General features: G+C 34.3%; 2 protein-coding genes and 1 long non-coding RNA gene across 7 annotated transcripts; 2 read left to right on the top strand and 1 right to left on the bottom strand.

The window, feature by feature from the left end:
• Window positions 1–19,355: 19,355 nt before the first annotated feature.
• LOC127865303 (L-rhamnose-binding lectin ELEL-1-like) lies at window positions 19,356–23,165 on the top strand. The gene is made up of 3 exons (XM_052405309.1): window positions 19,356–19,733; window positions 20,775–20,850; window positions 21,886–23,165. Exons 1-3 carry the CDS (start codon window positions 19,731–19,733, stop codon window positions 22,179–22,181), a joined length of 375 nt encoding a protein of 124 aa, XP_052261269.1. The 5' UTR covers window positions 19,356–19,730; the 3' UTR covers window positions 22,182–23,165.
• An 8,888-nt stretch (window positions 23,166–32,053) lies between these two features.
• On the top strand, window positions 32,054–64,674 carry LOC127868990 (heat shock 70 kDa protein 12B-like). Of its 5 annotated transcripts, none has more exons than XM_052411229.1 (8): window positions 32,054–32,212; window positions 47,280–47,430; window positions 48,292–48,462; window positions 49,125–49,253; window positions 50,009–50,233; window positions 52,531–52,693; window positions 53,143–53,363; window positions 61,278–64,674. In XM_052411229.1, the coding sequence occupies exons 2-8, from the start codon at window positions 47,353–47,355 to the stop codon at window positions 62,124–62,126; spliced, it is 1,836 nt and encodes a 611-aa protein (XP_052267189.1). In that variant the 5' UTR covers window positions 32,054–32,212; window positions 47,280–47,352; the 3' UTR covers window positions 62,127–64,674. The 5 variants fall into 5 exon arrangements, 4 of the variants coding, with proteins under 4 accessions (XP_052267189.1, XP_052267200.1, XP_052267180.1 ...); XM_052411240.1 differs by lacking the exon at window positions 32,054–32,212 and adding an exon at window positions 34,139–34,227; XR_008044365.1 differs by lacking the exon at window positions 32,054–32,212 and adding an exon at window positions 45,841–46,041 and having other exon boundaries at window positions 52,531–52,641; window positions 61,278–61,426.
• Window positions 56,652–59,820, bottom strand: LOC127869027 (uncharacterized). Its single transcript, XR_008044377.1, has 2 exons — window positions 59,024–59,820; window positions 56,652–58,874 (listed from the first exon to the last, which is right to left on the bottom strand). It is a non-coding gene; the product is annotated as an uncharacterized LOC127869027 (long non-coding RNA).
• Window positions 64,675–72,089: the final 7,415 nt, after the last annotated feature.

Here is a 72,089-nt window from a genome sequence, read left to right as displayed (position 1 = left end):
CTAAATCAACAACAGATATACTAAATTGACACAAATCATATTCTTTTATAGTTATGTCCGATAAATCTAATACACGCACCGGTCTAGAATAGAGAAGCTTTGCAAATGCGTCTCGTATGATAAAATTATCCTCCCTGTTCCCCGTCATATGCAGAATCAGCTCTTGGAGGCTTGGAAGTGTTGTGTCTGATTCAAACGCAGACCTTAAGTTGGAATAGCCCAAACTGACGCAGTTGCTCAGATCAAGGACCCGGAGGTTAACCAATCCACGAAAGGAGCCTGGATACAACGTCACGATCTGAACGCCCACGAAGCGAAGCGCTTCTAAATGACCAAATCTTTCAAACATGTTTGAGTCTAAGTCGACACCATCGCGGCCCCAGTTACCTACCAGACGAAGAACGGTAACATTTTGCCAAACATTTTCACATAATAAATCCTTCGTGAAATGTAGAATGCAGCTTGTATGAATTCAACTCTTTCCTTTGTTGGAGTTTAATATTGGATGTCAATACAAGGATTTTTTATTACATTCTGAATAATTCAAACTATTTGCAAAACATCTAGTCAAGTGAAGAAAACTATAGTATCACGAACATTGCCATATATTTTATTTTGTTAATGTTTATAAATTATGTAAACTTCTTTGCCTGTGTAAATTCTTAAAACACATCCATTGATTTGATAAAAGGGTGTATTTTGGAGTGTAAGCTTAACTGCATTAATGCATATCCCTTTAAGATTATAAAAACGCACTAGTGCATTGCAAACAGGAAGTTTGAAAAATAATCACTATATCGGCAACGTTTGGGAGTTTAAGTCGACATCATTTTCATATTTTCAATTACCTACAAGATATTATAGCAGAATAAATTCTTCGTGAAATGTCGTCAGTAAAGTATGTGTATATAAACTCTTTCCTGTGTGAAAGTAAATGATTTGATGTCAAAAACATGATCATTTTCACATTTTGAATTAATCCAAACTTCAAACTATTTTCAAAATATCCATTTAGTTGTATAAAACGCAATTATATAACGAATTTACAGTTTGTTATATATATTTTTTTATATTTATAAGCTTTATATTCATGTTTGTGTTAACATTATTGTAACATCCAGTGAATTGTAAATACGCTGTTATGGAGTTTAAGCAAACATTAACATACATATCCGTTCACAATTTTCAACACATCATTGCATTTAAACAGGAAGTTTAAAAACATGGACGGGTTTTACTGTCTAAATACAAAAGTAATTTGATAAAGGTATTTGGACACGCGGATGTGTTTATTGAGCAGTGTTGCGTAATCCTCATAGAACAAGTAGATTAAGTTTAATGTGATACAAAATATACTTCATACCGGAAGAAGCCCTTAAGATATGAAAACACATTACCACTTTCGTATGTAAACACATCACCACTTTCGTATGTAAACACATCACCACTTTCGTATGTAAACCCATCACCACTTTCGTATGTTAACACATCACCACTTTCGTATGTAAGCACATCACCACTTTCGTATGTAAAAACATATCATCACTTTCGTATGTAAACACATCACCACTTTCGTATGTAAACATATCACTACTTTCGTATGTAAACATATCACCACTATCGTATGTAAACATATCACCACTGTCGTATGTAAGCACATAACCACTATCGTATGTAAACATATCACCACTTTCGTATGTAAGCACATCACCACTATCGTATGGGTGGTGCGGTGGTCGAGTGGTAACACTCTGGTCTAACATTCAAGAGGTTCCCGGTTCAATTCCCGGCCGGGGCACTGAACATTTTAGAAATGCTTCAAGTGTTTCCCGCCCAACTAGAGATGTACTGGTATGAAACTCAGGTAATTCTCGCGTGTATCGGTGCTATACACTGAGCACGTAAAAGAACCAAGGGATCTATTCGAAAAGAGCTAGGGTATCGCACCCGGATTCCTTGTATCCCAATACTGTCTCGTCTGCTTGCTGTCTCTTCAGCAAAACCAAAGGACCCCATTGGAAATAATTGCTTACACGTTCATGGGTTATCCTTGACTGCAAGGTTTAAAGAAATGCAATGCTAAACATATCACCACTATCGTATATAAACATATCACCACTTTTGTATGTAATCGCATCACCACTTTCGTATGTAAACACATCACCACTTTCATATTTTAACATATCACCACTTTCGTATGTAAGCACATCACCACTTTCGTATGTAAACACGTCAACATTTTCGTATGAAAACACAGCACCTCTTTCGTATGTAAGCACATCATCACTTTCGTATGTAAACACATCACCACTTTCGTATGTAAACACATTACCACTTTCGTATGAATAGACATCACCACCTTCGTATGTAAGCACATCACCACTTTTGTATGTAAACACATCACCATTTTCGAATGAAAACATATCACCATGGACTTTCGTATGTAAACACATCAGAACTTTCGTATATAAACACATCCATCACATTCGCTAGTTCGACACAGCTTGAAATGTCTCCACTAAAATAAATAAATACAGACTACCTCGGTGAGATTACATCATAAATGCGTCGTTGTAGGTAAACTAGCCGATGTTTTCCCCTAGATTTGAACAGAAACATAGTAAAATACTAACATTCACATGACATGTACTACCGTTAGTTCTTTTGAAAAAAATTGATGATGATTGCAACATTATTTTATTACAAAGTGACCTTCTTCATGAATGTGCAGCCAATATTTCGGCTTATGCAGACTAATTTGTTTAGTATTGAATCAATCTTTATAGTCTTAAAAACAAAAAAAGAATATAATCAAACGTAATTTCTACCATAGAAGTATTAATTTAGTTGATCTTCCTAGAATAGGCAATGCTAAAAATGTCCGTAAACGTTAACGTCCTTATTGTCGCCATACTGAAACACCGCTTATCTGTAATAAATGAGTCGTGACGTTTCTATTAAACGATTCTCATGGATTTCATTGTCAGCGTGGATGCAAGGCTATTATTGACAGACTGCAAAAAATTCTAAAAACAATATATGTCTCTTGTCATTGCAATCATATGTTTTGATATTTTAAAATGTATACTTTATTTTATAGTGTTTTCTAACCTTAACCGACTGGTTCCGGTTGTTGTATTTGGATATATTTGTATTTTTTCCTCGTAATAAGGCAGAATAAAAATAAACAGACGATGTTACAGAAATATAATTGTCTATTAATAAAGCATACATCTATTTGGTAATTAAGTTATTTCTATCGAAGACATTTATTGTTTCTTAACATTAGTGTGCAACTGAAAAGGATTTTAATTGTGAGAGTTTTGGAGATTTCATCAATAAAAAGTGAGTACTAATTTTGGCATTCTACTTTTTTGGACAGCCACTTGCCATACTAACTTGGGTTGTTGCAGTTCTATTTTCTGTTCAAATCACCAAAGTAATGTTTAAATTTCGAACAATAACGTCATGTTGGAGTATTAATTTAGTTTATTTTAAATTAAAAGATATGAAAGTTTTATGTTCATTTTTTGCACGCGCGGTGAGTAAAGTTTCAATGTTTCACCGTATCACATCAAGATCAAGATTAAATATAAACATTTATATATGGTATATGATAGTATATATCATTTGATAAGTACGTATTGAGTTCTGATGAAGGACATACAATATTGACCTGTTTTCGTCACATTTTTGATCAGCAAAACGATGTTAACTGTGTCAAAATTTTTCTTCCGTGATGACGGCATCATGTGGAAACATTCTATCACATGATCTCTATTAACCACGACTCAAGAAGAACCTAACCTACTAGCCAAGATTTAGTTTACCTTCAGATTTGCCTTCAGCCAATGTTCAGGTTCTGCCTACAACATCGGTTCTGCCTCAACAGGTCCTGCCTCCAGCCCAGGTTCAGGTTCTGGCTCCAACACAGGTCCTGTCTCAAGCCCAGGTTCACGTTCTGCCTCCAACACAGATCCTCCCTCCAGCTCAGGTTTAGTTTTAGCCTCAAGCCCAAGTCCTGTATTTGTGAATGTTAAGTATCATACAAATTTTTAAGAGTAAGTGAAAAGTACACACATCAGCATATATCATTCAATTCTTCATTACAGAGATAGTTGCAAAGAAATTCGACCGACCTGTGTCATGGGTTGAAAGAAAAATGAGAGCTGCGCTCCGTCGCCTCTAAGACCAGATGAACGGATTGTATTAATTTCTTTGATTCATGTTTTGTTTTGTATATTGATTGTTCAACATGAGTCAACATTTTTCCTGTGTATATACTGTTATTATAAGTATGTTATTATGTTGTGTTTATCTATGATCTAATTATGTATTTTTCACCATATTGTCATCATTGAAATTAAATTGTTCATGTATGTTAATAAATGAAATAATGTTGGATTACATAAAAGTTTAATATGTATTTATCGTGTAATTATTTAAAATATACTAGTATACTTACATGTTATTTTTTATTGCATATCTGCATTTTAAAACTTTTGACAACATGCAATTGAATCAACTTTATTAAGGCAAAAGATGCACCTCCAACGCACATGTGTGCCATTCATGTGCGTAAAATGTGCGTTTGTATGTGGTTTAAAATTGCGATATAAGCGAGTTAAATGTGGGCTTTTAATGTTCCTCATTTGCTTAAGCACTCTACCAACAGTTTTACTATGTAAGGGAAAGAAACAATAACAGAACACTATTTGTGTTGTAATTGGGCATTTTATTTTAAATGCCATAAAACAAATACCACTGTAATTAACCAGAAACCTTTGGTTAGCCGAACAAGTAAAGTAACATCAGTTGTTTTCCCTTATCTGGGCTGCCTGTAGCGCCACAAGTGACAACGACCGCCAGACCAGATGCAACTGTAGGTAGAGCTTTAATAATAGAGTAACAATAAGGACTAGACTAGACAAAGTTAAAAGTATACCCAAATTAAACTTTGACTAAATGTAAAGGATTGTGCTCCGTATTATGGCAACTGGCAACAGTTTGGGGTAAACATAAAATGCACATGACTAGGGTAAAACTGAAGACTTCCTTCGTACCTTATATATAAGCATGTCTTAACACGTTAAGGCTATTTTTTAGCATTTACCGCTGCCTCAGACAGATCGGTGTTATGACAAAAGCACATACATATACAATAACAGTACATATCATTTATGTAGACCGCTGCCTCAGTCAGATCGGTCGTTTGACAAAAACGGGATGCAATATGGTACAAGTACATAAAATGCTAAAATTGACCGCTGCCTCAGTCAGATCGGTCGTTTGACAAAAAGAGGCATGCAATATGGTACCAGTACATAAAATGCTTAAAGTGACCGCTGCCTCAGTCAGATCGGTCGTTTGACAAATGTGTGTAAAAAATATATACTTGATAGTCTTGACTATGCTTGGCTTGACAGTAACATTGGAAAAACGGAAAAACCAAACACAAATCTCTTATACTAGTGGAAGAAATGACCCTTGTTGCTATTTCCTGTAGTAGTCTTAAATTATGTTCAATATACTATAAGCAGTCAACAAACTAGTTGTAGGCCTTTCTTACGTCAGCCTTGTTTCCACCCCAACATGTTAAATTATCCTACTAACATGTAAAGCCAGATTGTCCGTAGTTCACAAAATATAACACTAACTTAAATGACAATTATACGTTTCCTTTTTAATGAGTTAGGTATCGGGGTTGGTCTCAAGTATGTCTTGAAAGCATTAGACTTACAACGACCTAATTGACGTAATTGTGCATCAAACAGCTGTGATTGGTGGGCGTGTGTAGCGCTCCAATCCTAAAAGAGTGGGGGTATACAGTTTTGGATCCATTTTGCAATACATTACGCAATGTCGCAAGACATAGCGGAAATACTGAGTTCATACTGGACAACCACAAGGATGGCAGAAAAGTGGCCCCTCCTGAAGCTCCTTGGCAAAAGCACATCTTATAGAGTTCACGTACTGGACAGATTGTTTTATCGGCTTGTTTGCCCAATGGGACTGTTGCAGTATTACCTGCCGAGTGTTTGAAAGCCGCCAATTTGATTGAGACAGACTTGAGTTTGCTGTTTTTGAAATAAAGCATGTGTTTGACCTGCGAATGACATTGTTAGTACCGTTCTTCGATACTGTTAGCTCCCCAACTCGAAACAAACCAGAAAAGACCACTAGAAACATGGTTTTATAACACGGGTGGTGGAGGCAACTTAAACTACCTAATAAAGGACTTGCATAGTGCCTTTAAAGATTGCAAGGTAATAGGTTTTTGTTTGTCGTTAGTTGCAAAACGACAAACAGTCCATACAGTAATTTCTTACACAGAAATGAGTCTGTGGGGTTTGGCAAGTCTTGGATTCGATGAATGTATGAAATGGCCGATATGATTGAGGCAGTGGTGGAACCCTTTAAACCTTCAGCATTGCACACAGCTATAAACTGGGCCACCTTACTTGAGGTAGAGGGAAACAAAATCTGACCAAAATAGTATGTTTTATTCAAATTGTTGAAATGTTTAAGGGCATTTCCATAACTAATTCTTGTGGACGGAGCCAAAGAAAATACTTCACAATCGTCTTCAGGGCTCTAGTAGATGACTGAATATCCGAACCGGGTGTGGGAGCATGTTTGGGGCTTGGGCGAAAAAACGTTCAACCTGAAAGCGGTAAAGAAGATCAGGTAAAGTATTGAATGTCCCTGGTATGTGGCGAGCTCTAATCAAAATGTTATGTTTCATACAGGCCAAAACCAGACGGCAGACTAGGCGCATGAGGGTTGGGTCTTTGAAGACTGTTTGTTTACAATGTGCACAACAGCTTTATGATCTGTATGCATGACTAGACACTTGTTGTGCATTTGGGTTCCCAAAATTTCTTATGAGAGAATTATTGGAAAGAACTCTTTTATAGTGATGTGTAACGGTGCCAGCCAAATTGGCCATGATCTATAAAACCACTGGCAACCACAAACTGCACCAAAACCAATCCCGCCTGCCGCATCGGTATGTAAATGCAACTGTTCGTTTGTAACACACTTCTTATCAAGAAGTAATTTATTGCCATTGAAATGTTCAACGAAAAGGCGCCATGCAGCCAGATCTCGCCGACTCTGTTTGTAAAGCGTTATGAACGATTGGGTTTAGAGACCTTGTATGTGAGGTCGATTAATCTCCGTAGGAAACACCTGCCTGGCAAAACCACATGAGAGCAAAAATTCAATAGACCCAATAGAGATTGCTGTTCTTCGAATGTGATTTTTATAGACCGAGCGAAACGTGTTATCAATTCTCTTAATTTACATAACTTATCCAGTGGGAGTCTGGCTTCCATGGCAACCGAGTCCAGTTCTTAACCAATGAACGTGATCACCTGACAAGCGGGAACAGTTTTTTCTGGTTTAGTGGGAATCCCCATACCTTTGCAGAAGAACAAAAATGTGTTCAAATAATTTTGACAAGATGAAGAGTTTGGTGGGCCAATGATTAAGAAATCATCAAGGATATGAGTTATGGTGGGTATCCTGAGATTAGTTTTGGCTATCCATTCCAGAGCCGAACTGAACTGAACTGAACTTTTCAAAAATGACACAGGAAGAACTTGAACTCATGGGTAAACATGTATCATAATTGTATTGCTCCTCAAAGTAGATTCCCAAGAGATCATAGTCCTCAGGGTGGATGGGGATGAGCCGAAAGGCGCTATCAAGATCAGTTTAAGCCATAAAGGAGTTATTCCCTGACTGAATAAGTAGCTGAACTGCGTCATCAAAGGATGTGTACCGTACAGTGGCCAAGTCTGGATCAATATAATCATTGACGGAAGAGCCTTCTGGATGACTAAGGTGTTGGATAAGACGAAATTGATTTGGGGTTTGTTTTGGTACACTTCCTATTGGTGAGACCTGTAAGTTGACAAAAGGGGGGGGGGGGTCTTGAAAAGGTCCTTTAATGCGCCCGAGTAACAATTCTTTTAGGAGTTTATCGCGTATTGCCGAGGGAATTTGTCCTGCATGATTTCAGGTTTGAAGCGAATGAAGGTCTTCTAGGACCTATAAATCCCAAGTGGAAACCAGTTTTGAAACCTTGTATTATGAATTCTGCCTCTGCATACCCAGATAAGTAAGGCTTGAGAGCTTGTATGTTTACTGGTGTTGTCAAATCAGCACTAACGGACAAGCTTGTATGTGGTGTTAACCTTGGGTGGCTGAGATCTGTTAGTTGATTGGACATATTCTTTACTACTAAAAGAACACCTGGTTGCAGGGTGTCACCTTTGCAGTAGCCACATATGTGTTTGTGAGGACAGGCAGTGGTCGTGCATTCGGACCGCCTGTTGAAGGTCCAGCAAGTGAACATGTGGAATATGTTGGGCTTGTGAGATTTGTTGGATGAGTAGTTTGTGGCGTGAAAAGGCTGTCGGGGGAAACGAAAGTTGTTTCCCCCCGACTGTTGGGAGGGGAAGGGGGATGTGGTAGGGGCCTGGGTTGACGCCAACAACCAATAATCTAGATGAAGGCTGTCCCATGGATGTAGGCCATTTTTTCGTACCATTCCGAATTGCTGTTTGTACACATACAATGCTAGACCAGGACGTTTTTTGGCCAGATCCCTAACATTAGTTATATATTTCATGAGGGCTGGGGCCTGGAAAGGGAATTTGTGCTTGTACACAGCTACATAATGTACAAATACAGTGGTCCACATCTCAATAGATGTTATTTGCTTTTGTTTAGTTTTAGCAACCAGGCTTTTGTTAGAAAACTTATCCATTTGAAATACTAGTATTATTAGTTTGTTGGCGGACCAGAGGGTCAATGGGCAGAAGCTGGGAAAGGTCTACAATTGTGTTTGCCCATATTTGTTTTTTGAGGGATTTGGGAATTTGATCAAGAATGGATGTCACATTGTTGCAAGGTCATGAAGAGCATTGTAACCATTTTGCACAAGTGAGGTACTATGCTGATAAGCCACATCGCTTCCTGACTCAATATCCTCATCTGAGGAGTATGTCATATCTGAATATGATTCCTCTCCTTGGTTCGAACAGTTTATATGATATATAGTAAATTTGCCGGCACCTCTGTTTGTATCTGATTTTTGGTTCCGGTGACTGTTGAATGGTCCGCCTCCGTCTGGCACCCTGTTTGGCCCTGACAATGGTTCGTTAATGTGTTCTACTGAGTCATTGAATGTCTTTCTCTGTTTCGCGCGACCCCGGCAAGCGTCCTGCTCCACCCGTGTGTCTGTTTCCACATTTGAGATCTGCGTCGTCGGCGGGACACGTGCACGTATTGTTGTGGGTCCGCCGGGTCGGCTATGTCTGACTGCACCTGTGCTGCCTGCCCCCTGCTACGACGGCGCCCCCGTTCTGTTTGGGTGCAGCACGCTAAATCGCCGCAACCCTTTTTGCCGGCATTGGACCTTGAGCGATCTCTTCGCTCCATGTATAACATGATATAAGCAACATGTTACATGAAATGTGGAGTTTCTAAGCATTTAAGGGCCGGAACTTCGCTCTCCTCATTTGTAGACCCTTCTACATGGGCAGCTCTCCAGTTACAACACTACAAAAAGAACAGTTTACCAAAGGCTAGATTCAAAGCACTGAATTACTACAGTCGAGCTTTTATAAGCTGAAAAACAATCCGCCTTTGACACTATGAGTAGAACACTTTGCTGACTGGAACAAGATACTAACACTGTAAAATAGAATAATTCACCATTTGGTTGTACTAATTTGGTGCTAAAAAAATTTACAGTAAAAATATGACTAAGGGCAACAATACCAGTAAAACAATGTTTTATAAAACATGGCACTGCCGAGTAGAACAATTTGCCTGGTCCAATCATCCAGCACGGAACTACACAGTAGAACACTTTACCAAGCTGGTAAGAGTGGTACGGCGCTACCCAGTAGAACAATTTACCAAAATATTTATGCGTCAACTCGTGTTCGATGACAAAAACTAGACAACTATTGAAATAATATAAAAAAATCTGCCAGTACTACATGTACCTTGTAGAACAGTTTACCGGAATAAATGCAGAAAAGTGTTGACAACAAATTCTCTTGTACTATGTTTCTAGCGTCAGACTTTATTGAAATAATACATTTTGGACGTATTTGTTTGCAAATAGCAAACATTTTGTCATCAAATATATAAGTTTAAAATGTTTGACAATTGCTCAACAATATTAAACAAGACCCCTGTTCTGGTCCTCAAACAAATTTTTATGTTGAAAAGTAACTTATTCAACATTGGAAGAGACACAGTACCAAGAACATATACATAACTAAGCAATTATTTTCCTTCCGTTAAGACACTATGACCGCCTTGATTGTTGTATAGAATGTCTTCTGTCCGATAGTGGACAGATGGAACCCGTCCTCGGAAAAGATGCTTGCTTGTGTATCCTGAGCCCAGAAACCTTCACAGTACCAGAATCGAAGAATGAGATTTGTGTGATTCACTCTGTCATTAAACCAATGTCAACAGGGTACTTTACAGGTTAAGAAGCTGGAATCCTGTGGAAAATTTGGCATACCACAACTGACTTCACACCACAGAAGAATAACAATGTATCCACTAGGTCCAGTATAGAACGTGCGACAGTTTCTGGTGTGTTTTCAGAATTCGAAAGATCATTCGTACCAATAACTAAAATATTAAATGGGGATCTAAGTCTGTGACTGCTTCAAGCTGGTTCCTAATACGATGTATCGTTGCCCCCTGGAAACCACAATATTGGATTTACGCCGGTTCTTGTAGTTCTAGGTTGAAAGAGTGTTCTGGCGATCTCGAAATAAAGTTTTTCAATTGTTTCACAAAACTATGACCCAGAATTTGCGATCTGAGCGCCATGAATTTTTTCCTTTTCCCCTAGCGCGTGGGTTGATGACGTCACGTCCTTCTCCGAGAACAAAGGGTTCACACAAAAGACAACAAATTCACAAATAAACGTACTTACTCAGGTATCTGTTTTGCGGCGTCCAACACAGCTATCCGAGTTTGACACTCTCGTATAAAATCAATAGCAGAAAAAGTGTTTATAAATGTTTTTTTGTAAACAATTGTGTGTCTCTCCTCCAGACTTATACCAACAGTGATGATGATGCTGTGCTCTGATTGGTTAGAAACCGTCCTGTGACAAATATCCTGTCATTGATTGGCCGTGCCTCTCTCAACTTCTTAATTAAGTCATAAAACACTCAATTCAATCCGCAAAACATCCACATAAAAACTTTTATGAAGTCATAAAATACATTTATGAGAACTGACGAACAATAAAATGCACATTTAATTCGCAACAAGCGCCCATTTTACCAACGTGTGTGCTTTTATGTGGGTTAAAACTTCGTTTAAAGTGTGTTTAATGTGCGCTTTTTTATAGGTACTGACTTATAAAAGCTCAAATTAAACGCGCTTAAAAGCGCAGTTTTAAACCCACATAAAAGCGCACATTTTACACACATGGATGGCAGCAAAAAACACTTATACAAATGCACATATTAACCACATAAAAGCGCAGTTTTTACCCACATAAAAGCGCACATTTTGACACAGTCATATGCATACTTTTTCTTATATAGTAAAAAGCGCACTTTAACCCATATAAAGCGCACATTTGAGCAGTTCCTTTTTTACGTTTTGCATACTTTTTCGAGAAGGGTGGGTCCAATGTGATAGCAATGACCTAACCAATTGTTTACTTCAATTTACTTTTATGTGACGCCAGTCTGTAATCATTTTGTACGGTTCGCACATTATATTATTGGCACATATTCCCATGAATGTAATGTAGGATTGAATGTCGCTAATAGGAATAATGTAGGAACCATTGTCCGGGGTGTGAATATAACGTAGGAGCGACTGTCCGGGCTGTCAAAATAATGTATGTGCGACTGTGCGGGTTGTCAAAATGATGTAGGAGCGACTGTCCGGGTTGTCAAGACAACGTGGGAGCGAACGTCAGCCTGGTCAAAATAAGCGAAGGAGCGATTGTCCGTGGGAGCAATTGTCCGGGATTCGATAAATAGGTATCCATACAAACGGCACCCTGTGTATTATTGCCTAAATAGCCATTTGCAACTATGTTCAGTATAATTGATAACTCATATTAAAAAATGGCGACTTCATTTAGGAAAACATAATGGAATATTATAAAATTAAGATAAAATTACACTACATGAGGAATACTAAGTATATGACACATTTTGGCTACTTATTTATATTTATTGAGTCAAGCTCATGGACTTTATGCTAACTATTATGGGAACATGGCACTTAGTAGTAAAATTGTAAATTTTAACTGAATTATTATGTAAATAGTGAGAGCATTTTTGTTTGGTTCATACATTTTGAAAGGCTAATAATACATCTATCATATAAAAGAAAATCCACGACACAATGAAATCAGTAAAATGGCACACTATTTCTAGGTTATCATCTCTATTTCTAAACAAGCAATTGGAAATCGTCCGAACGGATTTGGTAAAAAACGATCCTTTTTGCGGTTTTTAATATGAACTTGTTTTTAGTAAGGCAATTTCAGCAATAGTAGCATAATAAACAATAAAGAGCCCTTTTCACATTTACAAAAATAAAAAGGTAAGCAACACCGAATTAATAGAAGTCTTATTTTAGAAAATGGGTTATCAAATAAGGCTTGTTATTCAAAATGTTTTATGCAAAGCTTTGAATATTTGCTGGGAATTAAGTCCACCACCTTTCCGACGATTATCCGGCCTGAATGCACAGCTAAAATCTATTTGCACCTGATTCTATCGTCCTTTGGGAAGCCGAATAATCCTTTCTTCCCCTTTGCAGGACAAGAATTGCATTCAAACGCTGCAAACTGCACCATCGTATTATCTGTAAATCTGCTATGTCACGTAACAATTCGAATCGTAATTAACTCAACGTACATTGAAAAATCATTAAATGCAAGTAAACGATCAACATAGTCTTGTATACAGTGACGCTTTTCGAGAAAGGTACGTGTGTAAATAACAATCGAGGTCGTTCTGGGCAAAGATGGTTAGCTAGTGGCTATGAACAGCCATCACTTCATCAATTTTGCAGCAATTTTCATGAACCCTGTCTTATTCAACGCAGAAATGAATTTTCCTTTTGGAAGTGTATATACCTTGTTATATTTCTACACATGCTGGGTCAAATTTTAAGAAATAACGCGATACTTAATTCGCTTGACCCAGTAAACATTGATCAGACCGTATTTATGAATGGAATCTCCAGTTGAAAAGACACACCTTCGCATTGGACCAATGAAATCACTCGTGTGTTTAAAATGTCAGTTGGTTGAAATGTATGTAAACACAGGTTTCAAAAAGCGCTGGGCAGTTAGTGTTGATGCATAATGCAGCGGCAAGCACCGTAAGAATGTTTTTCATACGTTTTATTGAATTATGGTATCGAGGTCCGTGAACTTTGCAGGGAAAATGCCCTTTACTCCGTGAAGATTTCAGTCTGAAATCCTATCTGATCGATATCAAGTGGGTCAAGCGAGTTGTGTATCGTGTTAGTTCTTAAAAGTTGACCCAGTATTTGTAAAAATATTGCAAGACATGTACATTTCCAGAAAGGAAATTCTTTTCTGCGTTGAATAAGACCGGGTTCATGAAAATCAAATTTAATATAAAACTAGCGCACGTGTACATTTAGCTAAAATGACATACCAGATTTATATTGAGTACTCATCAGAGCAAAATTTGTCAAAGAATGTAGCAGAACAAATGAACATAAATAACATACTTGATGACATGTACTTTCATTTGATACAAAGGCATTCTTACTAGTAAGTTTAACTGACATGTGATGTTTGCACTGATCCGAGAATTAAAATGTGAACAAGTGCAAAATAATATGAGTAAACTTGGAAAAAACGTTGCTATTTTTTCTTTAAGTTTTTCTTTAAAATCTTTGAGTTAATAAATATTGCACCGCTTGACTAAATTATTATTAAAGGTATTTTGAAATTACCTAAGGAAAATTATTAATGCAAGATTTTGTTAACTATGTTTGAAATTTTAAAGAAAGCAGCCCATGCAATGTAAAAGCAATACTATTGCAGAACACAGCTTGTTTTTAGTATAAATATGTAATATTCTCTGAAGTCTAAGAATCAATTTACAAAGGGTATTTAATTTACTATTAATTTTATTACGACATTTGGGTTTCTAATAAAAAATTGATAAACCTATGTCCACTATTGTTTATTGGAAAATCCAGACAGAATGTAAGAACCCCAGAATGAAACTCAAAGCATTTAATCAACAGTTCTATTGACCCTGAATAGACAACATTAGTATTTCTAAACTAGGTTGTGAGAGAATTATATAAAAAAATATAATAATAAATAAACCAATAAATATTTGTAAATAAACAACAACAACTGCATTTACTCAGTCATTTTATAGTTCTTTACAAAATAAATATCACCATATTGTAAATTTTAGTTTAAATTGATTGCAATTTTAAATAACTGTAACTTAAGTGATATACATTTTGATTAAAAAGGTGAACTACATAAAGGTGTTTCCCTGTATCAATATTTTCTTACTATTGGCAAACATGATCACAATGTGACTCATGATAAAAAACTTAAGTAATAAAAGTCTTTCAATCTAGGTAAGTGACCCGGTAACACAATCATGTTTGACAGTTATTATTTTATTCAGTGTTTACACACTTATTCTTTAAATATATATTTATTTTGGTTGGTAAAGCAGATTCTTGATTTTCCAGCACTGAGCAGGATTTCTTAATATAAGTCTCACAAGACTAGTACAAAGACAATGTGGTGATGCTGAATATGTGCACATGTAACAAAATACAAAAGATACAAGTAATATTTTTATTACTTTAAATAATAATAATAAGAAATAAGAATATGTTCCATAGAAATAATAGTATGCTCCATAGAAAAGTTCATATCTTAAACAAAAATTTAAAATATAGCAAACATAATTAATTTGAAGTTTAATGCTAATCAGACCTTAACACATTGTGTATGTACATTTATGGCCAATGTAGCCATTTCTCAATTGAGTAAACCAACATCATATATACAATTAATTGCAAGATAAAAGTTTTTATGAAATTCATTATTGTATATACTTGTATACAGCAATATAAGAGGCAAACCATTCTAAACATTTAATTGTAATAAAGTAAATAAAGACATGTATGGAGATCTTTGATGAATAGGTTAAGTGTTTGCATATGGTTTTACATTTGTGTAATTTGTGGTGTAAGCATATTTAATTTACAAGACTACAGCAACAAGAATTGCTAAAAACACCAGACTTTGGCCTAGATGAAAGTAAAAATAAGTTGTAATTGTCAATGAAGGGTTATAAATTCTAAAATAGTTCTACTTCCATAATTACGACCATTGTAATTAAGTTTACTTTTCTTGTAAATAATTTTAATATATTCAACCAAATAGATGTACATGTCATCTAACTAAAGGAATTACAATTATCATTTAAAGATTGCTATTAAGCATTGCAAAGACTGATATAATTTATATAATACTATCATATCTAATAATATTAATAATACTCATAATCATTGCATCGATGTTATATCGTGAATACTACAGCACTGAACATAAAATCTTGTTTCACTTTCAGTTTCGCCTATTTGTAAACACAGCATAGTTTATTTTTCATTTATAAGAATAATTCTAACATTTGTTACTTTCAAAGACAGTGATGTTCTATGATAGTTTAATATATGCATTCAAATAAAATGTATTACACTAGTTAAACAAATATTTTGGATAAAGTATTGAGCTTCTTCAGTCTGCGTCGTGAATAGTCTAATAACGTAGGCGGATCACGCTTTTGGTGTTTCAAAGCCAAGATGGTGGGCATTAGGTACGAGTCTACTCTTTACGGAGACTCCGGAGATGGACGACGTGTTACGATTGCATAATTGAATTATTGAATTCACACAATTAATATATAGTTGTAAATCATCCAACATCCCATATTATAGATTATAATGCACACCTCATGAACGATGTATAATGTTTTCAAATAATATGTAATATTAGAGTATTGTATTTCAATTTTATAACATTTTCATAGGTGATACATATGCATGTTTGTCTCTCACCAATGGATATAGATTTACCACGTATGACGATACTAAATATAAAAACTGTTCCCGAACATTTCCATAAGGATGGTGGTATATAGGGTCCAGAAGAAACGGGGTTTTCAGGGGTTTACACACGGGCTCGACAGACTGTTATCACACCGTTAAGAACTTTATGTTTGAAAATATCTCAAGTTATAGAAATACATTTGCAAAAATCTATAGTGCATAAATTACAGTTTTTTTTGCAATTTGTGTCGATGTCTTAAGGTGTAAGAATAAATCCTTGAATACGTCTGAAATCGGTGAATACATTTAACGTTGCGTGAAACATAACCGGCCATTAACCGTGTACAACGTATGCAATAAATGATTTTTTTTAAACAAGAACACATGCTCATCAAATTAAGTAATTCTGATGTATTCCACATTGCAATAAGAAGATTAAAAAAATCGGTATTTTTTTCACTAATTGAAATCCTTAAGAAAACTTAAAAAAACAGTTATTTGAAATGAAGGACCGCTTACTACCGTCGTGTTAAATCTATTTAAGTTAAACAGCGGAACCCCAAAAAGTCACATGAATAGACAGTATACAAAGCTTGGAACAGTAGCTCCAGATAATAATCTACTTGGTGTTAAATATCACGAGTATAAAGGTCATGTTTCATGGAAAACGACAAAAAGGTTGTTCATGAGACTTAAGAATGGTAAAAATGCAAATATCAATACAGTTCAGGCAAATGTGATTAACACAAATACTGTGCAGTGCGCACATGCTCGTCAGGGACGACACTTTCTTTAAGACTTTCTTTAAACATTAAAATATTAAACAGCGAAAAATATCTCGTCCCTGTGGGACGACATTACGCACATGCATTAAACCCATTTTTCACAGAGCACGTCTCAATTTGATTAAAGTTTTGTTGTCAATAACTGGCGAATTGTACTTCACAACATGCGGTGCAACAAGTTTACATGAAAATCTTTAAATTTGATCATTTAGTTTCTGTTTTACTCTTGTTTTATTCAGCAACGCTTTTACTAATATTGTTTAGGGCTTGAATAATATAAATGTCAGTGTTAAAATCGAACTGTTTACTGTAAATAAAAACATGATTACATTAATTAGATGATACAATTAAGATAAAGCAATACATAAATTTTTCGCACTCATAATGATGTCGAGAGTGAACGAAATCTTATGAAACTTATTAAGTTACTTTGGTATTAATCGTCCAAAAGCATAAATTATACATGCGTTAATTACAGTTTAATATCGCGGTATTATTTTCATGTGTGTTTATATATTCCAGTTATTTTAAATCGTGGCACCGCAAATTAAGAAAAACCTATGCAACCTAGGCAGTGAACTCTTTTTTATTGATATATGCATACATTCGTTTTTCAAGAATTTAGTATTTATAAATGTTTGACAATCAGTTTGTTAATAAACAAGCGTTTAAGTTAAACGAAGGATATTATTTGTTGAAATAAATGGACATGCTGAATTGAAAGGAAAACGAACAGTATTGATCACTGACGTTTATCAACAAAATTAGCATTTTACAAAACCCTCTGCTTATAATCCACAAGTCATATTTTGAAATAATTTCGAATCCTCTTGTATAAATTAGCCGGTGAATAGATGTGACCAAGCATCAGCTTTGGGTTGACTTGATGTAGACACAAAGCAAGTGTTATAAGGTAATACTTAAGAGTTAAAATATGAAAAAACATCAGAATTTCAATTTTTGCGTATGGTCGTTTTGCGCAATTCCTTTGACAAAAATGTGACTACATTGCTTAAAGAAGTCTCTAAGTGCGAGTCCTGAACATCTCGAAAAGAATGGCAAAGATTGTCCCAACCTTACATCGACCCAATCAATGTCCAGCCTACTTTCTGCTTTAGCCCTTTCAGTGCGGGAACCGAATTTTAAAGGCCTTTGCAAACAGTTTGGATCCAGATGAGACGCCACAAAACGTGGCGTCTCATCAGGATCCAAACTTTTTGCTTTTCTGATAGTATTCTTAAAAAAAATGGAAGAAAATGCTAATTTTAGAAATTCAGCAGACGACATTTAAGCAGACGACAAATTTCCCAGCATGCAAAGGGTTAAAGTCTAAAGCAGGGTGCAGGATCATGTTACTTTGTGGGGTTGCCCATTTTAACTTTAATGGATGCATACACGATGGTACCTGGTGCTTTATTTCAAATAAATTTTAAAATTATTTTTGTTAAGAATTTCAACTAGTGCATACAAGTAAGATTTTAATACTGCTTATGGCAATGTAAAAAACGTCGGCATTACTTTATTTAATAAGCCTGTATTCTTGTTAAAAAATCGGTATCTTCTGCATTCTACTGAATGAAATAAGTTATAAAAGGCAATTATTCTAAAATCAAACGTTAAATGTTTTCTTTTAGAAATTGCGGGATCAGTTAAAATGCTTGAAGGGATGGTTTTAAGTAGTGGACATTAAAAGGTACCGTCAACCACAAATGACGAAAAGAAAAACTCTAAAATACCGTATTTTTTACAATTATTAGTTTATATTGATTAAAATATCACGACTGGTATATAACATTACTTGAATGAAGTTAATATTTTCAGTATATTCGGTAATACAATTTCGTGATGTGAAATCGAAAGTACGTCGCGAAAATAGGTGACATAACGATATACACGCTATAAATAACGCAAGTAAATTGATAATTTTATATCTATAATATATACAATTCACTACGCATACACAATTTGGATTCCTGGATTTACCACGTGACGATGATGATCAAACTACTGGCGTTATTTATAGTGAACTGGTAGTTAGTTACCTGGTAGACATCCCCAGTAAAATTTATTACCGAAAATACTGAAAATAAGAAAACTTAACAACTTTTTTTCGAGTAATGTAATATACAAGTCGTAGTATTTTAATCAATATAAACTTATAATTGTAAAAAATACGGTATTTTAAAACTTTCCTTTTTTCGTCAGTCGTGGTTGACGGTCCCTTTAAGCAATCGCTCGGTTTTATAATGCGCTACTAATTCGTTGTAAGCGTCTCATTACATGAACAACACGTGTCTGCGACATGTCTTCGAAAGAATAACACGTTGCAAACTTGTCTCATTCATTGATTATCTTATTTGAGCACGGCTATTGACCTCATAGTATTTTAGATTAAATCCTCGTCAGAATATCATTACATGATTAAAATATGTTTGCAACATGTTGTATGGCGAAAAACATGTGCAACCATGTCTTGTAAACTGATTATCGTATTTGGATTGGTAATACTACTCGTTGTAGCTTAGAAAATATGTTTTGAAAAATACATAACACTATTTAAATCAAGCTTTACTTACGTACTCACAATCTCTCGCGTGGGTTCAATCGTTTAAACCCACCGACAGCTGTAACTTGTGTTTATTATATCTGAGAGATGTACGAAGTGTATTACGTAGAGAATTACATGTGATATTACATTCGCCCTTGCTTTTGTATGAACAAGACTCTATATAATGCCCACCGTTTGCGATGGTGAATAATTTCTCTCCTTGTGACTTTGTATAGGATCATCGAACATAGAAAATCATGGTATGTACAGTTTGTATAATGTTTGCAACAAACAATATATAATACATGTACACACGTTATAATAATATAATTTATGGGGTACCATATGATAACAGGTATTTGGCTATGATTTGTTCTGTAAGAAGTGATAATTATATGAGCCGTGCTCTGTGAAAAGAGGGTTTAATGCATGTGCGTAAAGTGTCGACCCAGATTAGCTTGAGTTGTCCGCAAAAGCTATTTGGGGACAACACTTTCCGCCTAAACTGGATTTTTTGCTAAGAAGAGGCTTTCTTGAAACGAAGTATATGTGCGAACTGCACAGGCTAATCTTGGCTAACACTTAACGCACATGCATTAAACCTTCCTTTTCAGAGCACGGCCTATATGCTTTAATAATTGGATTAATTGTGTCTTGTTCTGAGTAAACTGGTCATAATGCATGTGCGTAAAGTGTCGTCCCAGATTAGCCTGTGCAGTCCGCACAGGCTTATCAGGGACGACACTTTCCGCCTATACTTGATTTTCGGTAAGGAGGGACTTCCTTGAAACGAAAAATATCATTAAAGCGGAAAGTGTCGTCCCTGATTAGCCTGTGCGGACTGCACAGGCTAATCTGGAACGACACTTTACGCACATGAATTAAGCCCAGTTTTCTCAGAACAAGACACAATTTTAATTCCGATCGTTTGTTTCCTTAACTGTGTTTCATTAAAATATGAAGACTCATTTGACGAAACAATACTAAATATTATATATTTGTAATTTTAATGCACATTAAAAGCTAACAACTTAACATCTCAACATAACATTTAGAAAGAATGTTCTCTAAAGTCTAAGTTTTTTCTAAATGTAAGAATAACGAACATCTTTACTAATATGCTCACACATCTTTGAAAAATGTTTTCTCAATTGTGACATGTTTCAATATACTATGCGAGTGCAAATCACCGACCTTATTATGTTCAAAAATGAGATTCTATTTTTGATATAGGTTAACAGTATGAATTGTGAAACAATTATACGCACTAATAGTAAAAGCATGACTTTCAAATCTTGCAGGCCCAGCTAGTTGTTCTAGTTGTGATCATCGCTTTCATGAATTATATCGAAGGAACAACCTACGTTAATCCAAGAGGTACGCGCTGCCATTTAATTAATTACATTTAATTTTCACAGTGCGGCAAACTGACAATTTATATAAATTAACATTGACTCAAAAGAGATTGGATGAATTACCTTCAAACAAACATACTACTCCTAACTGAAAGAAATGGTTAAATATATTTGTTCTCTCATTACTTTTGAGTTATCAAAATCAGGAAACAATAATCTTTTTTGCGCTGTTTATTGATAATTTACCAAAGACGTGAGTATCGCCATAGTATGTAAGCTGCAATTACATTTAAATAGCCTCTGTGTGGGTAGTGCGTTAGCAGTTGCTTCTAGATTTAATAGAGACTCGAACCTCAAACCAGGCACGCTTGTTATAATTATTTTCTATCCATGGCATTGTTAGTATATTAATTCAAAACTATAAGGAATGTAACATACTGAAATCGTGTTACATATATTTGTTTTTTTAATATTCTGCCTAAATATATTTTTGAAAAGAGAGACTAATTATTGCTTTGTCAACTGTCCATATTATCGGGGAAATGCCTTTGATAAAATCCTTTAAGACATGCAGTTCTTAAAAAAAAGATTAGCTTTATTTTTAAAATACAATACGGTTTTTGCCGCCGATATGACCCCTCTGTTGTTTTTGTTGTGAGACAAAGCTGATTTATGGTAAATACTTTTCCGCAAACATTGCGAAAAAGTCAAATATATAAACAAATTATATTGTATTCATTTATGCTCATTGTATCTTAGTTTCGAAGTTTCTGTCTGCAAAAACAAATATGCGAAATAACGTTTGGTTCTTCCGTATAGAAGAAATTATCCAAAACATAGCATTTTCTTTAATCAAGCAACATCAAACAATCTGAACGACCCACAGTTCCAACTCGACGTGTCCATTCTTAATTAGATACTCGTTAATTCTGCGAGTATCCGCTTAATGATATTCAGAAAACGCTTATTTGATTAGTTTCGAAATAATAAAGTATAGCCACCTTTCTGTTTGTCTTAAAGGTTGACATTTACTTTTACATGTACATTTTTGCTACAGAACCGAGAACTGAGATAATCTGCGAAAACAACAGAGCAACAGTGAGTTGTGGGTATGGTTTGAATCTCAACATTCTGTCGGCAAATTACGGCCGGACAGCCCTCGGAAAAGAAGCTTGCGACCACCCTAGCATACGCACCTGTAATTGTCGGGAACCCAAAAGCCTTGCAATTGTTAGGAAAATGTGTCAGGATAAGCAGTCATGCACTCTGGAAGCCACCAACGGTGTATTTGGAGACCCCTGCGTTTATACTTATAAGTACCTGGAGGTCCGCTACAAATGTGATGGCTACTAAGGGAAGACTGACACTTCTCGGACTGGCTTTCAACTTTCGCATTGAATGATATCTTCACAATAACGGACGATTGTATTATTCCCTTATTATTAAGATCCTTCATTTTCGTGCTAATTAGTTCATCAAAGAGAGCGAATGTAAAGTTAAACAGTCAGTTTTCTTGTTCTTGTCATAAGATGAAAAATGTATAACAGTTTCAGTTTATTAGCAATCGGCAAAATATTTGCCTTTGTCCATTAACAATTACAAAAAAAACTTGTTAAAGAAAATCATAAACATATATACAAATACAATTACTATTGAACTAATTTCATAGATATAGAACACAGAACACAACACAATATTACATTACAATCAGAGAACATTTTCAAGAGCATTTTGTCTTATACAGAGAGATTCTTCAATATATTTGGTAAGATTATACATGCATTATATATTTTTGTTGACATTGATAAAATGAATTTTTGATCAGTAGGCCATGAACAATTTCCAATATCTTTTGATCCTATACATCTTAACTTTGAGCAACATAAAATGAAATGATATTTTAATTCTGTAGCATTTTGATAACATCATTTGCACAATCTATTATCTCTTTCTATGTTATAATATCTTCCTAATTCTAGCTCTAAACTATGGGAACATAATCGTATACTTTTCAATAATTTTCGTAACTTGTCATTAGTTATAACATCTAAATAGTTTTCAAAACAGAATTCGGTTTTATATTTGCAATAACTATCAAGTTTTGGCATTGCATAAATACTATTATGCAATTCTTGTACAAATTGATCTCTAATTCTTGATATCAAACTATAATAGTAAACGTTATGATAAAAAAACAATATGATATTTGCATAGCCTAGATGATCAACAATGGAATTTATTTTACTTGCCCAACGAGGCATATTGACATTATTGCATAGATCATTATACATGTGATATATAGGTAATTCATTATTATTATATCATGTACATCAACAATTTAACAGCTCTTTCTTTACAAATAACTGATAGTAGCACTCGACCAAGTACCCCATACACAGCATATGTAGGAGTTTGCTTCTTAACACCAAGTAAATACTTACAAAATCGTGTATGCAATTTGTCTACCTCTTTATAGTTATAAACACCCCATACTTCACAACCATATGTTAATATAGGCACAATCATAGAGTCAAACAGAGATAACTTAGTACTAATATCAAGACTAACCTTATCAAATACATTCAAAAGGTTATTATAAGCTCTAAGGGCTTGTTCATTTAGTGCCCTAACTGCATTTAGCATATTACCAGTGTATGTAAAGTTAATTCCAAGATACAAAATTATCAACAATTTCGATTTTTTCATAATCTATGTAATAGTCAGGATATACATTTTGCTTCTTGTTTTCAAAAACACATATTTTGATTTAACTAACATTCATTTTGAAACCCCATTTAACAGAATAACGTTGTAAAGCATCTATTTGCGACTTAAGACTATTTGGATCTGTGGTAAACAATACAATATCGTCAGCAAATAGGTTCATATACATTAACAAAAGTTCAAAATCCTTTTCAGGTTATGCACCAAAGTTCAAATTTTCAACAATATCATTCTCGAACAGAATAAAAAGTAAAGGCGACAACGGCTCTCATTGTTTCATGCCTATTGTTTCATTGAAAAAGTCAGACATTTTCATAGTATTTGACTTTTTTTACATATGTTTGGACGTCTAATATATACATTTTATCATATTTGTCATTTTACAGCTTATTCCAGATTGAAGAAGTTTAGTCCATGCATCTCTATTAACCGAATCGAAGGCCCTCTGATAGTCAATATAAATACACTATAATTTTGACTTTTTAGCTAGTTTCTGTATGATCGAGTGCAATAAGAAAACGGCATCAGATGTAGAGCGTTTATCTCTAAAACCATATTGAACAATGACACTGAATAGTTCAAGTGTACTCCATTTGCGTTTGTTTTTGACATCAGCTATGCAGATATGTCAGCAATGCATCTTTTTAGGAATAGTATTTTGTGCAGTACAAGAGTCTATGCGAGACATAACTTTACTTTTTGTTTCCGAGCGTATAAATCGCAACACATACGAAATACCGTAGAACGTGCACTTACATGTCCCGAACACCTTACGTCGGTGCGACGTGAGCCATCTCGTGCGCGTACTTCAGTCTCGCTATTTGACACGTGTATCAATATTGGTGAATTAAAGAAAAGCTCATATCTCACATAGTCCGTCCCTGGAAGACTAGAAGTTGGGGATTAGTTGACGGTGCGAAAACTTCATATGAGAGCCGACTGTAACTTTGATCAGTATTTGAAATAAATTTTTCTCAAAAAACATCTAATATTTTCCCCGTTCAACATTGATGATTTTTTATTATCTACTACTATGAATTTGGGCAAACAAGTTCATGTACAAATACAGCATCCGGATAAATCTAAAAACTCCGTGAATTTTATGAAAACTTTAAAAATATGGAGCTTTGAGAAGTGCCTATGAATAGAAAGACGCTTGGACATCTATAATGCCCAACGTTCCTGAACTAAATTTAATGTGTGTAGGCATTACATAACATATCAATTATTTGTTTATTCTAAAATGGCTTAAAACTGAGTATTAACTCCCAACCTATAGTGTCTCTTAAATTATACGCAGAGTCGTGCTCTGTGAAAAGGGGGGTTAATGCATGTGCGTGAAGTGTCCTCTCAGATTAGCTTGCGCAGTCCGCACAAACTAATCAGGGACGACACTTTCCTCTTTAATGATATTTTCCATTTCAAGAAAGTCTCTTCTTATCAAAAATCTAGTTTAGGTGGAAAGTGTTGTGCCTGCGGAATGCAAAGGCTAATTGGTGACGACGCTTACGCACATGTATTAAACCCCTTTTTCACAGAGCGCGACTCACGCGCTAAATGTTACGAAACACCTCTCATATTCGTCAGTCTTGAGTGTTCCGTTAATGAATGCCACTCTTTAATTACGCGCGTAATCCATACCTTTTTCCATACCTAAATGGTCAACCGCTTAACCCGTTACCACTTAGAAACGTATTTCGATGCATATGAAGTCCCTTAGGAAGTTTTATTTAATTAAAGACCGTTCTTACTAAATTCATATGTTAAATGCTTGATTTGCAATTCTAAGATACTGATGAGCAGCAAACCGTATAAAAAAAAACTTAAAGCGCCTTTTCACGTTGTGGTAAAAATTGACAAAATTAAAAAAAAAGTTGTTTCAGATAAGCAAATTGTCTTTTTTGTTATGATATTTGTGTGGAAACAGCAATACTGAACATTTACCATGCTCTAAAATATCCATTATATGCATCTTTTGACAATTTGAAAAACTAGAAATTATAAAGCGTTGCAACGCGAAACGATTGAGCCATTTGGAAAGTTGTATTGTCGTTTTATTTTGTGAAACTACGAGGATTGCTTATATTAAGTAAAACACGTCCTTAATGGCCGAGTGGTCTAAGCGATAGACTTTTACTCTAGGACTCCAGGGGTCAGTGGTTTGAGCCTAGTTGAGGGTTAATTTTTTTCTTGTTTTTTTAAATTGTATTCTTGTTTGTTCGTTTTTACTGGAGCTTTTAAGATCCAATGTTAACATTTATCAATCTAAAGCATTTAATGACAAACTTCTATACATGCCAAAATCTGTGAAAATGTCCCTTTAAAAAAATGCGAGACGCAGACTGTTCTGGTTTGATGTTGTATGCACATAGACATTTTCCTTTTGCTTCTGAGTTGGAAAGCGTAAATATTGCAAAGCGTACAACAAGCAAGTAAATATAAACGTATAAGGGAACTGATAAATGTTGTTAGCTTTGATATAACTACAAGAAGTGTTTACAGTGAACAGTGTATGATGTTATCAATGCACCGCTAACCACACCTAAGCAAAGGAACGTTAAAACTTTCGAGGTTATAGTAGATATACCTCACTCAAACATGCAGGCGTTATTCCTTATGCCAAATTTTAAATGTATGCATCTTTTTTTTCTATTAGAATTTCGATTAACTTTCGATTACGAAATTATATCAAAGTAGGGCTAGTCGATTATGAACAGTGGGTTTTGTTAAATGCTAATTTGTTTTCGGAAAGTCCGTCGTAAATACTGGTCGTTTTACTGTTAATTCATCTAGTTAATTTATTTCTGCACACGATACTGAACAAAAAGGTAAGTATTTACGAACGAGCTATTATGTACATTTTATTTGTGAAATCACATCATACATCGATATAATTTTGGTACGTAGTTTTGCTTTCTAGTCCTAAACACAGTTTTTAAATAATGCCTTTAGTAAAAAGACTGACAACAACCTGCAGATAACACGCTCTTTATACAAATATAAAGCACAATAGTTTGACAAAAATATTGATCCGAAAAAAAAAACTTTTCGAATTTCAATCTTTTTTTCAAACTGTTTTTGTAAAGGTCACTGTAAGCAATTAAAACTGACCCCACCAGTTGTCACTTTATTTATTTTGACTTTTATCAAAATAAATTTAAAGATATTAATTAAAAAAATATTTTTGCATACATCAAAATTTACTTTTAATATATTACTCGATTAAACGATCCTCGACGATTGTTTAAAATTGTAAAATGGTCGAAATCAAAAACATAAGAATAACTTTGATCATCTTACATATCACGATTTTGGATGTATTTTATTCTTCTAAATAAGCATACAAAGTATGCAATACTCATAACAGTGACGGTTCTTGACTAAGATAGTTTATGCTGTGGTGACAAGTTCTAGTTTTTGTTCCAAAACAGTCAAAACCCGATGTCTCAAACTCGCGGGTACCGACAAGAAAAAATCGAGTAATCTGAAATCTCAGCCAATCAATTTCTTATATAATGCGCTTACTAACATAAGTCTGCAACAATTGTGCATGTTCAGTCAATGATTATTCATAATGCCTTAACTCCGTACTGATTTCTGCTTATTAATTCGTAACTAAATATTTACTTGATATATTTGTTAACAAATATAAAAAAAACAGCTAAGCATACATTAAACAAATATTATAATATAAATGTATATAAGATGCAAAAAATACGAAGCACATTCGCGGGTGCATGTAAGAAACAGCACTAACAGGGTGCATAATCAACGGGGTTTTCTGGGGTTTACACATGGGCTGGGCAGAATGTAAACACCCAGTTAAGATATTAGTTTTTTCAAATATCGCAAGTTATTGAAATATATTTGTAAAAATCTCAAGTGCATAAAAGACAGTTTTTCTTGCACTTTGTGCCAATATCTTACAGTACAGGAATAAATCATTGAACACGTCTTAAATCGGTGACAAGCATTATACCCGGCTTCAGGTAGTCTGTCACCTGTTTACCGGTACCTGTACTTCATATCAATATTTGTTGTATATTTCTCTCTGGTTGTCTGTGGTTTAAAGCCACAGCTACACTGTTGTACTACACTGTACATGACTGCTTGTACTCTTTATGGCTTACAATTCTTATTTCGCATTTGATGTGTGTTACGATTGAACCCATTTCTTTGTTATTTTATGTTAATTTTCGGGCCTCATTTGTATAGAACTTTACATTTGTCAAGTTATGTAAGTTTTCAGATTTTTCTGTTTGGTGGTTAAAATAGGGGTTTTAAGCAAGTTTTTGTTAGCCACATTATTCAGTGTGGTAGAAGATACATTTTAAGTCAAAACACGTTTAAATACGTTTAGTTTTAAGAAATTTCGATCTTCATATTTTTGTAAATTGTTATGTTTTTCTGTAAAGTTAGACTTACGGGCCTCAGTAAATTACGGCTTTTAGTCGTACGATATCGGGTGATGTGTATATGATTGATTTATGTCTAATTTTATTGGTCAGTGAAGAAAAGTTGTTCTGTTTGAGTTCATGGAGAGCATGTTCCTCGATTTTTCGGTAAACGCTGCTGGGCGGTTACACGTATAAATTGACAGACTATTGGACATACACGGACAGTTACAGCTTTGAGACCAGAGCACTAGCTGGGACGTAAGTGTCCATCACATACATGTTTGACAGAACGCTACTTCCGGGCTTTATACAGCTCGGGTATCGCAGTCTTCTTCCGGGCATAGTCTGCTCGGATATCTACAGACTAATTCCGGGCTCGATACAGCTCGGGTATCTACAGTCTACTTCCGGGTTTGATACAGCTCGGGTATCTACAGTCTACTTCCGGGTTTGATACAGCTCGGGTATCTACAGTATACTTCCGGGTTTGATACAGCTCGGGTATTTACAGTCTGCCTCTGGGCTTAATACAGCTCGGGTTATCTGCACTCTACTTTCGGGCTTGGTACAGCTCGAAGTTTGCTACTTCGCAGAACACTACAACCGGTACTCAGTTCCGGATCTGGTCATTGACGGCTGGACATAGGTTCAAGTCGTGACAATCGATATCACTCCACCACTACATCTACCATCTATCGTTTGACTGCGTTAACTGAACCCAGTTGTTCGAAACCTGGGTAAATTTTTAACCCTGGGATAAATGTCGGATAAATTTAACACAGGGTTAATTTTTTGGGTAAGTGTTGTTGCATCATTTTGGTTAAATTTATCCAGCGTTTTGTCTGAATAAATTTAACCCTGGTATAAAGGTTGGTTAAAATTTATCCGAGGAATTATTGTTCTTATCCATTTATTGAAGAACAGAATACTTACTTTAAACATACACTCATTGAAACAATGGATCAACATCTTAACGGTAAATCCTAAAAATTCGGGTTTGAAATGATTAAGGAAACGCCGGGTATGCGGATACTTTGATAACAGATGGTACTTCGAAACCAGATAACAACAAAAGCCACGCGCGAGAGTTGAGTTCTTCAGCTTTTTTGCATTTATGTTCTGTTCATTTGGTTTTCAAACACGTATCCTTGTTTGACCGATTAATGGGATAGTACTTCGTATTGCGGAGCAATAAAGTCGTAAAAAAACAGTAGATTATAAAAAAAGATAAAATTTCATCGATAATCGTCATGAATTCGATGATCAGTACGTATTTCAACAAAATAAAAATACTTGGAAATAAATCAAGAACGTGCCAACTAATCGAAATACAAGATCAAAATGTCCATTTATGTTACCACATGTTAAATTTTAGTTGAATGACGTATTTGAGGAAATTCAAATGTTTTAAGAGTCGGCTGCCAAATTTTCATGGACTCTTCTTTTACCGATCATCTAAAAAACAATGGCACTTCGATTCCAGATAACTCGACACTTTTTACCAGATATAACACACTCTATTTAGTGAAGCAGAAATTCTGACATAGCTTTTTATAGTGCCAAAACCTGCTTCAACATACTGAACAAAAGAAAACTGGTATTGTACAATAACAATTTGTAGTGTAATATATGTATCATAGTGTAAATACTTGAAAACTAACACATTTGATCTTAGACATAGTTTAGTTTTAAAATCCTAGATACATGTTTAGTGCATATATGACAATTGTTTTACTGGTCAAATCGTTTTAGCTCCATCTTTAAGTTCCCTTGGTAAGCAAATTGTGTTAAAATCTGATCAAAACATTTCAATTAATTTATACCCATTTTGAGAATGTGTTTTAACATCCATTCAGATTTTAATTACCCGATTAACAAGGATCCTTTAGATCTTATTTGTATTAAGTGTACATAAAGTATAGTCTATGGATCATGATTATCTTATGGTGTTTTTAAGTTTGTCATGTCAACATTAAAAGTCTCTTGTAAATCTTTTCAGATTGGCAATGTACTGTTTTTTAAACTGTGTTATGTATGTGATTATATACTGTGTACATTGATGAGACTTTAATATATATATATATATATATATATATATATATATATATATATATATATATATATATATATATATATATATATATATATATATATATAAATATATGATTATTTATCATTCAAAATGATGTTTTCACTAATTAATATCATAGCCACACGCTAATCATCTGTGATGAGCACCAATAACAAAGGATTTTACTAGGTGTATTGGCCACGTGAAGACCCCTTGCTCCCCTTTTCTAGAGTCCTGGTATAAGTTCAATTGAACACAGTCGTGTTGATCCACATGATCCGTTGTATTTTCCATTCTCTTAATCCCAATTTACCACTTAAAAACAAGTTTATTATTTAGACAATTATTGTCGGTCGTCACTTGAAATATATTACTTCAGAAATAAGAATTTGAATCTTATTTAAAAAATTGCACTTGTCATATTAATTATACAAATTAAAAGTAATAAGATTTTTGAAAACGAACAACGCCATTGGATTTATTTTACATGTGTATGTAATAACGTTTTGCATAGATTCCCAAGGTGTCGGTCTTGAAAATGCAAATTGATTCGTTCTTCAAAATGTTTGGTAAGAACAGCCATACTATACATAAATGCATTTCATTTAGAAGATAAAACTCGGTTATCAGAGTGCCTAATTTGTTGAAAGTCTCTGTTATCCGAAGTGCCCTATATCGGGAATCAAAGTATCCGCAACTTCATGAATACCACCTATTAAAACATGCTTTATCTTCGTTTATATTTCATAGAATACTATCAAAATTTCAGTATTTGAAGCACAGTGATAACTCTACATGCTGGAATATCAAACAATTTCTTTCAATATTTCTAAGTACTTTTATTTTGTGATATGATTACTGTTCATCCAGTTATGCTGTTTTCCGACCAAATTTTGTACTTTTTTGGGAAAAATCTACCATTTTTCCGTGATGTTTTTCTTTGCAATAAAAAGGATACACCATTTATAAGCTCGACCATGCGCCTTGTCTAAAAAACTAATCTTTATGATATAACTTAAAACAAAATCCCTGATGAACTTACCTCTCGCGCGTGGCTTTTGTTGTTATCTGGTATCGAAGTGCCATCTGTTATCAAAGTGTCCGCATACCCAGCGTGAAGGAAGCTAACTAAAACAATTGCACCATAATAAATATAAAAAAGCGCGAATTAAACGATTTAAATAAACGTATATATGCAGGGGTGCAGCCAAAAATTAACAAGGAATGTCCATATTTGACGCGTTAGTCGAATAATGCACACATAATGTCAGCGATCTAATGTCCTAAGTATCGGAAATGTGTTATCACGATAAGAGGATAAGCTCTGAAGTTCGCAACATACGTGCAAATATGACCCATGTATAAAAGATATTTTAAACTATCATGTATGTATATCCGAAACAAACTTGTATGAGAACCTATCATGAGATTGTTTTGGTCTAGTCGGGTAAAAGGTTAAGATTTGCTGAATTATTAACAGTTTTGCCTGCACATATAATATTTTATTTATTTATCAAAACATTTGCGCATTGCATTCGACGGTATTGAAATCGTCTGGTACATCGTCCGATGTATCGCCTGTTATTGGTTCATATTAAACACTTATGTATTGAAACAGACTATTGAATGACATAATCTTACAGTGGGTGACATTACTAAGTGTTTCTATTTATAGTTATTAACGTCTGCATGCAAAGCATAGAATTATTTGATAATATAGTGTGCATGTATGCAGGATTGTTAATTAGAAAGACTTCTTAAAAGTTAGTTTCACTTCTTTTCATTGTAAACTAACGAATGAATGGGAAAACCTGTTTGATTTAATGCTCTTACTCCAATAATGTGTGCGAGAGTTTACAATTCATTATTACAAGGTAAACGTCCCCATTCTACGTTTTGCAGAGTATCATTTCCACAAGCTGTACAATACTAGAGCTTTTAAAATAGACGCACGGTGTACACAGTTTTAAACCAAACAAATCAATACTTAAGCGATCATATTACGGTTGCGCATTATGTTAACCCAGTTTCCAAATTTAACATAAAAAATGTAAAGAGAGTCTCGCGAGATCGAAACCTGGGCGAAAACAGAAAAAGAAGATTGTTTTGTTAATGAAACATGTCATTTAAACTTTAAATACCTTACTCAAATTGTTATCAATATTTTGCGGACAGCCAATTATTGGAAAAACGTAAGTATTTTAATGTTTGAGTGTTTTGTATGTTTAGTTTGATTATGAATATGTTCATTTCAAGAACAAAGACACCTTTAATATCTAATGCATGATAGCCGCTTTTGACATCGTGTGTCAACTATTTGTTTGTCATGGTAGCCGCTCAATCTAAGTAAGCTTTGACATATATTTTTGTACGTTTGTAATTCTATTCCATGTTGGTGAACCTTAAAAAATATTTATTTACACCAATCGTAGTCTTCATAGATGCTTTGTACCATAATTATTTCGAAAAAAGTGAAACCAATATACTAAATATTATGTATTTCATACATTATATATTCTACTATTTGTTTGTCACGGTAGCCGCTCTAAATGAGTACGCTTTAACATCGTGTGTCAAGTATTTGTTTGTCATGGTAGTCGCTGTATATAAGCACGCTTTGACATCGTGTGTCAACTATTTTTTTGTCAAGGTAGCCGCTCTATATAAGTACGCTTTAACATCGTGTGTCAACTATTTGTTTGTCATGGTAGCCGCTTAATATAAGTACGCTTTAACATCGTATGTCAACAATTTGTTTGTCATGGTAGCCGCTCTATATAAGTACGCTTTGACATAGTATGTAAACTATTCGTTTGTCATGGTAGCCGCTCTATATAAATACGCTTTGACATAGCATGTCAACTATTTGTTTGTCATGGTAGCCGCTCAATATAAATACGATTTCACATCGTATTTCAACTATTTGTTTGTCATGTTAGCCACTCTATATAAGTACGTTTTGCCATCGAGTGTCATCTATTTGTTCTGTATGGTAGCCGCTTTATATAAGTACGCTTGAACATCGTGTGTCAACTATTTATTTATCATGGTATCCGCTCTATATAAATACGCTGTGACATCATGTGACAACTATTTGTTTGTCATGGTAACCTATCAATATGAGTATGTTACTAGGCGTCTTTGCAGACTTAAATAACTTTTATTATTGGAAACCAATGATCATCATACACAATGTTAAGGTCAGAGTCAAAACGTATTTAGCCAGTAACAGTCGAGAAATATTTCGAGACAATAAGAGTTTGTTTTCTATGTTTGATAATTGTTTGTCTTAAAGTAGAATCTACAATTATTTTCATTTCCTCTTGTGGATTAGTCATCGTGAAAATATTTGATTATTTTAATACATTTTGCTTTATGTTATCTGGAGTATAGAGTTCAAATGCGTTTAGGTATTTAATCATGCATTTTACCTATTGCATTTGGACTCCTTTCTGAGAGACGTCACATTAATCTGAAATGTAACACTCGTATGATGCCTCGTGAAACAAGGCTGAATATAAGCGATTGACAGATTTCCCGTGGCAAGTCCCAGTTGGACAAGGGCAAGTTATTTTCCAATGGCCCGATCGAACAGGTAGCAATTCGCCTTGGTTAAACATTAAAAGTGATGCACATTTTGAAAAAATCACAGAATAATTACATTTGAAAGACAAAGCCTGACAACGCTGACAAAAAATGGTTTACTAATGTTATAAACACAAACTTTTACAATTTTTTAAGTGAACGCGCCTGTACCTCAGTAAACGCGACTGTACTTCAGTAAAAGTGCCTGTACCTCAGTAAACACGCCAGTACCTCAGTTAACTCGCCTGAACCTTAATAAACGAGCCAGTACCTAAGTTAACGCGCCTGTACCTTATTAAACGCGACTGTACCTCATTAAGTGAATAGTGGATGATGAGTCTGCATGACGTCCGATCGGAACCGGGTTTTTTTCACATCGGAAATGCGTAACTCATGTTAAGCGAGATGCGCAAATCACATTTATCGAAGTATAACGACGGATTTAAATATAGATTCAAAGCAACATGTATAAATAATTTCCTGAAACCGACCGAAAGTGAAAGTATATTTCTTTAAATATAAAACGAGCATAAAGTATCCGTTTCTATATGATGTGTTTGATTACAAAAGAATAATGTAATACATATATAACGATGGAAATAAAAATGGAATAACAAAAAAAGTAAGCTTTGACATAGTGTGTCAACTATTTGTTTGTCATGAAAGCAGCTAAAAATACGAACGCTTTAACAACTAGTGTCAACTATTTGTTTGTCATGGTAGCCGCTCTATATAAGTACGCTTTAACATTGTGTGTCAACTATTTGTTTGTCATGGTAGCCGCTAAATATAAATACGGATTGACATCGAGTGTAAACTATGGGTTTGGCATGGTAGCCGCTCGATATAAGTACGCTTTAACACCGTATGTCAACTATTTGTTGTCATGGTAGCAACTCAATATAAGTAAGATTTAACATCCTATGTCAACTATGTGTTTGCCATGGTAGCCACTCTATATAAGTACGCTTTCACAAAGTGTTTCAACTATTGGTTTGTCATGGTAGCCACTCTATTTAGTACGCTTTAACATCGTGTGTCAACTATTTGTTTGTCATGGTAGCCGCTAAATATAAGCACGCTCTAACATCGTGTGTCAACTATGTGTTTGCCATGGTAGAAGCTCTATATAAGTACGCTTTGACATAGTGTGTCAACTATGTGTATTTCATAGTAGCCGCTGTATATAAGTATGCTTTCACAAAGTGTTTCAATAATTTGTTTGTCATGGTAGCCGCTCTATATAAATACGCTTTGACATAGTGTTTTAACTATGTGTTTGTCATGGTAGCCGCTCTATATAAGTACGCGTTGACATAGTGTGTCAACTATGTTTTTGCCATGATAGTCGCTCTATATATGTACGTTTTGACATAATGTTTCAACTATGTGTTTGTCCTGGCAGCCGCTCTATATAAGTACGCTTTGACATAGTGTTTCAACTATATGTTTGTCATCGTAGCCGTTCTATATAAGTACGCTTTAACACCGTGTGTCAGCTATTTTTGTGTCATGGTAGCCGCTCTAAATAAGTACGCTTTAACACCGTGTGTCAACTATTTGTTTTTCATGGTAGCCGCTCTATATAAGTACGCTTTGACATCGTGTGTCAAACTTTTGTTTGTCATGGAAGCCGCTCTATATAAGTACGCTTTAACATCGTGTGTCAACTATGTGTTTGCCATGCTAGCCGCTCTATATAAGTACGCTTTGAAATCGTGTGTCAACTATGTGTTTTCCATGCTAGCCGCTCTATATAAGTACGCTTTGACATCGTGTGTCAACTATGTGTTTGCCATGCTAGCCGCTCTATATAAGTAGCTTTGACATAGTGTGCCAAATATTTGTATGTCATTGTAGCCGCTCAATATAAGTACGCTTTGACATCGTGTGTCAACTATTTGTTTTCCATGGTACCACTCTAAATAAGTATGCTTTAACATCGTGCATCAACTATGTGTTTGTCATTGTAGACGCCCTATATAAGTCGCATTGACATTGTGGGTCAACTATTTGTTTGTCATGGTAGCCGCTCTATATAAGTACGCTTTAACATTGTTTGTCAACTATTTTTTTGCTATGGTAGCCGCTCAATATTAGACGCTTTGACATAGTGTGCCAAATATGTAATTGTCACAGTAGCCGCTCAAAATAACTATGTTTAAAGGCGGCTGTGAGCACTAAAAAAATTTGCATTATGGAAAAACCAATGATCATTATACACAATGTTTAGGAAAGTATAAAAGCGTATTTAGCCAGTACGTTTGTTAAAGTCGAAAAACGTTTCGAGAAAATAAGATTTTGTTTTCTATTGTTTGATAATAGTCGTAAAGTAGAATCTACAATTATTTCTTTTCATTTCTTCTTGTATATACTAGTCATCGTGAGAAAAATGTTTATTATAATACATGTTGCTTAATACTATGTAGTGTATAGTGTAATAAGGCTAAAATAACGACTGTCTGATTTGCCCATGGCAAGTCCCAGTTGGATAAGGGCAAGTTATTTTCCAATGGCCCAATCGGGCAAGCAGACATCAGCATTTGTTAAACCGTAAAAGTGATGCGCATTTTAAAAGAATCACATAATTATTATATTCCAAAAACAAAGCCTGACAACGTTAACAAAAAATGGTTAAATAATTTTATTTACAGAAACGTTTGCCATTTTTAAAGTAAACGCGCAGGAATTCAATGCTCGTGACATCATTAAATGAATAATGGGTGATACGCCTGCACGACGTCCGATCGGGACCGTCCGGGTTTTTTTACATCGGAAATGCGTACCTCACATTAAGCGAAATGCACATATCATATCTATCGAAGTTTAACGACGTATTTAAATATAGATTCAAAGCAACATGTAGAAATAATTTTCTGAAAACCGACCGAAAGTGAAAGTACATTTCTTGTTATATTAAACGAGCATAAGAATCCGTTTTTATATGATTTGTTTGATTACAAAAGCATAGCTTTCATGAACGTCAGTACCAGACACAAAATGAAAAAAAAAATGAAACGTTATTATTTTTTGGCGTCATATTATCCGTTTTTATCTGTTAAGTTTGCGACATTCTCTCTGTGTATGGCTGTTCATTTTGCTGCTACCGTTCATATAAAAGAAAATGAAACGTCACATTTATCAAGCTTAAGTTTTCCAATTATATCCGAAAAGAATAACGAATTAGGGTTCGACAACTTTCCGGAAACTAGCGGAGGTGCTAAAGTGTATACATTAGAAACAAATATGCATTTTGTTTTCATAAATGATAACATGTGTTCGAATTCTTGATAAATGATGAGCAAATGAATCTGGGGCTAATTTTGGGTGATGTTTTGCGCACCATATTCTAACAATATAGTGATAACAAAAAGTCTTTGTTCGTCAGAGCAGAGGATTCACTCCATCAAGCTTCGCAGCAAAACAAAACTCATGAAAAAGTTCATTTTAGATCAACTTAAGTGTGAAACAAAAAATAGTTTTGCTCCCACGAGAGGAAAACAATTAATTTTGTCTAGAGAACAGTTAATGCGATGACACATAAAAGATAAAAAATGAATTAAAACTCAAAATACCTTAACACATAGTTGTCTGCAGCCAATTTGTTTTTAAATCATTTGACCAGATATTACATTATTTGGATATCGTCAGGTGACACAAATACGTTCGATAATTATGCAATAATGCAATGGAATTCTTAATACGAAACATTATTTACGAAGATCTACTTTAAAAATAAACATTGAAAGTAGATGTAAAGGTTCAAACTATTATAGCTATAAAACAATATATATATGAGAGCCGGATATTTTGAAACAAGTCCGTGAAGTGAAACTTCATCGCCCTCATTTTGCAATAATCGTCTCTATCCTTAGGGCCTACTGCATGTGTTTAATACTGTTAAAATATGTAGTTGTGTGTTCTGATATGGCATGTGTGTTGTATTCTAAATAGAGCGCATGCGTCCAATCCATTCTCCCCTCCCCGCCCCTTAGAATGTTCGGGAAAGGTTTACAGCATGTTCGGGAAAGGTTTACAGCACCGTTTTAACAGGACCACTAGACGACAAAGAGATCTACTCAACATTATTCTTGCTTCTGCATTTAATGGTTATTTATAGGCCTTTAGCAGATAGATTGTAGACATGATGAATGATCGTTCTACCATCAAAATCTATAGCATTGAATATGTTTTATTACTATTGTGACAATTGTGTGTTGTTCTTTTGAGAAAAAATCGAAGGCTCGGGCTTACTATGCTTACATATATCTTAGCCACATATTCTATTTATCAGTATTCATATAATAGGGGGCTTGCAAAAAAATCTAAAAACAACGAATACGAATATTTGATTTTTCAAACGTGTAAAAGAAATAAATAATAAAAAATAAATATTAGTTTTTAGCTCTACTGGCCGAAGGCCTGAAGAGCTTATGTCATGGCGTGGTTTCCGTCGTCCGTCCGTCCGTCCATGCGTGCGTGCGTTATACTTTTTCTTGTTTACGCGATAAAGTCCACAGTTTTCATCCGATTCTTTTCAAACTTGTTCAGTGTCTTTATATTAATAAGGACTCGAACCCTATTGAAAATTGGTTACATCAGAGTAGAAAGTCCAGAATTATCTCCCCTTTAATTTGAGATAATTGTGAAATAAGGCTTGTTTCCGCAATAAAGTCTACAGTTTTCATCCAATCATTTCCCAACTCGCACAGTGTCTTTATCTGAATGATGAGTCAAACCCTATTGAAAATGAGCAATATCGAAGTTATGAGTCCAGAATTATCTCCCCTTGAATTTGAGAAAAAAAATGAAAATTCAGTTTTTTTATGTGATAAAATCCATGATTTTCATAAAATTCTTGGCAAACTTGCACAGTGTCTTTATATCAATTAGGACTCGAACCCTTTTTTAAAAAGAGCAATATCGAAGCAATAAGTCCAGAATGACTTCTCCTTGCATATGAGAAAATTTTGAAATCCCGCTTGTTTACGCAATTAATTCCACAGTTTTTATCCAATTATTTTCAAATTTGCACAGTATCTTTATATCAATGAGGACTTGAACCCTATTGAATATGAGCAGTATCGGAGAAATAAGTACACAATAATCTCCCCTTGAATTTGAGAAAAGTCTCCGCGATTAAGTACACATTTTCCATCTTATTCTTTCCAAACTTGCACAGTGTTTATAGCAGTAGAGCGATTCATACCCTCATGGGCCTCTTGTTTACCTTTAAAAATATAGACATTAGCATGTATTGACTAAATGCACAACTATGGACGAAATTAAATGATGAAGCATTATAATATATATTTTTGATCAAGTAGCAATTGATATCAAACCTAAATATAATTTTTGATTAGCTTTATGTTCCAATAATATATTATAATTCTGAAATTTAGGGTATGTATTATATTACAGATGTTGACTTATTATATGTAAGATTTTTTAAAGACGTACTTGAAGTTAGCAAACAAGCTCCAAGTCAGGCTGTGCTGTTTTGTCGTTTCCCTCTTTCTGGTTAATATGCAGAAAGAGACTTCGTTTTGGTTAGAAAGAATGAAACATAGAAACTTACTTATGAATTCTATCTAGTCCGATCTCTGACTATCCGAAAATATTAAGCCCATTAAAGAACTTCAAATTATTCGCTAAAACGTTGTTAATGAAATAAAAAGGCGTGCACCCTTCAGTCAATTCCTAATTTTTACCTATATTGAATTTACGTCTCAAGTCAGCCCGTTTAGATTGAAGGGTATTTTCAACATTATCTATCGTGAAGACCATCCTGGCGATGTTATAGTGTGACTTTTTACCGTGTTGTTTATTCGCGCCTGATTAGTTTACTTTCAGTTGTGATACAGAAATATATGAAATATATAAAATATAAATATATAAAATCCCATTTCAATTCAAAAGAAATTATGAGATATGTATACAATTCTGTTTGATCGAGTGTGATATAGAATATTTATGTTTGGTTTCGCCTAATTGTACACACTTCCCATGTATTTTAAATGAGATACATATGAAATAATAAACTAGTAAACATGACTTAACGCCATTTTTTTTGTGGTTGAAGACATATTCAATGCGTGAAACGAATTCTATTTCATACTTGTGTTGGTTGAAAGTTTTTTCTTTTGCACTTTGATGAAGCTCCGTAAACTTTTTAAGCCATGTTTTTTTCATTAACCCATGTTTTTAAACTATTTGATAAACAAAGTTGTATTAAACGAAAAATATTCAAGTGAAAAGCGCTGTTAAGAATGTAAACGAAAAAAGGTTGGTTATATAAATTCATCAAAGGGGCTTAGGATTTAGCACAACATCAAAGAATGAAAGATTTACGGTAATACCAGTTTTTGACCAGACTTAACTTATATGGACGCCGGCTTATTTAGATAGAAGAAGGTGGGGTCATAACACTGCAAATATACTTAAATGGCAAAAATCTATATTTCTGATTCTTAATAAAGTTCATCGTCGGCGCATGTTTTTCTTACGTTAATATTTATCTCATTAAGATAGAGTTGTATACAGGTGTTTTAAGCATGCCTTCGTATTACAATGATAAGTATGAACTTGATCATCAGCGATTACTTCTGTATTGCTGTTTTACTTCAGCTGGTCAACTAACATTTCTTCGTTCAACCACGTGGCGTTTATAGTAAAAGGGACTTCTATTAAACAAAAACAGTTTTATAAAACAGTAGGTAAATATCCTATGAAGGTAAACATATTATCTTCTGAAAAGTATGCATAACAAAATCTTAATCTAGACCGTGTAACACTGTGGCAAATATCCATGGCGCCGTATGCTGTTATATCCCACACGCTTTAACAATAGTGTCAAATATCCATGTCGCCGTATGCTGTTATATCCCACACGCTTTAACTATAAAAATAGGGCTTTTTAACCAACGGTTGATTATTCAAACACGCATATGTAGAGCCCCGTGGATGTTATCAGAATTGATCCCAAATTCATGATTTGTTGAAACTAAGTAGTGTATAAATACAAAACGCTACATGTCAAATATGACATATCCGGATGGTGTAGTTTCAGAGATGCCTATGTTTTTAAATTTAGTCTTTGGAACCAACAGACATTTTATATATGAAAAAGATGCACACCGTATGTAATTTTAAACGAAGAACGATGAACAAAAGAAACAATCGAACACATTTGAATGATGTGCAATAAGAAGTGGATGAACACTTCCTCAGAAAATATGAGGTCATAGAATGGACGTACCAGTATGCAAAATTGCTTAAAACATACTTGTGAATACTATTTATTTATACAGAATATTGACACGCAACCATCTTAAATTTGACTATAAAGGGGTGTTATTGCTGGAATAGGGCCAACTATTATTTTGTTGTTGTTAAAACGAAGGATTATTTTTTCATGATTATGTATTTTAAAGGTGCATATCGAAGATATGACAGATTGACATAGAAAAACATTATAAATACATACACTAACCGAGAGAATCATCTAATAAAAATCAACGTCTTAGCTCCGTGGTCTTACCCAAGCCTGTTGAAAAGGCTCGTTTATTTGTCAATACATCTCCACCAAAAAACAAGCTTTACACTTGTTGCAGAATAAGTATTAACCTTTTATAGTATACTTCTGAAACATTTTTTATCAAAGGTGCAGACATTCAAGGTTGGATTATTAAAATGGCTGCGAGAAATCAATGGTATGAAAGAGTAAATGCAAAACATGGAACAGTGAGTTTTTCCTTAAACTATTTTATGGTCGTCCAATTAAAGGTACGAACCTGACAAGAAAGAGGTAACTTCTGGTTGTAGAGGAATATACCGGTGAAAATTTTCAAATAGTTTACGTTTGTGTTTGGACATGATAAAGTACTAATGAAAACTTTGTTTGTTTGTCGGATTTTATTGTTAAGTCGAAGAAATAGTCACACCTCATTTCAATTGGTTTGTGCATATGTACACCCATGAAATATTCATTTGGTTCTATTGTTGGAACTGATTCCTCAGCAATAGTACCCATACACTAGATAACTATGTGTCAAATCTTCATGTTTCCTCGCCACTTCTTTTCTCTTATGTTTGAAACAGCTTTGAAACACTAACAGAACAACATCAACCATGAGTGGAAGCAAACACGTTAATTTAAATTTCTGCCAAACTAGTGTACGTGTATTAATTAAGACAATTAGCATTTTCGAAAAAGTCTGGATTCTTTTCATATAAACTTGAGAAACGTAACATGAAAAATGCATGTCTATATAAAACCAAAAATCGGTATTTGCAGACACAGTTAAAAATTACCCGTTAAAGAACAAATGGCTGGTGCTTATTTTTATCAATGATGTATGATCAGGGGAAGGGCTATCTCAGCTGAATCGCAGGTTCGATTCCTGCCAAAGGTCCATCATTTGTCATTGGCCCTGACATTTTTCGATATGACCATTCTCCCCGAATCTAGCATTCAAGTAAGGAAACTGTCAGTTAACTAGCTAGCTTAGGAAAAGTGGGCAGTTAAACTGATAATAAAAAGACTGAAATACTGTCGAAATAGGTAATAAACCAAGTGTGTGTACTGTACTGTATGTCCTTTTCGGAAATATGTTTAATTAAGAATCATTTAAAATAGCCAGGCACCCGGTTAGTACAAAAATGATACACCTAGCATGCACCGAAATAATGTCGGAAGAAATGTTTTAATTACAGTATGGCCATTTTATTAAACATGCGTTCATCAACAACTAAAAAGCCGTACTACTGAAATTATATAAAATGCTTTAACAACGAAGCTTTTGCGCAATGACTGTTTCATACCTTAATCGAGGGGATCTGAAGCAAAATTTATTCCGGAAAAAATGTTGGATGGATAATTTTTGCTGATTGGTTTGTTGTTGCGTTTAAGAATTTGTTTTTACACTGTCACATGCAGTGTTTGTTACATAATGATAGAAAATTAAGTTTCAAACTAAAAAACCAGTGCTATGCCTATTTTTTATTGCATTTGTTACAACGAATTATTTCAATAAAAATGTATGGAGAACAATGGTTAAATGGTTATGTGTCAAGTCGATTGATGTATATGTAGATGATATAACTGACACATATTTTCCGTCATACAGTTAACCTATTGAAATCTAATTGTTTAAAATGTTTAAAACACAGGAAGCCAGCATATGTTTCCCGGCTGTGTTCTCATGATACTCTTATAGTGATGTGTTGTTTTCTTTTATCATGTTGAACAGCTAGGTATCATCATAGAAATACGTTCCGGTTACTACAAACGAGATTCATAAACATATGCCGTGTTCTTCATTGAGAATACGCAGTATTCATAATGATATAATTTACATTTGTCTTAAAATGGTCTTCCCTTGATATGAAGAATACCTGTATCTATCTAGTTCAACAAAACATCATATATGCACAACCTATTTAAAAAAAATCTTAAACACACCCCTTCAATAATAAATTTTGTTCATACGACATACATAATATTATGTAATTATTAAATGATACACATTTATCAAGAAGTGAAAGTAGTAATATTTCAAGAATTTTGAATACAACTCATTGCACTCCAGTATTTCGTAATAAGTTGGCAAATATTCTTAAAAAATGAGATTTTGCTTCGGTAGGTGCGACTATGAGACTAAAACAGTCTTAAATGAGTCATCCCTTGAACATTTCAAGAATAAAAGCAGGCGTAAAAAAGACATTTCAAATATAGATGCCTTATAAAGATGGTTAAGATCACAGTACCTAAAGAAAGATACAATTATTTATGGCCAATTCCTTATTTTCAATCAATGATATTTATGTCAAATTTAATAAATAGTAGGATAGTAAAGTAAAGTAAATTTTATAATGACCTTTATTCGTTACATTATGTTCACGTTTATTTGTTAACATTTTACATGGCTTGTTTATGAATGGCTGACGCTTAAGCGCTTTAAATATTTCGTGTTAAGTATGTTTACATCGTCTTAATCCCCCATAAGAGGTTAATGTTTTTGGCGATTGTTGTGCCTAACCCATCCACGTAGTTTCAGGGCTACTTATCTATACAAATTGTACACTTGTGATTATATTAATTGATCAGAACTTATCAGTTTTGATATCATAATAACCCTCTTTTGATAAGCCACATTTGTCTGCAATCAGTACCAGATAATGATGTATCTGATTTAAACACTGACTTCATCCATACAAAAGAATACTTGCAGCATGCGATTCAGTGCCACCATTGGCCTCTTGTTAATTTATCTTTTGAAGATGGGTTTTAATGTGTTTACCTGATGGAAGTGATTGTCAAAGGTAAGCCATAACATGCCCTTAAAATGTTGGCAAAAAAAGCTTGAGTAATGATTGTTACCTTGTATATTTGTTTTATTGATTTTAACGTATAACAGAGAGGCAGAACCCCCCCCCCCCCCAAGAATTCTCAACACAGCAGGAAGTATTGTTTGGAAACAAAACTATTGTATGGTTGTCCATTCAATCTAGGTGTTTTCATTTGTGAGCTGCGTTCATTGAGTCGTTTATGTTTTTGTGTTTTATATTAAACGTTAATACGAGAAGACATATTGATCACAGCAACAACTGAACATAAAATCATGATGATAATATACTTATGCGTTATCATCATTAGACATTTTTAAAATTATATAGCAATACAAGCGACGGAACATTTGGGTGTATTTCTGTTGTTTTCGTTAGATTTAGTCGTAATGCGTGGATTTATTTTAAATAATGCACCACGTGCATGACGTAACTTTTAAGCCCGACTTACCGAGTGGTTAAAAGGGTATTTATTTTAATCCATAAATTAGTTGTAAAATCCCAGAAAGATAGTAATCTTCATATTTTCTGTTCTTCTTTCTTTAATTATGTTCTTGGTTTATACTACAACTCTAAATGTTTCAATTTAGAGCATTTAATGACGAATTTAAAAAAGCCAAAATCTGTGAACAAATGCCTTGAAGTTAGGTAAAGGGTTGATCTTTTCTTCTGAAAATATGTTGTCAAGTTAACACATTGCATTTGATTTAAAAAATTACAAATATTATTTAAAGAGTTCATTGGACTTTTCTATGATCTGACAGTTGGCCGCAGTGTCAAGCGTCTCTAATTGAATGTATTTATTTGTGTGTGTATGGCGTGTACACATTGTATATACAAGTTTACTAAGAGTTGATTTTGTTGTAAACTAACTTATAATTTGCAAATACGCTTTATCGTTACGTTCTTACTCCAGTTACATGTGTATGAGTTTACAATAAAGCTTCAAAAGTGAACATCGCGTGTCAACGTTTTGCAGCAATTTCTGTGCATGCTAAAATACTGTAGTTTTTAAATCTAAGAAAACGACTTACACTATGTCTACGATTACTTAACATGTCGATATTAATTATATATGTATTACAAAAAAATCTGATCTTAAGGTCAATCAGGATTTTACACGTGAGCCACAGTATCCATAAACAGGGCAGTATCCATTAACAGTGCTTTGTTATTAAGAACTGACTTAAACATGGGTCATAATTGGATGGATTGATAATGTTTATATATATATATATATATATATATATATATATATATATATATATATATATATATATAACATAAGTTCTATAAATTACTGTCGAAGCACTGGTTTAAATAACTGTTTCGTGTCCAATGAAGTGGTTATCGTCGTAATCAAATTCAAACGTTACATGATACCTCGTGGTATTTTAGTGTCATGTGACTTTTAACCTAGTTAAAGAAAGTTTTGTTTTCAAATAAAACATCAATCAATGAAGTTTAACCTGGCTGGAGCAAGTTGTATGAAAATTCTACACCTTCTATTTCCAATCAAGAAATCAACATTAACATTAAATCAAAACGTATGCAGGTCAGACTTCAATGAATGAACGAAAGATGCATCACCTAAACCAGCGGGTGTGTTGACAATTCTTATCTTGCGGGAAACGTCGAATCGAATATATTAGGGACCTTTACAGGTATTTCCCGGTCCTTTTGACTATTTTGATTCGGAAAACTGGTCATATGTCAAGCATATATATATAAATATATATATATATAAATATAAACATATATATATATATATACAGGGTGGTATAACTATTTTCGAATGTGGCTTGTTTCTGATACGGGGTAATCTTCAGCGATTAGGTGAAGTTCCTACAGATAGGCCGAGACACTTGACAGATAACAAACGCAATATTTAAGCGATTCGTGTAATGAAAGCGTGATGTTCAGCATTTCATCTATCTAAAATTACTTGAATGCACCGAGTTTTTCGTGAAAACGAAACAATTTAGGCTATGCTATTTTTTTTTAATGATTTGCCAAAGGATCTTATATGTTTATGAAAATTCGTAGTGTTTGACTAACAAGGAATAAACTATTAGTGTGACAGCAAAAAGTAAGAAATCTCGGATGTCATTTAATGTTTTATTGTGTCGTGTGTTTACATTGATTATTAAAGTTTTCCTTACAAATCGTGGATTTAGACAGAAACTTCGTTATATAATGAATTACAGCAAAATCCAGACGATTTTGACAGATATTTGCTTATGTCATTATAGCCGCACAATTTAAAGACGTTCGTATGTGATTTGGTGAATTCGGAAAAGATTTAATTTTGGGAAACAAACGATTTTTGAAAATTTGAGAGGTAATCGAAATTGTAAATCGATCATCTATTAAAGTCGAGAAGCGTTTCGAGACAAATTAGATATTATTTCGCAATGTTTGATTACAGTTTGACGTAAAGTCGAATATAGAAACGTTTTCATTCCCATCTTGCATGCACTGTGTATCATTCAAATGTATACTGCGACGCAACTGTATACTCAACTTTTTTTCAATTGAATGTAGAATTATTGAATATTCACCACACAATAATCTTGCAAAAATAAACACTTTTGAACAAATCAAACTTGCAAAACAGGTGTTCGTATGGGCAGGTTTGTAAGCAAAAGAAAATAATAAAGAATAATGCGTCTCGCATATCAGATACTGGTCTTAAACACTGATCACTTATGAAAATAAATAGCACAATAACAGGAAAATAGTAAGTTATACAGTTCCGAGAATGTAATTTTTGGAGCGTAATTCCCTATCAAAACTAAAATACATTTATGCTTGGGAAAACTACTTCGAATTATTTCTTATTTTTTTATCACACTAATAAGTATTATAAATATGCATAATTTAGAAAAACATGTTATTCCATGTATTTATTGCTTACCGGGGTCCTCAGTTTTCTTCGTGGTTATCTTAGAAACACTATTTGTAATGTCATACTATTGATGCTTCGATTAATTTAGCGTTTAAGTGCAGTAAACTGAGGTATTGGTTTACAGTTAGTCTCATATTGGTCATATAATAATTATCTATGAAGTCATACGTGTTGGATGAAACGAGTCTGGTTGAACAAAAATATGAGTTGCTACCAAGATATACTTCATTTTAGACATAAAAGCAACACATTAATACAACATTTTCGAGTAAGAAATTGTGTTCTAAGAGCTCTTTTTTAATAATCGTAAAATTTTAAATGTGTAGATTTGGTCTACTACAGAAAAATTTAAACGCATAGTATGTAATCACATGTATCCCAAGTGTTGATGTTGTTTCAAATAGTATTTTCTTTTAAAGCAACGAAAGCTCTCCGATGATTCCCTAAAAAACGCTAATCACCAACATAAGGTCTGCACTTGACAGCGTCAACATGGGACAAAAGGCTTTGGCCCCAGCCCCAGTCCCAGCCCCAGCCCCAGCCCCAGTTCCAGCCCCTTTCCAGAATAAGGTTAGTAGCGCAATGCCAGATACATTTATTTATTGGGGAATTAATAGTGATTAAATATGTGCAGATTGTGACGTTAAATGCATAAAAACCGTTTACATTTCTTTGCATGAATGCGATGACCCCCCAGTGATAATTATATTTGTATTTGTTGAGTGGAGAACAAGAATGTAAAGTCATGGTCTAGAACTGGAAATATGTAACGCATATATAAAGGACGATTGAATAATACTCGGTTAATGTCGATCTTGAGTTATCCATATAGTGGCTTATTCTTTTTATACACGGAAAACTTATTTTGAAACAAGAAAAATTACCAATGATTTAGGACCAGAATAGAAAGAAAGGGTCAGTCAAGTTAACTTTTTTTTTCTTCAAGCAGTTGACGCTATAAGCTCATCATCAAACTATGTATTGGATATGTAGAACGCTCAAACTTGTTTACAAAAATGAGTGTGACATTTAATGGATCTCTTATGCATAATGTTACAATAAGTGATTGTTTGTCCAGAAAATAATAAAATATGCAATAATGTGTCGCACTATAGAAGTGTAACATTTACGATTCATTTATATTTTACACTTTTTAATTGCATATTGACAAACAACCCTTTTATCCATAATAATAACAATTCCTTTTTGTTAGCATGGTTGGAATAAATGATACTAAACACGTGTTTTGTTGGAAAGTTATTTTATATACGTATCTTGATTTTTTAAGCATGACTTTCCAAAAACAAACATATGTATTCATAACGTGCAACACCAAAGTATTGTTAATATTATAAGTGTTGTCCTATCTCTCTATATATGTGCGAGGTTGCTATTGTAAGTATAGCTAGAATTACTCTTCTAACATTTTAGTCTGCAGTTCCACGCCTTGTGATAGCGATCGACTTTGGTTCATTTGCAAGTGGATACGCATACCAGTATCGGTCAGAATATGACAGGGAACCTTTGAAGATTCATATCAACACACAATGGCAATATGGTGGTATATGTGCACACAAAACAAGGACTGCATTATTGCTGAAGGTGCTAATTTTAAATAAATATCAGAAAAATGCGCTCGGTTTCCGATATCGTGCATTGGTTATAGTTAAATATGCTTATTCCAGTTTAACATTTAAGTAAATAAAATTAGCCAAATTTGTTAAAATATTTATTTAACTTACATGGCTAAATATTGTTTTGAATTACTTTTAAGAAATTAAGATGTAAGCTATACGATCACTTACGTCTTGAAACAATTAACGTTTAAACAATTTTCAAAGGTTTTATTCAGATCATTATGTATCATACTAAAGATTATTTTCTTGGATAAACGGTATTCAATAACTGCATTTTAAACACACATCCCAAATGTATCACACTAATGTGTCTTCCACGAACAGATCAATGCGATCAGCATCGTAAAGAAATTGCTAACTTATACATAAGACAAAACATCAAACACACTTTGACCTCAATATGTGAAGAATTAATATCGAGATATAAGCACGTTTAGTACTTTTAATTCGTCCAAATTTTGCTACAACCCTTATATATTCATACTTTAAGGTAAGATTCAGCTCTTACCATTATTTTCTTTTTTGGCAATATGCTTCAAGTGGTATGTTTTCATACACACGTTGAACACGACATGATTGCTTCAATAATTTAATAAACTCAATTATTCATTTTTAAAAATGAAAAAGCCTGACCTTTCGCTGGGAGGGTTTGGATATGCAGCACAACGCAAGTCCCGTACCATTCAAAAAGACGAGAAGGATGGGGACAACTGGTACTATTTCGAGGGATTTAAAATGACACTCTACCACAATCGTGTAAGTAGACAGAACACAATATAGTTCTTGAAATAGAAAAGAAAATGAGAGTGACGAGCTTAAATAATGATATGAAAACGCGTATTTCATCATCTGTTATTCAATAATAAACTCATTTAAACAAGTTTCGAGGGATTAAATATGACACTCTACCACAAGCGTGTTAGCAAATAGTAAATGCAGAAAACCAGAAAAAGGTTGTGTAATCTCATGACAATGCGCGTTTGACCTGTATTCGGCTGTATTCCTTTCACTGCACACAACCCAATCATTTTGATTAACAGTTTCATCAAAATTATAACACTTTTAATCATATAATTATTTTTTACTATACAATGGTATACTAAGATGGTCACTTGCATACACTTTAAGACTATTAGAAGTTGACAAGACTTTCTACCCCGATATTTTTTCTTTAGTTATATTGTTCGTATAAAAATCACATCGTTGTTAAAACTACTTCGTTACTACGGTGTAAAACATGCACATTTATTTATTTCAAATTAACAACTAAAATGGATAACCATATAACCTGCACATTAATTTTAGTAGGATTATTTGACGATACAGGTCTTATAAAAGTATATTAACTTTCATTAAATTCTATCATCTTCGCGTCGTGCTATATCATTTCCATATTATGCTTATAAAAACACGTGTATTGAATTTAGGTAGTATCCTTATCGTACTTTAACTATAGACTACGCAAAACACATTTTTTTTCAAACACACCACATGTATTATACGCTTTACAGGACAATCTTAATGCAAACACCACAGTGGAAGATGTGAAAGGTCGACATGCGCCTGCTACACTGGTGTTCGGGAGGTCAATCCAATACATGAAAGAGCACATCCTCGATCATATGCGAGAAAATGGCGTGGCATACATTGAGGAGGATACAAAGTGGGTGATCACTGTCCCGGCCATCTGGACAGATCGTGCAAAAGGCTTAATGAGAGAAGCGGCAACGGAAGTGGTAAGGCTATTTAAAAGAATGAAACTTTTTTTTAAATAATGAAGTATAAGCACACATAAAGTACTAGTATTTGCGACGTACATATCAATTAGACAGTCTAACTAATGGAACTTTCGTGTCACTGCCATTATCATTTTGGAATATATACTTGCAATTAAAACAGTTATGGCGGTGAACAAAGTTGAATGTGGTACGTGATTACTGATAATGAATTCGTCTTATTTGAAAAGAATTTTTGTTAACAAGAATAGTAATTTAGCACCATGTTCAAAATAACACAAATTACTTATAAGATACATACATTAAAAGCTGTTTGCCATATTATTTAGAAATAAAAAGGTCGAAATAGATGAATATCCCTGTGTATTCCGAATTTAACTAGGTCCTACGGCTGCTATGTTCCAGCATTCCTATCCTTTTAATTTACTAATTTTACGAACTTTAGAAAGATATGTTTAAAAATATTTGCACTTTTCAGCTGGTTGATGTTTAGTGAAAGGTTTTTTTTATGTTGATATGGGTCTTATGTTGTGGGAGAAGCAACAGGAAAACCAAAAAGGCCGGCTCGTTGACCTCCAACCAAAGTCACATGGTCCTGATACCTGGAGTAAACCAGGGTCACCGAGGTTACAAACTCATGTTTCAATCATTGCCGTTACTGGACCATAAAATGGTCTTTTGTGGAGTAAACGTGATAACTGTGCTTCTTGTATTATTTGTTTCGGCTTGAAAAGTATTTAATCGCATCAGTATGATATTGGCGTAATCAAGCAGGTTAGTTATCTAATTGACTTTGTATTTCAGTGAGCTATATTTACTGTACCATTTAAACAAGTTCAATGTCCTGGACGATTTGTTTGATAACATAAGATTATCTTAATAAATTGAAGACTACATGTTTGTTAAAAGATTCCCACAACAATATCAATTTCCAAAACTTTTTCAACAATATCAATTTCAAACACTTTTGCCCTATCAGTTTTGCCTGGATTCCGTTGTGCACGCCTCTTATTCCTAAACCAGTATTTTAAATAGAGACTATATGTTTGCTTTGGGGTAATACAAGTGTACACGCTAAAAATGCACACAAAATCCGAAATATTTTGAAGTTTTGAAGAATAAATATTTGATGCATACATGTAATAGCTATTCTACTATAAATTCACAAAAAATAACTTTTATGCACCGCACGAAGATTTGTCTATTGCAAATCTAAAATGTACATGAAAGGGGTTTTCCCCATATCATATTTTCTGTGGCAGAGATGCTGGTTTAATGCTCAGCAAAAGGGAAACAAATTTAAAGTCAATTTAATTGTATTGTTTCCGCAATACAAAACAGTTCTTTTTGTAAAGCGTCTGGTCACAATAACTGTGAACACTCTCGATAATAAGAGGTTTTTATGATGTTACATGTTCGATTGCTAATAATTGTTTATGGAGGTTTTGTTGACTTTACATCAGTTTTGCTTGTTTTGGTTTAAACAATTTGCATACGTTAGCATTAAAAGAAAAATCCACAGGTAGTGAGCGTGTGGCAATGATATTAATAAGTAAAAACATCATTTTGAATGATAAATAATCATATTATAACGAAAAATCAACATTTCTGAAAAACAAAATTTCATTATCAAATATATAATTATATAACAAGGTATTCAACTCGAAATAACCCGAAAACAGGATGCATCGCTTTGAACAGCGATTAGGGCCTAATTAATTAAGGCAGGTAGGCTGAAAAAATAAAAACCGGATAACGAACGCTGAGCACAGAATTATATCATCATATTACACGAACAATAGATTTGTAATGTTAACCAGGATTACCTGCTCCAATATTTGATGGGTTTTACAAATTACCTTCTTAACACATTGTCTGGTAGCCACATTGGCCCCAGACGACATTGAAGAGATGAGGCTTTTCATAATTGCAATATGTTCAAATTCAATATTGAGTATTGATAAGATTCGTGACTTGTAACTGTTTTAACATTTACTGCTATTTATTTTAATTCCGTTTGTAGGATTTACACCTATGAATTGTGGCATGTCATTCATCAAAACTATATTTCAAACTCATTTGAAAGTGTATAATACAGTATGTAGTCAGAACAAAGAAAAAGGGGATTATTTCCGTTGTAATTTTCAATAATTGAACACTAAGAATTGACAAGAATGACTATAATATTCGCTTAGCAACTCTACTTTTATTTGTTTAAGAGTAAGAAATATAGTAAGTATGTTATTGGAACCATACTTCTCAATTTCTAAATTAAATATAACCACCTCGTCTTTTAGGCTGGAATCCGGCTGAACAACTTGACGATAGCTCTAGAACCCGAGTGTGCTGCCATCTTCTGCAGTCACTTTACCCGAGAACAGCTCGAAATTAAGGACGTTAATGAAAAAGTGCGTTATATTGCAATACCAGGCTCCGTTATAATTGTTGTCGACATTGGAGGTAATTCATGTGTACTATGTTATATGAGGCTCGCTCTGTGTACTAAGTAGAGGGATTTAATGCATATGCGTAACGTGTCGTCCCAGATTAGCCTGTGCGACGGACGACTCTTTTCGCTGTTATGATATTTTTTTAAGAGAGTCTCTACTTAGCAAAAATCTAACTAAGGCGGAAAGTGTCCTCCCTTATTAGCCTGTTCGGACTGCACAGGATAATCTGTGACGACACTTCACGCATATGCATTAAACCACCTTTTCACAGTGCGCGACTTATATGTATTCTAGTCAATAATTAATAACATGTTAAATAAGCTATATTAAGTCAGTATGTTCAAGTTTTTGCCTATTTAGCTTTCAATATATTTGTAATCAAAGAAAATCTATCGTTAAAGAACATCTATCTTCTTTACATGTTTATCGTCTTGTTTTCATGAATGTTTCAAAACCTAGGTGGAACAGTCGACATCACTACTGTTCGAGTTAGAGAAGGGGAAACTTTGGAGCATATACATAAGTCAGGAGGTGGGCCGTTTGGCGGGATGAATATTAATGACGAGTTCTTTGAGATGCTTGTACAAATCACTGGCCAAGATGTCTTTGAGGAATTTATCATGGGATACCCAGTTGAATACCTCGACTTACAAGCGTCCTTTGAACACGAGAAGTGTCAGGTACATTTTTTTCCTTATTCACAAAATCTAGCACACGTCGGAATTAGAAAATAAGCGTTATATATAAAGTACGTTGAAAAGAATAAATGAAAAGAATAAAAACAAGTGTGTTGTGTCAGTTGTTCTTATAATGAATATTCTTGTCTGCTCAAACATTTCGGTGCGATCAAATGTAGATATTTAATAGTATCGCCTCCTAAACTCGAAACACAGTTAGGCTACAAAAAATCACAGGTGGTTATCAAGAAAAATGAAACACAACTAAATCAACTTTTCTGAAGAAAAAAAGTCATTATCGATCGATGTCAAGTGGGTCACGCGAGTTGTGTATCGTGTTATTTCTTAAAAGTTGGGCCAGTATTTGTAAAAATATTGCAAGACATGTATATGTCTTCACACAACTAAGCACAAAACACAACACGTTTTGCATTGGGCAAGGCTTGCGATCAGTTTATTTACATTGACAACACACGTCCACGAATATTACATATTCGTATCATATAACAATCAAGTACAATCGTAGTACAAACATGACAGGACAATTTTCGATCTATAAATTATATCACAAAGTATAACTATTACTTTTTATACATCACTTCTAGTATTGTGTCCTTAATTGGTGTTTTCAAGGCCAGGGTAAAAACCAGAGATAAAAATTCATCAGAAGCCCAATGTAAAATAACTCTGGAAAACTGTACCTGAAAACAACCAATATTAACATGTAACTAAACATTATGTAACACAAACATTACATGTCATTTGAGCCAATTTACTACTAATGCGGTTCGAATTTAAAAAGTAAAAATTTACTGATCGAAGTCTAGCGTAGAACTGACCAAACAATCAACACCCCGTGCAAATTCCCGCCTGTGTTCACCTGAGTGACCATCACTCACGTGACAACCACACGCATGAACGAACCGCACATATACCTGTTTTGTGCGGTGCGTTATGTTTAGACATACGTTCTGTGCTATACTCCGTAACGCACAGAACTGAAAAGTCTTCACACAACTAAGCACAAAACACAACACGTTTTGCATTGGGCAAGGCTTGCGATAGAACAAAAACAAAGGTTAGTAAGGTTTTAAATTCGAACCGCAAATCAATTATAATTTCAATTGTCTAGTGATAAAAAGCTTTTTTTTTCTAGAGAATCATCAATGTACTCATCTTTAGCCCTATCAGACTTCCATCGACCATGTCGCTTCAAACATCTCTAAAACACGCCCTCGGCGTTAGCTAGTCTAAATAATTACATATATATAACCAATAACTTGTTTGAACAAAAATCATTTGATTCATCTGACCAATTTGCTAATTACATATTTGTTAATAAAACGCCATATGGGAAGTTGTAGTTGTACATTTTGCAATTATAATATCCGAACCATTCGTATACATGCCAGTATTATAATGGCGTACATTAATAACAAAGTGATCAGATTTCAATTGTAGGTCATTACAATGAAACTCACTTAATTTGTTAATATTCATGATACATGTACATGCATAACCCAACAAGAGCACCGCCTTGCGGGTGCAGACCGCTCATCTATTTTCTTTTTAAAGGTGAAGGGACTCTCATTTTCAATCACAAAGGAGGGAGGAGTGGAGTGAAGAGGGGTGTATAGTGTGGGGTTGTGGATATTTATTACATTATCTTCCAAAAAAGCGAAAAAAAAAAAAAAAAATCGGGGGGGGGGGGGGGTTTTGGGTGCGATGGTTGGACGGTATTTCAAACATAACCGTTTTAAAAAAAAAATGGGGGGGGGGTATAGTGTGAGGGTGTGGTGATAATTTGTGAGATGATCTTAAAAAAAAAAAAAAAAAAAAAAAATCAAAAAAAAAAATTGGGGGGGGGTGGGGTGGGGTGGGGGTATAGTGTGAGGGTGTGGTGGTCATTTGTGAGATGATCTTAAAAAAAAAAAAAAAAAAAAAAAAAAATTAGGGGGGGGGGGAGGGGGGAGGGCACGGGGGAGGGGGGGAGGGCACGGGGGATGGTTTGGGTGAAGTCTATTGTGGTATGTCAGGTAAAAGTAGTTTCATCAAAGTATCAATCAAATCTAATCATAAATAAAGAAGTTATGGCAATTTTAGCAAAATTTAATAATTTGACCTTGAGAGTCAAGGTCATTCAAAGGTCAAAGTAAAATTCAAGTTGCCAGGTACAGTAACCTCATGATAGCATGTAAGTATTTGAAGTTTGAAAGCAATAGCCTTGATACTTCGAGTGGATCGAAACACAAAATTTAACCATATATTAAAAGTTACTAAGTCAAAAAAGGGCCATAATTCCGTAACAATGACAACCAGAGTTATGCAACTTGTCCTTTTACTGTACCCTTATGATAGTTTGTGAGTGTTCCAAGTATGAAAGCAATATCTATGATACTTTAGGGGTAAAGTGGACCAAAACATAAATCTTAACCAAATTTTCAATTTTCTAAGTATAAATGGCCCATAATTCCGTCCAAATGCCAGTCAGAGTTACATAACTTTGCCTGCACCGTCCCCTTATGATAGTTCATAAATCTTGCAAGTATGAAAGCAATAGCTTTGATACTGTATGAATAAAGTGGACCTAAACACAAAACTTAATCAAATTTTCAATTTTCTAAGTATAAAAAGGGCACATAATTCTGTCAAAATGCCAGTCAGAGTTACATTACTTTGCCTGCACAGTCCCCTTATGATAGTTAGTAAGTGTTGCAAGTATGAAAGCAATAGCTTTGATGCTTAAGGAATAAAATGGACCTAAACACAAAACTTAACCAAAATTGTCAATTTTCCAAGTATAAAAAGGGCACATAATTCTGTCAAAATGCATGCCAGAGTTATCTAACTTTGCCTGCCCAGTCCCCTCATGATAGTAAGTAAGTGTACCAAGTTTGAATGCAATAGCATTGATACTTACTGAGAAAAGTGGAACTAAACGCAAAACTTAACCAAAATTTTCAATTTTTTAAGTATAAAAAGGGCACATAATTCTGTCAAAATGCACGCCAGAGTTATCTAACTTTGCCTGTCCAGTCCCCTCATGATAGTAAGTAAGTGTACCAAGTTTGAATGCAATAGCATTGATACTTTCTGAGAAAAGTGGACCTAAACGCAAAACTTAACCGGACGCCGACGCCAACGCCAACGCCAACGCCGACGCCGACGCCGACGCCGACGCCGACGCCAAGGTGATGACAATAGCTCATAATTTTTTTTCAAAAAATAGATGAGCTAAAAATGATCAATCATCAATGAAAACAGAGGAATCTCCTTATATCAAACACAATGTTTGTATCATCTCTAATGAATGCACATGTACATGATACATCTTTCTTGTGAGATGGTTTGAAACACACACGCTTTGAAGCTTCTTATAATAGTTTGTTAAATCTTTCTTTGGATCATGTACACTATTAATAGAATGGATCCATTTAATACTGTAAAACACAGATGTAAAAAACGTTATTAGATTTCCTCGACCCATCAATTGAGCCATGTACATTACTACTGATATATGTAAGGCTGGCATGGCGACTACATTTTCTTCACAGTATTTGAAATGTGCACATGAAGAATTCTTTTCTTCACCGTATTGTCTGCTCTTGATTGTTCTAAGTATTTACTTAGCCATTCTGTCCGCCATCTAATCTCTTCGAAGCCCATGCAAGCCCGAGCCCTCTAATCGCTCCTTCAGAGTACCTCTCAAAACATTTCCTGTCAAACATATGTACTATACATCAATAACTGTATTGTGATATGCATCTTAACGCTATCTTATTTAATGATAATCTAGTGTTACCAAAACAACCTGGAATCATACAGTCTCTACCAAACTTTTTGCAATATTTCACAATGTGTCCGTATGACAAATCAACATTAGCCAATAAGGCGAACTGCCCCTTTTTGGAACAACAAGGATGCATTTTGCTTTCTCCGATATCATCTTATTGATACAGATTGATACCAACCTAGTTTCTGAACTAACCAGTTTACATTGTTTCCCCATATTGAACTAAGGCACCCACTGCCTCTTTTCATTGAATCCAGTATCCACACTACATATTTAAATCTAAAGCTATTTCTTATGACTACCATTCAATAATATAGATTTTACATTTTATTGTCTGAATACACTTTGATGTACGAATTTTGCAAAGCATTTAAAACATTTCATATAACATAACATCCGGGGACCATAGCATACTCTCTGCTCTCTTCATGGAGCATCTCTGCTCACTTCCGGGAGCAATCTACTGGGCTCTGTGTCCACTTCCGGGGACCATAGCCTACAAATTCTGCTCACTTCCGGGAGCAATCTACTGGGCTCTATGTCCACTTCCGGGGACCATAGCAAACTCTTTCTGCTCACTTCCTGGAGCAAAAACATACCTTTTCTAGCCGTATGCAAGGCATTTTCTTGATCATAAGAAATTTTACTTACGTCATATTAAACGACGGAATACTTATCCGGTTTATCTTGAAAACCAACTTCCGGTGGCTTAATGTATTGACTTCATATTAAATCACAATATGCATTACCTGTTTCGTTTATAAAAACACTGGCAGTGTACCTCCTTGATTTTAACAGTGTAATATAGTAATCACTTCCAGGAATAACTTTTTTCTTTTCGTCAATAATCTGTTCACTTCCGGGAACAGGTTGCTCTTTTTATTAAGATCATGTACACTCCAATTTTCTCATTTTAGGGTCTCAAAGACCACGAGTACATACCTTTACTCTCTTCGTCATTGGAATAAAACAAATTGAAAATTAATTTGCTTTTTTATTTTTATGAAAATCGTTAGCTTGACAGTCATTTCGCCTATATCTACATTAAAGCTACAACTTTCTATAAAACCTCCATAAACCATAACGTGTGGTACTTGCATCAGCAAATATATTACACAAAAACAACTGATTGTGTTTGAAATCTTTCCCACCGTTGATTAACTGCCTAGTGCTTTATTTCCATAATCTAAGTTTGGAAATAGCTTGCAACGTTACAATAACGGGAGCTTTCCAACTAGCTCTGGTATTTATGCAATTGTATATATGCATTGTTATCACAAACTTTATTTACAATCACACTCTGAAAGGAAATTATCTGCCCTACAAGACTAGCTATTAATTTATCTTTTGGTACTACTTTTTCTTTCGTTTGATAAATTAGATAGATCATCGAATCATTACTTTTTTCTAGCCTAGCTACTCAATTTTTAATTATGAAAAACTGCATTTTATGCATATTGATCACATGCCCGAGCCATTCTACTCTCTGAGAAGGAATCAAAATACTGTTTCTTCAGCCAGTTAACATCCAAACTCGTCTAGTCACTAGCATATAATGTTTTTTCATATTCTACACTGTGATGTATGCCATCATCACAAAAGCAAATAACTATTTTAAGTCAATTTGACGTAAGAATGCTAGTACACCTCATTTTAGTTTTAACGAGTTTTAGTAAAAATACGATCGGCTGTTATCGTGCCAAATATAAGCTAATAACAACCTAACACTGCCTGCTATTCTCTTGATAGCTCAAACCACACCGTTCGTGAATGTATCAATATCATGATACGCTCCTCTAATATCGAAAGTAGAACAAATAAATAAATATATGATCGGCCGTTATCGTGCCAAATATAAGCTTATAACAACCTAACACTGCCTGCTATTCTCTTGATAGCTCAAACCACACCGTTCGTGAATGTATCAATATCATGATACGCCCCTCTAATATCGAAAGTAGAACAAATAAATAAATAATAATTTTAAAATATATCGAGGCCTCCCATTCTTATTAAATACGACTATAAACGTATTAACGGGCGTATTAACAACATGATAAATGTCACGTGGGTTTTCAGTCTACTAACCGACAAACTTCCGGTAACAAAATTTTTAATTTTTTTTTTTTTTTTTTTTTTTTTTTTTCATGATTTTTTCCTTTTTGATAAATTTCTATTCTATGATCCTTTTGATCAATTGCTTCTTTTATCTCTTTCTGTACGTTACCGTTTTCCGACGGAAAAGGAAACATATAACCGCAATTTACTACATCTAAAATGTAACAACCATCCGTAGCCTGCTACAGTTTGGCTACATGGGCTTTCGTTCTTTTTACCGGCGAGCTTCTAGCATCAATTTCTATACTATGATCCTTTTGATCCAGTTTTATAATAAGATCCTTTTGATACATTGAGACAGATCTTTTTGTACGTTACCGCTTTCCGACGGAAAAAAATAAACTTATAACCGCCATTTACTACATCGAAAGTGTACTTACTATCAGTAGTCTCCTGCTACTTAACCGCGTGGGCCTTCCTTCAACTTACCGGCGAACTATACATGGATCCTTTTGATCACGTTCGACTTTAGGAACTTTCTGTACGTTACGTTTTCCGACGAACACGAAACTACCCATTTTCTGATAACGGGGTTCTATGCATAATTAACTTAACTTATTGGTCGAGCTGTTTGCTGAACATCCAGCTGCTCCTCTCCGATGACCCGGTTCGCCACATGCGAAACATAGTCCTGTGCGTCTCAATGGTAATTGAGTTTCAGCCCCTTGTGTTGCGATGTTAGATGAAGCTTCCGGCTTCTGATATGACCCGTCAAGAGCGCCGCGTGGCGTTATGTTTCCGCCTTTTTATATGCCATCGCCTCTACCTTGTATTTTTCTGCAAATAACATTACGTCATCAGACTCGCAAAACATTTACACATATACATATAGAATGTATACAACACCACAAAGAATAGCAATTTATTCCCCAGTAAGTTCGAAAGCTTTTGTCGTGTTCTACCATTAATGACCTTTGAATTTTCGGTCACGTGCCATCAATATTTTTATTTGTAAATTGATCGGCTTTCTCTTGTGCTGAAATTGTTACTTGAAATATACATCGTTTCAACTCTGTTACTACTTCGTAACACTCGATACTATGCTCGAGATTCAGTATAACGGATTTAACAGATTTACGTTTCTTTTAGCACTTATCTTTTCTATGATGCGTTCCAAATCTTGCAGCATGGACACCCTGTGTTCTGCTAAGGTCGACAACACGATGTAGGATTTGTACACGAAGACAAGTTTACTGATCGAAGTCTAGCGTAGAACTGACCAAACAATCAACACCCCGTGCAAATTCCCGCCTGTGTCCACCTGAGTGACCATCACTCACGTGACAACCACACGCATGAACGAACCGCACATATACCTGTTTTGTGCGGTGCGTTATGTTTAGACATACGTTCTGTGCTATACTCCGTAACGCACAGAACTGAAAATTCCAGAAAGGAAATGCATGTTTGCATTGAATAAGACCGAGATCGTGGAAATCGCTAAAAAATTGATGAAGTAATGGCTGTTCAAAACGATGTACCCTGTTTTCGGGTGATTATATATATATTATAGTGAAAGTTGTTTTTTTTCAGAAAAGTTGATTTTTCGTTATAATATGATTATTAATCATTGAAAATGATGTTTTCACTAATTAATATCATAGCCACACGATAACCACCTGTGCAGCAAATCGATCATTCAATTGGGGAGAGCAAATGAAACAAACAATACAAACATTTGTTTCTATTTCGATATGATCAGAATGGAGCGAATAAAAAAAATTTATATTTTTATGTTATTTGAAATATTTCTTTAAAAAGCCGGATATATTACAAGTTAGTGCTCTAAACACAATTCTGCCCTGAGGTAATCGTTGAGAGGTTTTATTTATGTTATAGTCTGCCTATTACTTGTACCAATGTTTTTCATACTGTCACCCATCCTACGAACAAACGATGAATGTGTCGAGGCTTTGAGTGGCTGTAGGTCGTTCTTCCTAATAGCAAGATTAAAAAAACTACATAAAAGATTATTCGTAAGATGACATTGTTCATTTTATTTTTAGGTTCCGGCACAGGGCAATCATGAGATATTCAATCTACTGCTTCCGGCTCCGCTAAAAAAATTATGGGAACGGAAAAGGGGACACAAAATCAAACATTTATTACAGACTACACATATTCAAGGAATACAATTTGCAAATTCGCGTCTGGCTTTTCCTCTGCGTGTTATTTTGGATTTGTATGATAAATGTACCGCAGGAATCCTTCAATCTATCAACAGCATTTTGTCGCATCAGGACGTTAAAAATTTGCCGATTTCTGCTGTATTGGCGGTAGGAGGTTTTGCCAAGTCTGGCTATGTGGTTGATGCCTTGCGAAATGGGATTAGCAGAAAGGGAACCCCTGTACTTCGACCGGAAGATACCGAAATAGCCGTTGTAAGTGGCGCAGTTCTATTTGGACACAAAGAAGAAATAATAAATTCCAGAATAATGCCGTACACATACGGTGTTGCTTGCGTTATGGATTTTAACACAAGACACAGAAAAGAGCACAAATATTATGATGGCAAGAAATTCGTAGCAAAAAATTGTTTCAGTAAGCATGTAACTCGCGGTCAGACGGTGGAGCTGGGAAAATGGATCGACCATAAAGAGTATTTCCCAGACAGTGACTCGCAATCATCAACCACAATCCACGTCTTTGCCTCTGATAAAATTGACCCGACCCATACTGATGAAGAAGGATGCAAATTCGTAGGAAAGTTTGATGTTAAATTTCCACCATCCTCATCCGTTGACAAGAAAACACGCGCTGTACAAGTTGCATTTCAATTCGGTGGCACGGAGCTGCAGGTGAAAGCCACCAGTCATGATGGGACAACGACAATGGAATGGTTAAACTATACATGATTTGTGAGATATGTTACCTTAAAAAATGTCAACTATAACCGCATGAATGTTGAACCTTGGTGCAACCGATTTGAGAAAAATATTTATACGCTTTTCGGACGAACACAAAATAAGTATATCAGTGAAAAATAAGAGTGCTAAAATTCGCAATATGTTTTGCAAAAGCATCGTGTTCCAATGTCAGTTACTTTTTCTTTTAATTGAAAAGTTGCGCAAAATAGCAACAAACATGGATTTACTTCAGTCTATGATACATATTACAATATCGTGTGACCTATTAGTTTTACTCGCTTATGTGTGCTTATGTATTGTAGTTACGCATGCGATGAAAGAAGATAGGTTGCGATAGGTGAATGATCGAATATTTATATAACTCGTAATTATAAAAGAGTTGTTTTCTATAACCATTCGTTGAATTTTTCTTTCAAGCACAGAAATTAAACAAAACATTCCGCGAAATGTTTTTTTTCAGTTATGTGTGGAGTTTCAAGCGATGAATAATTTGTCTTTTACGTTTGAAGGTTGTCTTTTGAAATCGGATCAATCCATAACATTGCTCATGTAAAGCATTTACACTTTAAAGAGCGACAGCTATAGTTACATAGATGCCTTCAAACGTTTGCATAAGCCCTCAAAAATTGAAAATATTCAGGTGTCTGGTTGCAATTCTAACTATCTGTTGGGTTTGTTTATGTACATTCGTTGCTATTGTCAGAGATGTTATTAACGTTATCGAAACGTTAGAGATAGTCCACTTGTATGATGCTTTTAACCTAAATTATGCAATTAATACATAAATGCTCAAAACTGGTAAAGAATATAATGTGAGTCCGTTGCAAATAATAAGACATTACAGTTAATAATCATTTTCGGAACAGTGTTTTTGTTTTTAATGCTTTATTGCTAATTATTGCATAAACTCTATCTATAATGCCCTCTGGCGGGGTGCAGAAACTTGGCAAAAGGAACGCTTGAACGGGAGAAAACGTGTATTCACAAGGCGATTCACGTGCCGTTCAAGCCCTGGTATGTGTTTTTCATATTCATAAACTGGTCCACGCGCAGTTACTTCCCTTAGTAATGGCTGGATTCAATGAAGTTATTATGAACTTTGTAAATAACTCCAGCCTTCGACTACTTTCCAAGCATAAATTGGAAACTGAATAAGCATCAGTTTCCTCATGTATGCAGGGATAAAAGCAATGGATATTTCAATCCACTTTTCAAATTATACCCTCTGAACTCTCTTTACAACAGCTTTATTTTATTGGCAACCTCAATAAAGGTACGGTTATTTACTCAACACTTACAAAAGACTATGCTGTAAATGTAAATGTTTATGTACCTACTTAAGATAAACCTGTACGAAACTGTCGAAAGAAACATCTATGAAAACAATGACTTATTCTGACGATATATTTATCCGCCACGACCAGTAAATTCCAAAATAATTCCTCATTTCTTACTTTGCGCGACGGTATTTCAAATTTGCATTAATCCACTTTTTAAACACATTTTCAATCGAAAACTACCTCGTCATTTCTGTTGATGACCGAGTGAAGCATATGTAAAACACAACCTTGAACTGTATGACGTCATATGAAATAATCGAATTATTTTGTCGATGTCGAATGAACATGACATATTGTTTTCAATGTTATTCAATGCTATTTTAATTTATTTTGGTATTTGTGAATTGTTTATGCAATAATAGCGAAAATACACATTTTCTCTGACATGATCATCTGCGGGCGCTCTCGAAATGCATCTCAAAAAGGCACGGATTTTTCGAGCGCCCGCAGATGATCATGCCCTCGAAAACGTGTATTATCCCTATATTAATTTACGTTTCACTCTAATTTCTTCTAATTAAAAAAAAATGTTTGGTTTTATCATATGTTTTCAAATGTTTTAGATCAACTTTTTGAGTTTCTACTTATCCATTAAGAATTCTATTTTTATGATACATTGTTCATACTAAGATAAAATGGCTATTGTTGAATATTTTTGAGCTGGGACTCCAAAATATTCCTTATTTGTAAATCTAGTACAAACAATTTCTAAGACTTAAAAATATTAAACGATTATGTAACGATTATATTCTTACTCCGATACCTTGCCGGATGTCTTATGTTTACCCAAACAGGCATTATTTTGTTTTTAGGAAATTAAAAATTGTCGGCTCCATTTTTCCTTACTCATTAACAGAAACTGACATGGAATTCTTTGCCTACCACCTTCGGCCTTTATATAAGGATGAAAATCGTACTCACCCAAAATGTTTTATTAAAGTGAATAGCAATTGCTTCTGTGCTTAAATTTAATCACCAACAAGATTTATATTCAAATATTTTACATTTTCTTTTTATTCTTCACAATGGGTGAGTCTGCATTTAAATTGATTATTGATTACCAATGACTTATACCATGGGAACGTGTAGAATTAACGATAATATCCTTGGACGAACATGATATTTATGTATTCTGCCATCACAACTGGGAGTCTTTTCAGTAACGTATTTCAGACATAAACGATACTAGATCGAAACTGAGTCGTCGTTCGTGAATCCCAAGTTCTTAATTGGACACACAAATATACCGTATAAAAATAATACAAAGATATAAAACCGGAAAACAAAGACCAACTTTAAATTGTTTTGTTGTTTAGAAAACTCTATTATTTATTTTTATGATTTGAACCACAGTGCCAGAGCAATGGTCTTTGTCGACCCCACTATTGTTCCCGAGGCGTGCTTGCTCTTCCGTGTTTAAACAGTAAAAATAGAAACTGTTTGCTCTACAGTGCTTAAAACTGTGAAAATAGTAACAGCAATTACTGAAGGCGCGTATGAGCAGGGCCGAGGGGGCGATGGCCTCGGTTCCAATATTTTGGGAGAGAATTTTTTTTCGAAAATCATTTCTAAAGACAATATCCCATGGTATGCGACTGTAAAGAAAACAGATCCACGGCTTTTAGATGGAGACCATAGCCACAACAGAAAAGATGTCGTAATATGTATTAAAGGTACACTACTAGTACACGAAGTGTCATGAAGCGTTTGATAATCGTCGGAAAATTGCTTGAATTCTAACTTAAACACGAAATTATTACAGCAATTATGCTTTGAGCCAACGGGTGAAAACACATTATTCGTCAAAATAAAAACCATTAAATTTGTTCCAATCCTTATTTAGCAAAGGAAAGGGAATAAAAATTGCAAAAAAGATCTGTCTTGCTCAAATTCGGATGGATAGAGTTGGGGGTCATTAAAATGTAAATGAAACTGAACGTGTTTCCAGTTTTACTAAAGTTCATTAAAATAGATGTTCGAAACAATCCTCGAGATTTTATATTTTCTAAGCGATCATTTTGGTAAATGTGTTTTCTTATTCCATTTAAGAATATATCAAACAGTAGGTGTTTTTAAAAATACTTATCTTCAATCAACGGTTTTAAAAGAAAACATTCAGGCAAAGATGTGTTTTAGATGAAGTATGAAGTAATGAAATTATTTGGGAAGTAATTTCCAATATTTTTCTGAGTAAGGTCGGGACTACATTATTAATTGCAAATTAATTTAACATATTGTTACATCATATCACATTCATTCAACATGTAACCTACACAGGTCAACCGTATACTATTAAGTTAAGCAGTGCCAACGATAAAACATGTATGCTTACTTCCTTTTGATTATTTACCACGACAAACGGTAATATGGCATTCATCAATCAAAGCGCTGAAGGCACCGCAGTTGTTTGCTCTTTGAATGTTTTCAATATTTTTGCCACAGGGAAAAAAGTTCGACTCTTTAACGTCGGCAAATCGAACGGCCACGAAAATACAAACATTAATGTAATATAACTTAAGCTGTATACGGTGATGATATTTTTCAAAAATATCAATGAGGAAAATGACATAGATTTACCATTTCTCATAATTGTATACAGGAATCACACAAACTCCACTAGTGATTAAAAATATGAAGCTTAGTTTAAACAAAGTATAGTAATTTGCAATTTTAATGCAACTGAAAGACAGGAAATCTTATCAGACAGGGAATTAAACAACTATGTTTAATCTGTTGGTACCAGTTTTTTGGTGAATAAAAAGAAACTTTAACACTATATCTACTTATTGTCAGAGCTTCAAAAGGGAAAATGCTTTCATCAAATAAAGTACTAAATTGCATATTGTTAACACCAATTAACATAAAAAGTGAACAAAATGTATTTTTCTACCATGAAAAAACAACATAATATAACCATTATATTATTTGTAACGATAATTGAATTGCACATTTTCCACTGATTGTCTCACTTAAAAAATGTCTCTGATATAATGAAGAAACATATTTTGAAAGAAATAAAAACGTGCAGAGATATTAATGAAAATCTAAAATGCGAAAATTGGAAATAATATAGGGATAATACACGTTTTCGAGGACATGATCATCTGCAAGCGCTCGAAAAATCCGTTCCGGGTGCAGGAACGGATTTTGAGAGCGCCCGCAGATGATCATGTCCGAGAAAATGTGTATTTTCGCTATTATTGCATAAACAATTCACACATACCAAAATTAATTAAAATAACATTGAAAACACTATGTCTTGTTCATTCGACATCGACAAAATAATTCGATTATTTCATACAGTTCAAGGTTGTGTTTTACATATGCCTCACTTGGTCATCATCAGAAATGACGAGGCTTTACCATTGAATAGGCAGTTTTCGATTTAAAATGTGTTTAAAAAGTGGATTAATAAATGCAAATTTGAAATGCCGTCGCGCAAAGTAAGAACTGAGGAATTCTTGTGGAATTTACTAGTCGTGGCGGATAAATATATCGTCAGAATAAGTCATTGTTTTCATAGATGTTTCTTTCGACAGTTTCGTACAGGTCTATCTTATTTCGTTTCAACTAAATTTTCTAAAAATTAATACTGCCAACATATTGTCACTGAACTATTTCACGCATACAGCAGGAACGTTGAATAGTCAGGTCAATAATCACATTGACCCCCCAAAAAATGCTGCAAAAGGTATTTTGACTGATCCTGGTAGGGTAGAAGGTACATAATAACATATCAAAAGTTTAACGAACGCCGCTTTCCGGAAAGTTGTTTTTGTTTTCAAGATGGCCGCCAAAACCTAGTTATGATCATAAATATGTGGCTATCCACTCAAAATTGATTATTTTGGTGTCTATACCTAGGTCTTGGGGGTCACCGAACACTTAAAGATCACCAGACATAGTATAAGTTTATTATGTTACGTAGAAATCTAACATGACATGCAAAAATAAGAAGGACCGCAAGTATATAACGTTTGACACAAAGGTGATGATTTTTTATGTCAAACACCATAGTTTTGGAGACAAAGAACACTTCGATTGAATTGATGATATAATTAGGTAGTTGATTAATCATGAAATACAATTTATGACATTCCGCTGTCCACTGATACAACATAACCTTTGTCCATTAAATGTGTCATACTTTCGATAAAGTAAAATAAACTAGTAAACGCAGAATAAAATGAAACATTATATTGTTTTCAGTTGTATTTGACATATTTATATCGAATACATTCAACGCATTATATGTTGCCATTTTGAGCTTCTACAATCGTGTATGTGATCGTTACAAGCTACTTCTTCAATGTTGTCAGACTGAATACCTGTAAACGTATCATCAATAATCATAGCCGATAGTGCATTGCAAGAATATTTAGCCAATTGAATAAAACCACTGCATTTGTAAAGGTTATGTCATATAATCAAGTGTATATTGAAAATGTTCAAAGCATTTTATTGTGGGAAGCAGTGGCCGCTGGGAAAAAAAATCTGCTAACAGTGTAACAGACTGATTTTGAGAAAATAAAAGAAAACTTAAATGTTCGTTTAAGACGCAACCAAACTGTTTCAAGTCTGCTTTTTCCATTAACATTTGTTTACGAAAAACATGCAGTCTTTGATAATGTCGCAAAATATGTATGCTTTACCATAATTAATCAAACAATATCTATTGGTAAAAAGCAAAATGCTGTTGGGCAAAATCGACACTGTAGGTGCATTAACACAAAACGCAATAAATTGTTATTTCACTTTTTGATTGATATGTACGGCCTTGCGACGAACATCTGATAAATGTGTTGTTTCACTTCGTGTTTTAAGGCAATGTTGCCGCATATCAAACAAAGCAAAACTATTAAAAAGATATATTGATACAATTCTTCATTTTATCATTTAACAGGTTTCGACAAAAGACAATAGCGAGCGGTTCAATGTTCGACTTCCAGCTCCCCTCAAATAATTATTGGAACGTAAAAGGAGGCAAAACGTCAACGATTTGTTACAGAAGGCAAATATTGCAGGGATAAAATTTGTTTGTTATTTTGGAATTGTATGATGAATGTACCAAAGGAATTCTTCAATCTATAAACAGCATTTTGTCTCATCCGGACGTAGAAGGTTTGCTGATTTCTGCTGTCTTTGCGGTAGGAGGTTTTGCAATTGCTGGCTATGTGGTCAATTCCTGACGAAAGGGGCTAAGCCGAAAAAGAATCCGTGTAATGCGACCAAATGATGCCGAAATATCCGTCGTTAAAGGAGCGGTATTTGGACAGAAGGAAGACATTATTTATTCATGAATGATGCCTTACACATACGGCGTTTGTTGCTTGATGAATTTCAACGAGCGACACAGAGCGGATCACAAGATTGAAGATGGCGGAAAGGTCTTGACTCTAAATTTCTTCAGGCAATACATTACCCGTGGTCAGACAGTAAAGCTTGGGGAATGGATTGGTCAAAACAGTACTTCCCAGATGATGACGCACAAAAATCAGCTACAATCTACGTTTTTGCCTCTGATAAAACGGATCCAACTCATATTGATGAGAAGGGATGCAAATTAGTTGGGACGTTTGATGCTGAATTACCAAAGCCTTCTTCCGTTGACAAGAAAAGACGAGGTGTTCAGGTTGCGTTACAAGTTGGAGGCACAGAATTGCAGGTGAAAGCCACCAGCCATGGTGGGACAACGACAATGGAATGGTTATAATACAAATAAGTTGGATGATTTGTTACCATCTCCGAGCTTTAACACAAACGTCTTTCAGACGCAACTTGATGCGCCCTGGATTCAATATCTTATACTCAGTCAGCAAACTTAGATTCATTCAATGCGTACGTTTATGAGCGCGCGATTAGTTTATTCTCAGTTGTGATACGGTAATATATGAAAGATGTAAAATCGCATTTCAATTCAAAAGACATTATGAAAAGATTTTCGAAGCAACACATATATATATGTTTGATCGAGTGTGATATAAATACTTGGGTTTGTTTTCGCCTAATTCTACATATTTCACATGTATTTTAATTAAATGACATACATTTGAAATAATAACTAGCAAACATGAGTTAATGCCAGACGTGTTTTGTGGTTGAAGACATATTCAATGCGTGAAACGAATTCTTTTTCATAATTGTGTTGGGTTTAAGTTTTTTCTTTTGCACTTTGTTGTATCTCCGTATACTTTTCAAGCCATGTTTTTTTTTTCCATTAACCCATGTTTATAAACTATTTGATATACTAAGTTGTATCAAACGAAAAATATTCAGGTGAAAAGCGCTGTTGAGAATGTAAACGAAAAACGAAAAAACAATATAGAAGAAAGTGGGGCCACAGCACTGTTAATATACTTAAATGGCAAAAATATATGTATATTATATTATTTTATAGAAGAAATAAGTATGATATATTTCTGATTCTTAATAAATTTCATCGTCGGTGCATTTTTGTCTTACGTTAATATTTGTCTCATTAAAAAGAGTCGTACAAAGGTATTTTAAGCATGCCTTAGTGTTACAATGATAAGTATGAACTTGATCATCAGCAATTACTTAAAATGTATCGAATTTCTGTATTGCTGTTTAACGTCAGCTGGTAAACTGACATTTCTTCGTTCAACCACGTGGCGTACATAGTACAAGGGGCTATCATAAAAAACACAGTTTTCTTTATAAAACAGTTGGTAAATGTCCTATGAAGATAAACATATTAATTTCTGAAAATTATGCATAACAAAATATTCAACTAGACCGTGTAAAACTGCGGCGAATACCCATGGCGCCGTATGTTGTTATATCCCACACGCTTTAACAATAAAAAATGGGCTGGCTGTTTTTACCACCGGTTGATTATTTAAACACTCGTTTGTAGAGCCCCGTGGATGTTATCAGTATTGATCCCAAGATCATGATTTGTTGAAACTAAATGCTACATGTCAAATATGACATATCCGGATGGCGTAGTTTCAGTGATGCCTATTTTTCTAATTTAGTCTTTAGATAAACATTTTGCATATATCTTGAAAAAGAGACACGCCGTTTGTAATTTTAAACGAAGAACGATGAACAAAATTCGCACATAAAACCATCATATCACAAGGAACAATCGAACACGTTTGAATGATGTGCAATAAGAAGTGTATGAACACTTCCTCAGAAAATATGAGATCATAGAATGGACGTTCCAGTATACAGAATTGCTTAAAACATACTTATGAATACTATTTATTTAAACAGAATATTCACACACAACCATTTTAAATTGGACTATATAGGGTGTTACTGCTGGAATAGGGCTAACTATTCTTTTGGTGTTGATAAAACGAATGATTATTTTTTTCACGATTATGTATTTAAAGGGATCTTTTCACGCTTTGGTAAATTGACAAAATTGAAAAAAGTTGTTTCAGATTCGCAAATTTTCGTTTTAGTTATGATATTTGTGAGGAAACAGTAATACTGAACATTTACCATGGTCTAATATAGCCATTATATGCATCTTTTGACGATTTTAAAACCTAAAAATTATAAAGCGTTGCAACGCGAAACGATTGAATAATTTGGAGAGTTCTGTTTTTGTCGCTAAATTTTGTGAAACTACGAAGATTGCTTATATAAGGTATAAAATACGTCACATATGTGTACTCGACGGAATAGCTCAGTAGGCTAAAGCGTTTTTACTTCAGGACTCTGGCAGGACTCCAGGGGTCACTGGTTCGAAACCTGGTCCGGGCAATGTTCTTTTCCTTTTTTTAATTATATTCTTGATTTTTTACTGGAGCTTTTACGATCCAATGTTTACATTTATCGATATAAAGCATTTAATGAATAAGTTAAAAAATGCCAAAATCTGTGAAAAGGCCCCTTTAAATATGCATATCGAAGATATGCCAGATTAACAAGGAAAAACATTATACATACATAAACTAACTGAGAAAATCATTTAATAAAAATCCACGTCTTAGCTATGTGGTCTTATCCAAGCCTGTTGAGAATGCTCGTTTATTTGTCAATACATCTCCACTAAAAGCAATCCTTTCACGTGGTGTGCTTTTTCCTGAGAAATATAATAAATATTAACCTTTAATAGTATTTTATATTTCTGAAACATTTTTATCAAAGATCCAGACAATCAGACTTATATTATTAAAATGGCTGCAAACAATCAACGGTATGTAAAAATACATGCGAAACATGGAACACGGAGTTTTCTTTTCCCTTAAACTATTGGTCGTCCGATTAAAGTTACGAACCTGACTAGAAAGAGGTAACTTCTGTTGGTAGAGGAATATACCGGTTAAGAACTTCAAATATTTTACGTTTTTGTTTGGCCATGATAAAATACTAATGAAAACTTTTTTGTTTTTCGGATTTCATGTTTAAGTCAAAGAAATAGTCACTGCTCATTTCAATTTGTTTGTGCATATGCAAACCCATGAAATATTCATTCGGTTCTATTCTTAATACAGTTTCCTCAGCAACAGCACCCACATACCAGATAACTATGTGTAGAATCTTCTTGTTTCCTCGCCACTTCTTTTCTCTAATGTTTGAACCAGCTTTGAAACACTGACAGAACAACATCATTTATGACTATAAGACATTG

Source organism: Dreissena polymorpha, chromosome 1 (assembly GCF_020536995.1).
Source record: "Dreissena polymorpha isolate Duluth1 chromosome 1, UMN_Dpol_1.0, whole genome shotgun sequence".
NCBI lineage: Eukaryota > Metazoa > Mollusca > Bivalvia > Myida > Dreissenidae > Dreissena > Dreissena polymorpha.
This window is presented reverse-complemented; position numbering and strand designations above follow the sequence as displayed.

Bases quoted from the DNA above. Each gene is read 5' to 3' on its own strand.
- LOC127868990 (XM_052411229.1), top strand. From the start codon at position 47,353: ATGGGACAAAAGGCTTTGGCCCCAGCCCCAGTCCCAGCCCCAGCCCCA. The intron at 48,463-49,124 runs GTGCTAATTTTA...AAAATGAAAAAG, and splicing joins GGACTGCATTATTGCTGAAG to CCTGACCTTTCGCTGGGAGG. The intron at 49,254-50,008 runs GTAAGTAGACAG...TACGCTTTACAG, and splicing joins TGACACTCTACCACAATCGT to GACAATCTTAATGCAAACAC.
- LOC127865303 (XM_052405309.1), top strand. The intron at 20,851-21,885 runs GTACGCGCTGCC...TTTTTGCTACAG, and splicing joins AACCTACGTTAATCCAAGAG to AACCGAGAACTGAGATAATC.